Source organism: Lontra canadensis, unplaced genomic scaffold, assembly GCF_010015895.1.
Source record: "Lontra canadensis isolate GAN:19392208 unplaced genomic scaffold, GSC_riverotter_1.0 scaffold144, whole genome shotgun sequence".
Taxonomy (NCBI): domain Eukaryota; kingdom Metazoa; phylum Chordata; class Mammalia; order Carnivora; family Mustelidae; genus Lontra; species Lontra canadensis.
In genome coordinates, this window is record NW_022631138.1 from 451,192 (window position 1) to 519,853 (window position 68,662).

At 49.4% G+C, this 68,662-nt stretch overlaps 2 protein-coding genes across 7 annotated transcripts; one reads left to right on the plus strand and one right to left on the minus strand.

Moving 5' to 3' along the window:
* The first annotated feature begins 34,322 nt into the window (after positions 1-34,322).
* GPAT2 (glycerol-3-phosphate acyltransferase 2, mitochondrial) lies at positions 34,323-46,808 on the plus strand. 5 transcript variants are annotated; one of them, XM_032843838.1, is made up of 21 exons: positions 34,323-34,382; positions 37,160-37,273; positions 37,953-38,026; positions 38,440-38,544; positions 38,789-38,917; positions 41,180-41,279; positions 41,671-41,807; positions 42,123-42,222; positions 42,312-42,524; positions 42,862-42,981; positions 43,168-43,250; positions 43,585-43,703; positions 44,097-44,167; positions 44,245-44,503; positions 44,593-44,741; positions 44,928-45,005; positions 45,497-45,628; positions 45,711-45,831; positions 45,922-45,987; positions 46,208-46,263; positions 46,576-46,808. In XM_032843838.1, exons 2-21 carry the CDS (start codon positions 37,187-37,189, stop codon positions 46,690-46,692), a joined length of 2,316 nt encoding a protein of 771 aa, XP_032699729.1. In that variant the 5' UTR covers positions 34,323-34,382; positions 37,160-37,186; the 3' UTR covers positions 46,693-46,808. The 5 variants fall into 5 exon arrangements, 4 of the variants coding, with proteins under 4 accessions (XP_032699729.1, XP_032699730.1, XP_032699731.1 ...); XM_032843839.1 differs by having other exon boundaries at positions 41,674-41,807; XR_004381039.1 differs by lacking the exon at positions 46,576-46,808 and having other exon boundaries at positions 45,767-45,831; positions 46,208-46,262.
* Positions 46,809-46,977: 169 nt separating this feature from the next.
* FAHD2A (fumarylacetoacetate hydrolase domain containing 2A) lies at positions 46,978-55,578 on the minus strand. Of its 2 annotated transcripts, none has more exons than XM_032843842.1 (8): positions 55,473-55,578; positions 53,006-53,253; positions 51,303-51,519; positions 48,869-48,928; positions 48,513-48,675; positions 47,480-47,588; positions 47,281-47,368; positions 46,978-47,175 (listed from the first exon to the last, which is right to left on the minus strand). In XM_032843842.1, exons 2-8 carry the CDS (start codon positions 53,245-53,247, stop codon positions 47,113-47,115), a joined length of 942 nt encoding a protein of 313 aa, XP_032699733.1. In that variant the 5' UTR covers positions 53,248-53,253; positions 55,473-55,578; the 3' UTR covers positions 46,978-47,112. The 2 variants fall into 2 exon arrangements, with proteins under 2 accessions (XP_032699733.1, XP_032699732.1); XM_032843841.1 differs by having other exon boundaries at positions 53,006-53,274.
* Positions 55,579-68,662: the final 13,084 nt, after the last annotated feature.

The following is a 68,662-nucleotide window of genomic DNA, read 5'->3' on the forward strand; positions in this document are numbered from 1 at the left end:
TACTGGGGGCCAGATAGGTGGAAAACAAATCCCCAAGCTCAGTCAGTAAGTGGGGCCACCAGGATCCAAATCCCGGCCTCTCTACTCCAAAGTACCTATTGAACTCATTCTCTTCGTGCCTTCTGCCCATGACGTGAGTTTGTTAGGGGCGTGGCAGGCCCAGGTGTCTGATTTTGGACCCTGCAGCAGGTCCCATTGTGAGCACAACAGCCTTGCCCAAAGGATCCATCCCAGGAACAAACCCAGGGAAGGCATGGGGGTGAGGACCTGGTCCTGGGAGATGAGATTGTTCATTGGCTTTCAAGGCTGTCAGTCACCATCACCCTGCAAATCAGGGAGCATCTTGAGGCATCTTTTATTTCTAAATTTGTGAGGAGGAGGTAGGATTTAGGAAGGCAGGGCTGGACCATGACGATAATTAATTTTGGGAAAGCAACCTTGCACATCCAGAAAGACAGGCCCCCAAGTGTCCAGAGGACAAGTGGCCCTCGGAGGCAGCATGGCCAGTGGACTGGGGCAGGGAGAAAGAATGTTTGCAAACCTTTCAGATGTTTGCAGAGTTTGGCCAGATTGTCTATTATTTTTTTAAAAAGATTTCATTTATTTACTTATTTGAGAGCGAGAGAGAGAGAGAACAAGCAGAGGAGTAGCAGACAGAGGGAGAAGCAGGCTCCCTGCTAAGCAGAGAGCCTAAACTGCTGGGCTTGATCCCAGCATCCTGGCATCATGACCTGAGCCAAAGGCAGACGCTCAACTGACTGAGCCACCCAGGTGCCCCCAGATGGCCTATTAAGATGAAGGACCGTGGCATTATACTGCCCAAAGCCTGGCATGCAGCAGGCGCTAAACAAGATACATAATGTTAAAATTGTACATGTCATAAACAGAGCCATTGTCTGTGGGCTGGTACATTTCTTGGAAGGAATGAGGACCCAGTCACCAGAGAGGGTTCTTGGGTCCAACAATGATGTCTGTGTAGAATTAGCTGACAGCTGAGCCAGTGGCCCGGGAAACTGGGCTTAGAGGGTTTAACTCAAGTGGCTACAGATGCAAATGCAGGGCCTTTTACAGTCTTGATGGAACCAGAGGACAAGTTATATGTGTGTCTTGGAGGATGAGTTGGGCAAAGGTACAAAGGGTACGTACAGCCTGTCCTTAGGGTTTCAGGGGTGGGGTATCCTATAGGCTTCTTCAGTTTGGAGTGTACCCAAGCCTTGTTGGGGCTGCTCGAGCCCTCCCTCCAATCTGAGAGAGGAGTAGACACAGGACCAGGGAGACCTGAACGCCAGGGCCCAGCCTGATGGGCCACCTGGAGCTGGGAAGAGAAGGAGCCTGACCACATGAACAAGAGCCCCATTGCAGTGGTGTGGGGCAAGGGCACTGCGCTGGTGGATTGGGTTTCATTATGTCTTCTGAGCATTTACAGATCCTTCTAACCCTCTGTGATCTCAGCTGCGAAACAGGGACAATGATGCCAATCCCTGACCTGACCAATTCACAGAGCTGATGGGAGGCTGAAAAGAGCTTAATAGGGACAGCTCGGGTAGGATGTGGAAGGTGGTGACAGACCATTGTTCCTGCCATAGCAACGAGGATCAGTGAACTCAAAGGCAGATTGAAATAAATTATCCAAACTCAAGAGTGTGGCAGACAAATTTTTTTAAAATGTTTCCTTTAAAGTCATAGGAAAGCTGTGGAGATGTGCACACACACAGTCTAAGCAAACTAAATTACAGAGAGGGCAAAGCCTTCCAGGAGAGAAGAGATTGGCAGTTGCTTTCATACTGTGTGAGTGGGGGTGGTTGCCTAAACTAGGTAGTGGAGGAGCAGGCCTGATAGGTGGAGAGACTTTGCTGGGAAAGGAGAAAATGTCCAAATTTTCAACAACCAGGTGAACTAGTCTGGTGTATCAGAATCTAGATGAGCCCCTTTGGGCACCTGGGTGGCTCAGTTGGTTAAGCATCTGATTCTTAATTTTGGCTCAGGTCATGATCTCATAGTCATGAGATCGAGCCCCACATCAGGCTCTGCTTTTAACATGGAGTCTGCTTGAGATTGTCTCTCTCCCTCTGCCCCTCCCCTGCTCTCTCAAAATAAATAAATAAAACTTAAAAAAAAAAGTCTAGAGGAGCCCCAAATATAGAGCTATCCTCTACCAGCTGGCCTGCCAGTTCTCCTCCGTGGAGCTTTGGCTGAATAAGCATTAGCTGGGGTCGGGGTTGGAAAGTAGACATAGATGATAGGTAGTTAGATGGATGATAGGTAAGTAGATAGAAACATGGATGGATAGAAACAGAGAGAGAGGTGAGAGAGGTATCTCACAGTGGTTAGACCCAAAGCCCTGCTGAAGGGGGAGGGGAGCTGAACTCACCCTTGAAACAGTAAAACCTCAATGAACTGAGACTAACCCAGCTGCCATCTTGCTCAACTCTGGATAAGAACAATGAGGTAGCCCCTCAGGCTAGCAATCTGTCAGAGGAAAGATAGAGTGGATAAAAAGACAAGATGCGACCATATGTCTATAAGAAATCCACTTTACATATAAAGAGACACATAGATTAAAAGTAAATGGAGGGTCACCTGGGTGGTTCAGTGGGTTGAGCCTCTGCCTTTGGTTTGGGTTGTGATCTCAGGGTCCTGGGATCGGGCCCCGCTTTGGGCTCTCTGCTCGGCGGGGAGCCTGCTTCCCCCTCTCTCTCTGCCTGCCTCTCTGCCTACTTGTGATTTCTTTCTGTGTCAAATAAATAAATAAAATATTGAAAAAAAAAGTAAATGGAGAAAGGTATACCATGTGAACACTAACCAAAAGAGAGCAGGAATATTAATTTTATTTTAAATTAATTTTAATATTAATATTAAACAAATATTAATATTAAATATTAATTTCAGACAATGCCAACTTCAGACCAAGGGAAGTTATCACAAATTAAGGGGAGCATTACATAATGATAAAGAAGCCAATTCTCCAAGAAATCATAACAATCCCTAATGAGCATGCAGCTAACAACAGAGTATCAAAATATGTCAGGCAAAAATGGATAGAACTGTAAGGTGGAACAGGTGAAACCACTATTACAGTTGGAGGCTCAACATTTCTCCATCAGAAATGGACAGAATTGGGGCATCTTAGCGGCTCAGTCAGTTAAGCATCTGACTCTTGATTTCAGCTCAGATCATGATCCCAGGGTTGTGAATTCAAGCCCCACATTGTTTAGGATTCTCTCTCTCCTTCTGCCCCTCCCCTCACCTCTCTCTCTAAAAAAAAAGAAAAAGAAAGAAATAGACAGAATCATCAGGCAGAATCTATAGACTAACTCATTCAACATCAGAATACATATTCTCAAGCTCACATGGAATATTCACCAAAACAGATTACAGCCTGGGACAGAAAACACACTCAAGCAAATATAAAAGAAGAAAAATCATATAATATCTGCTCTCAGATAAAAAGCAAAGTAAACTAGCAATCAATAACAGAAAAATAGCTGGAAAATTATAAAGTACTAGGAGATCAAACGACACACTTCTTTTTTTTAGAGATTTTTTTTTTTATTTGACAGAGAGAGAAAAAGCACAAGTAGGCAGAACAGCAGGCAGAGGGAGAGGGAGAAGCAGGCTCTCCACTGAGCAGAGAGCCGATGCAGGGCTTGATCCCATGACCCTGGGATCATGACCTGAGCCAAAGACAACTGCCACCCAGGCACCCCTAAACAACACTCTTCTAAATAATATGTGGGTTAATGAAGAAATCTCAAGAGAAATTTTAAAATATTCAGAACAAAATGAAAGTAAAAATACAACTTATCGAAATTTGTGGGATGCAACAAAACTCATGCTTAGAGGAAAATTTATAGCATTGAACACATATTAGAAAAGAAGAAAGGTTTAAGACCAATTATCTAAGCTTCCACCTTAAGACACTAAAAAAAGAAGTTTAAATTAAATCCAAGTGAGAAGAAGAAAAGAAGTAGTAAAAGTTAGAATAGAATCAATCAAATTGAAAAGAGGAAATCAAGAGAAAATCAATGAAAACAAAAGCTGGTTCTTTGAAAGGATCAATAAAACTGATAACCCTTTAGTTAGTCTAAGAAAAAATTACTAATATCAGGACACAATTACTAATTTACTAAATTACTAAAGTACTAAATCAGGACGCAAATTACTAATATCAGAAATGACAGAGGGGACATCACTACAGATCCTTTATTAAATGGATAACAAGGGAATATTATGAATTACAGTATAACTTGATAATCTGGACTAATTGGACCAATTCCTTGAAAGACACAACTCACACAAGGAGAAATAGACAATCTGAATATTAAAGACATTGATTCAATAACGAAAAACTTTCCAAAACAGAAAGCACCAGGCCCAGATGGGTTCACTAGTGAATTCTACCTGGCATTTAAGGAAGAAATTATACCAATTTTCTACAATTTCTTGCAGAGGATAGAAGGAGAGGGAATACTTCCTGACTCATTTTATGAGGCCCTTATCACCCAAATACCAAAATCAGACAAAGACATTATAAGAAAAGAAAACTATAAACCAATACCTTTCATGAACATAGATGCAAGTAAAAGCTTGGAGAATTCATTGCTAGGAGACCTACACTACCAGAAATACTAAAGGAAGTTCTTCAGGCCAGAATCCCAGATGGAAGCCCAGACTACCAGAAAGAAATGGAGGGGTACCTGGGTGGCTCAGTAGATTAAAGCCTCTGCCTTTGGCTCAGGTCATGATCCCAGGGTTCTGGGATCGAGCCCTGCATCGCATCGGGGCTCTCTGCTAAGCAGTGAGCCTGCTTCCTCCTCTCTCTCTGCCTACTCTCTCTGTCTAATAAATAAACTCTTAAAAGAAAAAAAAGAAAGAAATGGAGACACCAGAAATTGTAAACATGTGGATGAATATAACAGATTGATTTCTGCCCCCACTTTTAAAAAAAGACTTTTGACTGTTTAAAGCAAAAAAATCATAAGAATGCAGAAGTAAAATATGGTGACACTAGCACAAAGGACTGAGAGGGGTAAATGAATTATATTGTTGCAAGACTCATAAATTATATCGTTGCAAGACTCATTTATTATCCCCGATGTGAGTGATGGCCCCAGGGTGTACCCATTTGCAGAGTCTCCTGGAGGACTTAAGATTTGTACATTTCGTTGCATGTTAATTACACTGTACTTCAATAAGGTACTATTAACATAAGAAGAGAGAACTATGTAGAGGTCTGTAAGCTGTGGGGGACGCGCAGCAGAGAGGATGTTTATGTTTGTCACTGGGGAGTCAGGTCCTGCTCCCGGGAGGAGGCTGTTAAAGCTGAAGGTGGAGGAGGGCTGAGAGGTTCAGTCTGCTTCCTGCGGTGCTGCCAAGGCAGGAATTTCCCCGCGTGATTGACTCCTGCTGGAGCCCCTCTTCCTGCCTTCATGGGAGCTGCAACAGGGCTAGGCCTATGACATGCAGGGCCCTGAAGCCTGGCCTTCCTGTCCTAGGACTTGGTGGGGAGGGGGATTGCAGAGGAGCTGGAAGACTGCCCACCCCCTTTCCGGGACCCTGTCCTTGTGGTGGGGAAAACTAGAACATCAGCCTGGAAGGGACTTCTGGTTCAGACAATTCGCTGCTGCTGTTTTGCAGCGAGAGGACTTGGGGTTTAGAATAAATTTCAGAAATTGGACTTGAAATCAGCTGCCTAAGGCCCATTTAACTTTGTCTTCCCTGAACAAGCCAGAGAATCTACAGTGCCCCTCTGCCCCTTTTTAAAAACAATCCTCATCCCACCAATGCCCTTGCTTTGTTAGCTTGGGGAAAGCAGCTGATAAAACTAATTCATCCTAGGGTGTGAGTGGTTGATACTCATTTTAAGCCTTCCTAAAAGGGCATGCAGATTAGCCACCTCCAAGAAACTGTGCTAATGATGCGGTCCCATCCAGTATGGCAGGCTGAGGAGAAATATTTGGGGCCAGGGGCAGACAAAGGAGGTGAGAAAAGTGTTGCCAGGCTGCAGGTAGCATGGTGTGCAAGGGAAGGCAAGGTTCTGCCCCTGCTCCAGCTCACTGGCTCACCTTGGACACACTAGATGACCTCCGTGGGCCTGGTTCTTCCTCTGTAAATTGAAGGCTGGACCCGAGAATAGCTCAGAAGGTCCTTCACCTCTGACATCCTAACCCTTTTCACTTAATATCCTTCTAGTGAGTTCACTTTACAAGAGTGGTTTTGCTACCATCTTTGTCTCTTATGACAAGTCTAGGAGATTAGATCCTGGGGTGGGGTGGGGGTGTTTCTCCGTTTTCCAGGTGAGGAAATGGGGCAGAGAAGGAAGGCCAGGCAGTGGGATGGATTCTGCGTTTCCTCCATCCCCTCCAGGCTGCCTCCTGCAAGGGGCTGGAGGAGCCTTCTTTTTATGCCAGAATCCTGGCTGCTTCCCTGGCCTGCCCAGGGCAGCAGTGCTCTCCTCAGATGGGGCCCCAGAGAGAAAGAGGGGACCCCTGCCAGAGGGCTTATTTCCTCCCAGCTTCTCCCCAACATCAGACCTCAGAGCCACCTCCAATATCTTCCCAATCCCCAAATACCCCTCCCCTTCTGCACCTCTGTCCCTTTGTTCAGGTGTCCCCTCCACCCTGGCTGTCCTTTCCTCCTCTGCCTGCCACACCAACTCTGTCTCTGAAATGGCTCCCCAGGGCTCCCCCTGGCGGGGTGCCATTCACAATCCAAGGTGGACAGCTGTTTCCAGCTGCCTCAGGGGTCTCCCTTGCTCCTGGCAATCTCCCTTAGTGGAAGGACTGTGTCTGGTCCCTCCTGTCCGCCCATTCTGCCATGCACAGTGTCTGCTTCTGGTCACGGTACAGGACACACATTCTGGTCACCTCCATGCGACAGTACAGCGCAGTGTCCCTGAGTGCCCTGGGAGACGGAGGAAAGGTCAGGCTGAGAAGCTACAAAGGCACAAATCTGGTTTCAAATTCCAGCTCAGCACACAGGAGCAGGTAAACCGGGACCCTTGGCCTAATGCCTCTGGGCGTCACCATAAAATGGGAGACCAGTGCCAGCTCTGTGGGCCACGGTGACGAGTAAGGCAAGTGGCATACACGGAGGGAAGGGCTCAGTTAATGACAGTTCTCATCCTCACTGTTTGTACTCCTGTACTCCTGTTTGTACACCTTTGTACCCTGGAGGGCCACAGAGCCTCCTCTTTTCTCACTGTAGACAGGAGTGAGGGTCCCTGCAGCGTCAGCCTTACTAGGTCATGGTGATGGTTAGAGGTGGTCGGGTGGGAGGGTCGTGGGGTCAGCAGTGGTGAGGAGGACCCGGTGGGCCCCATGGCAGCAGCCCCCACACACTAGGGCCTGGAGGTGGCCAGCCTTGCCCTCCCCACTCCCGGGGCGGCTGAGGAACCAGCTGCTGTCCTCTGAGCTCTGCGCTGACAAGGTCAACAGGAGCCTGGGGACACTGCCGCCCCTCCCCAGGGCCTTTTGCTTTTGGGATTTAAAACTGTTTATTTCTAAAATGGAGAGAGTAAGGCCTCTCAGATGGCAGTAGTTATGTGGTAATAAAAAGAGGCTTAATGGGCTCTCATTGAGTGGGGCGGGAGGAGGGGTGAGATGCCACACTGCTGGTCACCAGCGCCATGGGTGCTGCTCCCTAAAGGACAAGGAGGAGGGGATGGGCTGGTGGGGGACAGACGCCCCCTGAGCTGCCTTCTACTCCAAGGAAAGGTCTTCCAGGCAAGAAAGGCCTGAGGCCACCAGACCCTTGTCGGGTCTTGGGATGGGAGTGGGGGGCCCGTGGCCTCATTTGAGGGATTTGCCGTCTGATCAGAGAAGCCATGACCTCATGCCAGGATGTGACCTTAGAGACCATTCATGCTAGGCGTGGCGTGGCCTGGCCACATGTAACTACTCCCATCACACACCTGTTTCTGCTGAACCTACAGGCAGCTGCGGGATTTCTCCCAGCTCAGAGCACTCCAGACTGCCTTGCCTGGCGAGCGGACACCCGGGGATCTGCCGCCAGACCTGGGGTGCCCCCCGAGCCCCTGCCTGATGGGTTCCATTTTCTTAGCTCTCTTGTGCACACAGGGGAAAGCAGTGACTTGGGTCCAGCTGAGGGACCTGGACAGTGACTGTGTCCTCTTGAGCAGACCAGGGGGTTGTGTCGAGCCCCTCATGTCTCCAAAAGTCCACGGAAGTTCGCATCAGCACTGCTGGGAGCTTGGATGGATGGAACATCTCTTCCAAAATTCCCCGAGAAAAGGGACAGATGAGGAAGGTATGTCTGAAAATGGCTTCGGTGTCCTGTCACATTTAATGTTAGCCAGAATGTTCATCCAGGTTCTTGCAGGCAACGGCCGGCTCCAGGGAGGGTTTGACCCCCCAGCTGCTTGACCTTTTTGGCTGCCAGCTGCTGGGGTGACTCCCCCCGACCTTGTGTGCACGTCCCCCTCTCAACCCCCACTATAACATCCTGTCACCAAGGAACCCCCAGCAATCATGACAAACAAACACGGCAAACAGGCAAAGAAAACATGAACACACAGCAACTTTAATTATCAGCAAAGCACACGGAGATCACATTCCAGGAATGTATTTTAACAAGAGGCACCTCCTGGGGAGAAACGGAAAATACTAAGGGAAAAAAAAAAAAAGCCCACCCCTGTCTCTGCCAAACTCATCTCCAGCAGCTGACTTCTGTTTGAGAAAATCCACATCTCAGGAATATTAAATTTTTTATTGTTGTTTTTTTCTCCACCCCCCCCCCCTTCTTTTTTTTTTTTTTTTCTGTTGGGGACCTTTTTTTTTTTTGGGCAAAGAGGGTGTTTATTTTATTTTTTGAACCAGGAGCAACAGCGGTAGAGGGAGAAATGGGGGAACAGCCAAGCTGGCTTTGGGCCTCCTTCTGCCTTGGCTGGGGGTGGGACATGGGTTGCACCCGAGCCCCCTTTTCTGGGCATAGCTGCCAGCCACACAGCCTCCTGCCCTGTGACTGTTGTTGCAGGACTCCTGGTGTTAGAAGGAGTGGACAGGTGAAGTACAGGGGGCGGGCACAGTGGTGCCCTGCCTGGGATTCCGGCTGGGGGTTTGTGGTGACCAGCAAACACCGTCAGCAGGCTCACATGGTGGGGTAGGGTCATCTGCTGAAAAGGCGCAAGGAAGGAGATGGGACTCCCTGCTCATCCATGGGGAGGCGTGAAGGGACTCCCACCCCTACCTCCTGCGGAGACACTCAAGGTTGGTGGCGGGCCTGGAGTCACCAGCAGCTAATCAAGGACCCTTCGAGCACCCATCGTGGAGGCTCCCCGGGGAGGGCTGATGGCACATGCCCACTGAGCTCCAGAGCTTCTCCTCTGGCTCCCCGAACCACGGGGAGGGGCACACCCCAGGGACAGGGTAGTGCAAGAGTTGGCGGGGGACACCCCTGCAGCCCACCTTGGCAGAGTCCCTCTGGGTGTGCAAGGAGAAACCTCTGAAAGAGTGTGAGAACACCCGGAAGCAGGACCACGTGCAGAACAGGATACCATTTGTGTAGAAAAATAGTATATATTTTATGAGAAAACAAGGAATATCTCATTCCTGTATATGAACCTTAGAAGATTCAGAAGAAGACCCCCAGGCCCTCATCCTCAGAGATGGGTGATGCTCTTGACCTTGATCCATGCCCCCTCCCGCTTTGGGCAAAGCACCACTCCAGTCTCCATAGCCCTCCAAGCCACTCCTGTTGAGTTCCCAGAGGGGTCCTGAAGGACCCCGAGCCCACCAGCTGGAGGGTCCCCACCTTTGCCTGGTGTGAGGCTTGAGCCAGAATGGGCTTGGGGGGGGTGCACCTGAGGGAGGAGTTTCCAGGCCCCTTCCCAGCACTAAGCTCCCTTCCCCCTCCCCACCCCCTCTGCTCCTCAGGGGCTGACAGGCGCCATTGTTCAGCACCTGATAGTTCCCTCTGCTCCCCAGCTCCTGCCTCCCTCACTGTCCTCTCAGTTCGGACAGCTATCATGCCATCTCTGAAACACACCCAGTTTCCCACACTCAGTTCTGGAAAGAACCCTGGACAGGAGCCAGGTAACCCAGCCTGCAGTCCTCACTCTGCTTCAGCCAGTCTGGTGACCTTGGTATCCTTTGGCCTGGGGAGTGAGAGACCTACCACCTTCCTACCCAGCTGGGTGAGAACATCAGGAGACCCGAGGGCTGGAGGAGGCGGACGAAGCAGGGTCATCATTTATTCAACATTCAGCATTTACTAAGCACCTGCAGCATACCAGGTACTGTGCTAGGGGAGACCCAGAATAAGGAGAAAGGGTCTTTCACATTGGGGAGCTCACAGTGGGGTGGACAGAGAATTATGTGGAAATTCTGCAGTGAGGGCCTGTGAAGCAGCAAAATGAGGTCTTAAGTTCTGCCTGGGGAGCTCATAAGTTGGCAAAAGAGGGAGAATTTGGTCTGGGCTTTGAGGGATGGCTAAGAGTTCACTAATTAGAAGAGACCAGAGGGAGCCTATAGGCAACAGGCCAAAGAGGAAGCAAAACATGTTTCAGCTAGAGATGCATTATAAGGGTTGTGGTGGAAGATTAGGCTGAAAAGGCAGGTGGGCACCAGATGATGATTAACCTTTGTATTAGAGTACTTGTGGCTTCAAGTAAAAGAGTTGTCCAAATAAAACGTGTAAAAACACATGATGTTTTATTATGTCACATAACAAAGGGAGGCGGGGTATTGCCAGGGCTGCCTAATTTAGCAGCTCAATGATGTTGTTAAGGACCATTTTTTCCCACCTTGGGCTTGTTTCCTCATGGTCACAAGATGGCTGCCACAACACTAGACAACATGTCCTCACACATCTAAAGACAGCAAATGGGCAGTTTCCCCAGAAGGCTCAGCAGACTTCCCCCTGCCCCAGGTCCTGTCAATGAGAATTGGGTCTTATCTGTAAAGGGGGCTGGAAAATTAAGGTCCTGGCATTTTCTTTCTAATGGAAGGCTGAATGGGCCAGTAAGGAAGAAGGGTGGAAGCAGAGGACCTAGGAATGTCCCTTGTCAGACAACTGGCAGTGTCTTCCAAGCTTATGAGTGAGGGCGGCAGCATGAAGCAGTGTGGCCAGAGTAGTGGTGGTGTAGCCTGAGTGCTGAGAAGCTCACACGTGTGCACATGCATGTGTGTACACACAGATGCACACACACAGAGCTGTCCTCACATTATCCCCTAGAGGGAGGAGGGAAGGGTAATCGGCATGGGGTCACCCAGAAGAGCAGTGATCCAAATTGTTCAATGATTCCCTGAAGACTGGTGGTCTCTGTGGGGAGTCTGCAGATGGCAGGAGTCTGCAGATGGACTCAGCTTAGATGCAGATCTGGCCGTGGAAAGGGCAGGACCCTTGGAGCCTAGGACCGGCTCAGGACACGTGGTGGGGTGGAGGAGGGGGAGTCCACACCAAACTCTTCCCCATCAGTGCCTGAACTCTCCCCATGAGTGCTCCGTTCCTTCGGATTAAGCATCACCCTCCTCTGTTTTACACTGTGAACACCCACAGCAAGGCGAAGACACTCAGGCCACAACGGGAGGAGGGCGGCAGCATCAACATTAGTCTGGATGGTTGGGGAGGAGGCTCGAAGAAGAAGGGGGCCACCCAAGACGATCTCTGCTATGGCCCTGGATGTTCTCAGAACTTCCTCTCGGAGGTCTCACTGGGCCACTGGGGAAGCAGCAGCTGACCTCTGTAGTAGCTGTGGCCCTGAGGCCCGGGCTGGGGATGGGTCAGTCAGGGGAACAGTGGGACCAGAGGTGGAGCCTTCCTGAGTGTCTGGGAGAGGGGCCCCTGCTCCCTGATAGCATGGGCACTACCCTTCTGCCCTCTTCCCAGAGCAGGCAGTGAAAGCTGAGAGGCCCCCGCACACAGCTGAGGGCAGGCAGAGGGAAGGTAGGTAGGGCTTCCGCATGAGCTACGTGAGAGGGAGAGGGCCGGGGGCGGGGCGCTGAAGCTCTCCCAACCTCTGAAACGACCCCTCACAAAGCAGGGCCATTAGGTCAGCTCCAGGCTCACCATGGGCAGATGTGAGAGAGGAATAAGCTTCTCTCTTGTTCACACACTGTTACTCACCGCAGAGCTGAATCCCAGTAGACATGGGCCCCTTGCTTTTTTAAGTCCTGCCAGGTGGCCAAGTGGTTTCTGGGAATGACCTCTGTCACCAGCCATGCCCTCTCCAACTGTCCCTGAGCCACCAACCCCCTTCCCTTCCTCTTGATTCCCTGACACACTTCATGTCCCCGCTGTCCTGTGAGTCACCCCGTCCCCCCTCAGCGTCCCTCCCACACAAGTACAATCATCATCCCGGCCTCCCTGGGTCGCTCCTCCTGTGTGTGTGAGAGCTCTCACGAGGCTGACTAGAGGCAGGGGGTGGGGGTGTGCGGTGGGCAGGTGGGCAGGGCCCCAAGGGACCAGGCCTCACCCTGCCTTTCACCTCCAGCCTGTCCCCCTAGAGCACTCTCTTCTGTCAGGTGGAGAGACTGATGGAATTGGAAGGGCAGGGTTAGGGGAAGGCGATTGGTTCCCAAGAGCCTCACACAGAGCGTGAGCTTTCAGAAGGTGTGACCCGCCGTGGTGCCAGGGCAGGCTCCATACACCTCAGCTCAAGGTCCAGCCTTCATCAGCTGGCTGGAGGCCTACACTCCCAACACCAGCTGTGCATTCCTCTAGGCCATGACACCGCGTCTCCAAGAGACCCCCTCTGAGATGAAGTTCCAGAAGGTGCTGCTAGGGTTGATCTGTACCACTCTGCCGAGAGTTCATTCCTGGGCTGCACTAGACAGCGGCCCCTCACTGGGGACAAGGCCCAGGAAAGCACCCGGTGGGACTGGCGGTGCTGGCCTGCAGTGCTGTCCACCCTCCATCCCACCCTGTGGCCACTTTTCTGGACTCAGCTCCCTTTTTTTTTTTTTCCAAGTTTATTTATTTGGCAGAGAGTGAGGGATCACAAGTAGGCAGAGAGAGAGGAGGAAGCAGGCTCCCTGCTGAGCAGAGATCCCGATGTGGGGCTCGATCCCAGGACCCTGCGATCATGACCTGAGCTGAAGGCAGAGGCTTAGCTCACTGAGCCACCCAGGCACCCCCCTCAGCTCCCTTTTACAGACCAGGGGGCAGATGTTCTTCGAGCTTCCTCTCAGCTGCAACATTGGAACGGACACTTATTTCTGTTTGCAGCTGTGTGACTTTGCTCAAATTGCTTGCCCTTCCTGAGCCTCAATTTGATGCTATGCGAATGAAACAACAGTGACAACCCCTGAAGATCGGACTTTTTGATGGAAGACTTGTAGCCGCACTGACCCCCTAGCCCTTTTACACAAAGTGCTTTTGCACAAAGCATCTCAACGAACCCTCCCAGCAACCCTGTGAGGTAGTGTGACAGTCACCCCTGGCTTACAGTGGCAGAAACTAAGGTCCAGCTAGAGGGGCACAGGTGGGGAGACAGTCCTGGCCATTAGGTCCCTCGTCACAGATGAAAGGCCAGGGCACAGCGCAGGGGAATGGTGACCCAGAATGCCTGCCTCCTCACCTTTCTCTCCTGGGCTGGGCATCTTTGTGGAGGCGGACAGGGGGCCCCTCCCCAGGTGCAGGCTCGAGGGGGCGGGAGATGACAGTCATGCTGATAATCGGCACTTCTCCGTCACAGCTGATAGCATGTTTAGCTTGCCAACTCCTCTGTTTGCCTGGTGCCTCCCACGGCCCTGAGCCACGAGTCTCTTAGCTTCTGCTTGGGGCAGGGTAGCTAGGACAGAGAGGGTCCCCCTGTTCCCTAGCCCTGACTGCAGCCAACAGTCCACCTGGACCCAGCGCTTGGCAGGGTGCCCTGCAATTCCTGGCCTGAGCTCTGCTCACCCCAGGAAGCTCCCTTGGGGTGCTGGGGAAATGGAAAGGGCCTCCTGTTCTTGAAGACCCAGCTGCTCCATCCCTCTGAGCCCTAGTGCTCTTTGCATCTCTCGCCCTCACGCGGGACCTAGTGAGGGAGGGTTCTGGGTCTGAATGACTTCCCTGTGTTTGGAGAGGGCCTCACAGAGTGGGCAGGACCCGGGCCAGCCCACATCTACATTACACTTTACACTTCCGCTCCTCCTTCCTACCCCTTTACCTCCGCAGGCCACCAGGGGACCTAGCTTAGATACAGATCTGTCAGAATGGACCCCAGCCCCCAAGGCACGGTCAATGCTGAGCTCCCACTTGCCAGGTTAGTGAAAAAGTTAGCTCACACTCTGGGAGGCTGCTTCTGCCCCGGCCTGGTCCACAGACCCCAGAAGTTCATGAGCTTCCCAAAGGCACACTGCCAGATTTCCGGCGGGGAGAAGGCCCTTCAGCTGGCTGTGCCCACTGCCCTTGGCCCGCTGCCTCATTGCCACACAGTGGTCCTGGCCTCTGCACTCCTGGACCTAGCACCTTCCTAATGAAGGGCTTCTCCCTTGGCAATCCACGGCCCTCTGCTTCTGGGTCACATCCTGGTGACCCACTTGCTCAGACAGGAAGGATGCCCCCCGTGGGCAGCAGAGGGCAGCTGGGGCAGGGGAGCTGGGAGTGAGTCCCTGGGGGTGAGGCACTTACCTGATGGTGTTATGATTCCTTGTTTACTATGGCTCGCCTCTGGAATGTTTCCTCCAGGAAGGCAGAGACCACCATCCATGGTGGTCTCTCCAGTGCCTAGAGCAGTACTACATGGTCTAGACCCAGTACTCAGTCACCATTTGTCAACTGAATAAATGGGTACACATTTTTGATCTCTTTTCCTTTCACATTATTTTGCAAAGAAATCTCCAGTTTCCCATTTTTTCTTAATAAATAAATAAATATCCTGCCTTATTGACACATCACCCATCCTCTACCCCTTGCAGACCGTTTTGGCTGGCCGCAGTTTTGTCCTATTATAAATAATGTTTCTGTAAACAGCTGTGCACAAATAGCTCTTTTCCCCTTTGCAAATTATGTCTTTGGGAGGAATTCTAAACAGTGGGATTATGGGGTCAAGGAGCATGGCATATTTATGGCCTTGGTTATGGTGGGACTGGCTAGTTCTCAGCCCCCAGGCTGGCCTCCTGGTTTGTCTCTGAGTGCTAGCCACAAAAGCCCCTTCCCCTTGGTGCCTGAAGAGGGGCTTTCTCTGGCTCCTGGTGGGACGTGGGGCCAGGCACAGGGGTGAGGGAGCTCGTGTGGGGTTTGTGGAGGGGTCAGAAGGAGGTGGCTGTGGGAGCAGCAGAGGTGGGTCATGTCCCCCAGTTCCCAGAGCATGGGAAGGCCGCTTCCTCTCCCAGACCGCCTTCCTTCTCTGGGATCAGCTCTCCCCCATCCTGGGGAACCCACCCCGGTCTCCAAGAGGGGAGCAGGACCCAGCTGGAGGCTGCAAGAAGAAGGGGTGGACTGTGGGGCCTCAGCGATTTCTAGCTTTCCTCCTCGAGGCCCTTTGGTAGAGGGCCGTGTCTGGGGAGGAACAGGAGATGTGGAAGCAGATTTCGAGCAAAGGTCTTCATTGTCCTAGAGAAAGGGTCTGTGATCTCAGGTCTCCCCCCAAATGCTCCGTGCATTTCCCCTTCCCTCGGCCCCGCACTTCCTCACCCTCTGAGCTCCCTTAATCCATCAGCAGTCCCCGGACCCAGTGGGGGGATGGTAGAGGGGGGAGGCTTCACAGGATGGTAGAGGGGGGAGGCTTCACAGCAGCGCCTGCTGGGCCTGAGCTAGAATCTGCCTCCTCCAGGCACACCTGTCTAGTCTTGGAGAGACTCACTCACAGTTGGGGAAGTCAGCCTGGTCCCTGGATGCCTACACGTCCAGGGGACTCTGACGCTTGAGCCCACTGATAGAGTGGGGCCTCAGGACGAGGCGTGTGGTGGGAGGAGGGGCTGCTGTTTCTGAGAGCTGGCTGAACCCACATTGGCAGCACTGGACAGCGGAGGCCTGCGTGCCATCAGCACCAGGACGGAGGGTTTGGGTCTCCCGGTGTCCCTTGGCTCTCCCTGAAACTCCTTCCCCGGCCCTCTGGCTTCCACGCCTCTAGTGGCAAGAAGTTCTGGGAAACAGTGCAGAAAGGGCATGGGACTTCTCATCCTGTCACCAACAAGCTGTGTGACCCACACTTCCTGCCCTCTCAGCCTGCAGCTGTCACACCGGGGCACTGACACTCACTCCTGCCTTGTGTGGCTCCTGCAGTGGCTTGGGTCAAGGCCTCAGCGGGGAGAGCCTCATGCGGTGGCTGACCCGACACAGAGCTGGCTTCGAGACTGGACTCAGGAGGGGCGGGAATCTGGAAGGTCCCTGCATCCTGAGGTCAGCCCTTGGCCCGGTGCTAGAAGCGCCTCTGATTTAGGGGTGTCAGCCCTCTTTTCTCAGCTTCCCCTCCTCTTCCAGCGTCGCACTGTGCTCCGCAGAGATGGGGAGCTTTTTGCTGGCTGATAAGGGAAACAATGGCTTTGGGAGTGTGTGGGTGCACATGGGGGGGACTGTGTGGGTTGTGTGATTTTTCCCGGACAGGCAGGCATGAGAGGGAGAAGAAATTATTCTGTCTAAAATCTCAGAGACGAGCTCTTCTCCAGACGAGCTGTCAGAGTGACTATTTCATGGCTGGGTGGGGAGATACGAGATAGGGTGGGCCATTCCCAGAGGCAGGCATAAGGCAGGTCAGGGCCAGGCCCTAGTGAGGATCCCATGGCCATGACAACAAATAACCATTTATGTTTGCGCAGGTATCGTCTCTTGCAAAGAGCCATGCCACACACAAGAGTGGCCGGTCCTCACAAGAATCTACAGGGACCAGAGAGCCAGGCCTCTGAAGCCTGAAGTCCACCTCTGCCTGCCACCCTTCCTAAGTGACCCCATGGAAGCAAGTGTTCTGGAAGATGAAGGCAGCGAGGGAGCACCAGAGCAAGGAGCTACAGCTATGGTTAATGTTCTTGGTCCTCGGATAGAATCTGCCAAAGGTTCCCTCCCATCCCCCACTCCAACCTGGCCTCAACTTTCAGAAGTTTGTCTTCCATGTTGGCGGTGGGGGGTGGGGGGTTGGGTTGGGGAGAAGGCTGTCCTCCTAGGACCTCAAGTCCTAGAGTGTGGGGGGTGGGGAGGCCTTGGCAACCCCGGGACTCACAGGCAGTCTCCAGGGATCTGTTGGGACTTCTTGCTCTCTGCCATGATCATTTTTTTTCTTTTCCCCTCACCACAGAAAAGGAGCCAGCCAACAATGGCTAGAAACTGAATCCTTCCCCCAAGAATCTCTGCCTCCTTTGCCGGCAGCAGCATTTTCTTAGCAGAGGGGGAATTCCTGCAGGGATGGGGCAGGTGAAAGGAGAGTGGGCAAGTTGTCATTCTGGTAGTTGTTGGGGCTGTCCCTTTTATCCCAGGATCATTGTGGGAGCTGACTTCTCCACCCACTGCATGCACCTGACTTGCTCTCTCCAAGAAAATGTCACTGGAAGCATTATGTGTGTGTGACTTCCAGGAAGAAGCTTTAAGAGTCCATGTTCATCGGCCTCGTCCCTTTCCTTGTCTCTGAGGTCCTGGGTGCATCTGTTGAGATGAAGTCTCCATCATCCTGGGCCACTGAGTGACTTTACCCACAGTGAGCATGTTGTGTGTGTAAGAAATAAAGTTTACTGTTTTAAACCATTGAGATTTGGGGACTGTTACAACATACGCCTGCCTAATCCTGACTGATAGAGTCACCAAGCTGGCCAATAGGAACCTTGCCTAGGACTTTAGAATTAAGATCTAGGCCTTTCTCATGGGCTAGACCCATGCTATGTAAACCTGACTGCTTTGTTTTCCTCCATGGGAATGTGGAAGCAGAGAAATCATTTTTTTTAAATGTATTGTTTTAGAGAGTTTATTTATTTATTTGACAGAGAGATCACAAGTAGGCAGAGAGGCAGGCAGAGAGTGAGAGGGAAGCAGGCTCCCTGCTGAGCAGAGAGCCGGATGTGGGGCTTGATCCCCGGACCCTGAGATCATGACCTGAGCTGAAGGCAGAGGCTTAACCCACTGAGCCACCCAGGCACCCCCAGAGAAATCATTCTTTAAAGAGAAAGAAGAAAGCAGGAACACAGTAAGGAGAGATGGAGAGACATCTCCAGCATTCTATTTCTTTCCTTCTTTCTCTCTCTCTCTCTCTCTTTTTTTTTTTAAGATTTTATTTATTTATTTGTCAGAGAGAGAGAGAGAGCACAATTGGGCGAGCAACAGGCAGAGGGAGAAGCAGGTGCCTCACGTAAGACTCAATCCCGGGATCCTGGGACCATGACCTGAGCCAAAGGCAGATGCTTAAACCAACTGAGCCACCCAGGTGTCCCACCAGCTTTCTATTTCTTGCCAAATATCCGGTTGCATAAAAACCTCATGTCCTTCTATGAAACATTTCCCCTTTTTATTATACGAGCTTGGGTTGGTTTAGGTTGCTTTTGACCAAGAGTCCTAACAGAGTGAAAGGGGATTTGGGGCAAGTGCCCATTATTCTGGTGAGGCTCAGAGAGGTCAAGTGGCTTGTTCAAGGTTGTACAGCCATTCAGGACAAATGTTCACATGCTCCCTTTCTTGGTGAAATAATTCAAATAGTAAACATAAAAATGATGATCTTCCTTTCTTCTTCCAACGCCACCCTCTAAAAATAACTGTTCATCAATTTGGTGGGCATTTTACCAGAACTTTAAAAAATATGTTACCAGCCTATATGTATACCACACTCAGAGTTTTATTAGAAAAATGGGATCATATTATCTCCATTTTTCTGAACTATGCTTTTTTCACTCATCAGATTCTTGACATTAGCAAATTCTATCTGTGCCTGGCCCATCTGGTGACGTCCTAGGGAGAGAAAGGGTGAATGAGGCCCTGGGCCAGACTCACAGGACTCAGGTAAGAGAACCCCATAGGCAGGGGGTGTGGGGTAAGGGGTGACTCAGCCAGGGTGGGAACCTTCCAGGCACCTGCACAGTCTCCTTGGAGCTGGCTTTACTCTCAGGAGTCTGGTGTTTCGTTTATGTTAAAATCTGCACACACACACCCCCACCCCCGGTAGACCCAGCAGGAGTGGATGTGACCCCCTGAGTCTCAGACTGGGCTGCTGAGGCCCTCCCTGCAAAAGGAGGTTGACAAATGCCAGGAAGATACCTAAAGCTCAAAGACCTAGAACCAAAGGCCCTGGGGCATGCAAAGAATGGAGAGCAAACCAAGACTGCAGAAGGCAGGCAAGCAGGCAATTAAAGGAGGGGGCCGAGTTTTCAATTAACAGTCTCCTCTGCTAGCAGTGGATAATTAACAGATTAGCAAGGCTGGGAGCGCTGCTGCCAGCAAGGATTGGGGCAGGGACCAGGCGTGGGGAAGAACTGGAGCTCCAGATTCCACAGAAATTAAAGGAATCTTCCAGCTCAGGAACCCGTGGACAGCTGAGGGTCCCTGGACTGAGCAGGCTGGATGGCAGGGGAGAGGCCCAGAGGGTGTGAGTGGTGGTGGTGGTGGGGGCGGTAGTGTCATCACACTGTCTCCTGGCCTGGCCTGCAAGGGCCCTGGGTTTGCAGAACTCTCTCTGTCTGGGGAGGGGCTGACGAGGGGATTTATGAGATTATCGCGGAGTCCTGGTGTGGATGCTCCTTGAACTTGGCAATTGCCATACCGCTCACAACGAGCTTTCAAAGTTGTTTGCGGGCCAAGCTGCATAATGTAGGCAGGAGAGCAAAGCCTGTGACGTTAGACACTCCTGAATGAAAATCGTGGTCTCGTTTCCTGACTGGGTGTGGCTCATCGGACATCCCTGCTGCTCTCCCAGTCTTTGCAGCTCTGTTCTCATTAGGCAGGACCACACCAAAGCATGGAAGAGCCAGTGTCCAAGCCTCCAGCTGTGTGTTTCCTCTTTGCTGAGCAAAGAGTTTAAAGGTTGAGCAGGGAGATAGGCAAGGCGCATGGGATGCTGGAGGCCTGGCCTGTACCCTCCTGGGAAGGGGGAAAGCCAGGCTAGCTCCTTCCCTGTCTGGCTTCTCCAGTTCTCTTCTGTCGGCAGTGTGCCGAGAGGGGCTGAGGGCTGGCTGGACCCGTAGGTAAGTGCTTCTCCCAGGGCTGCTGGCCCCAGCAGGCCTTCCTTCGTTCTCTCAGGCCCCAGGTCTGTCAGCAGCACATGGGTACCCGAGACCCTCCCTCAGCGCCCCCTTCTGCAGCAGCCCAGTTACGCGCCCTCTCCTGGCCACCCCTGGCCTTCCGCTGGCATCCCCTTCAGCCCTCTCCCTGCCAGTCCCCCCTTCCCCCGTACAGCCTTGGAGATAGATGGCTTCTGTGCTCCTCCACTCTGTTTTTGGCCTCTTCCCCACTGTTCCTCTTTGGTCTAGAAGATCAAACCTATTTTTTTTTTTTTCAGCTGATCTCATTCCTCCCAGAGTTTCTGATGCTCTGCCTCCAAAGGCTGAGCCACGGTTTCTGTCTACTTTCCAAATATGAAGCTGTCTCACACTCTTTCTGTAGCTGGCTCCCTGCTCCGAGTTCACCTGATTCTTCGGAGGTAGAATGTTCCAGGCACAGGCTTTTAAAATTTCTTTCTTAGCCTGTTCATGTTCCCATGGGACCATCCCCCCTCCTCGCCCCATCCCTACCTCCCCCACCACAATCCAAGGAGCTGGCATTTCCTCCCAGCCAGTAGACACGCCCCTCCTCTCTGGGCCTTCTGGACCGCCATGACCGAGCCCACACAACCCCCTAGACTCTGAGATCAGATGTACAAACACAATCAGGATGCCCCCATGGCCACTGAAAATGCTGATTAGGAAAGAACTTGACTCTCGGGTGTCTGACACTGGGGCAACAGATCAGCAGGCGGCCACAGTTTCCCTTGGTTCTCTCACAAATGATTTCCTGTTATGGCCGCTGCCACCAAGCCAACTAAGGAATGGCTACTATACAGTCCAGCTCGGTAGCCTCTGGCCATGTACCACTAATGAGCACTTAACATGTGGTGAGCAAAAGCGAGATGTCCTGGGGCGCCTGGGTGGCTCAGTCGTTAAGTGTCTGCCTCTTGCTCAAGTCACAATCCCACAGTCCCGGGATTGTGTCTTTGGCTCAGGTCACAACCCCTGGGTCCTGGGATCAAGCCCTGTATCAGGCGGGAAGCCTGCTTCTTCCTCTCCCACTCCCCCTGCTTGTGTTCTCTTGCTGTGTGTCTGTCTGCCAAATAATTAAATAAAATCTTTTAAAAAAAGAAAAAAGAAAAAAGAAAAAAGGGAGATGTTCTGTGAATGTAAAATATACACTGGATTCCAAAGACAGGATGAAAACAGAACATGAGCTATCTCAACTAATTAATAAATTAATTATAATGCCATAAACTATCTCATTACTTAATATCATAAATATCTCTTTTACTTGTATTGATTACATGTTGAAATGATAGTATTCTCAATATATGGCATTAAAACATATTCTTTTTTTTAGAAAAATTTTTAAAAATTTTATTTATTTATTTGACAGAGAGAGGCATAGCAAGAGAGGGAACACAAGCAGGGGGAGTGGGAGAGGGAGAAGCAGGTTTCCAGTGGAGCAGGGAGACCGATGCAGGCTTGATCCCAGGACCCTGGGATCATGACCTGAGCTGAAGGCAGACGCTTAACAACTGAGCCACCCAGGTGCCCTTAAAACATATTATTGAAACTGATTTTACCTGTTCTTCTTACTTTTTAAATGTGGCTGCTAGAGATGTGAAATTACTTCTGTGGCACACGTTTTATCCCCGCTGGCCAGCATGGCCTCTCCATCATTCAGCCCACTTAGCAGGCTGCCCTTGAAATGCCACGTATTCAGTTCTCACAGTTGTGGTAAGCCCTTCCTGCCAACTTAGGGGCTTAAGGCAGCACAAATATCCTATCTTACAGCTCTGGGGGCAGAAGTGTGCCACAGGCATCACTGGGGGAAAATCATGGTGGCACCAGGGCAGCATGCCTTTCTCGAGGCTCAAGAGGAGACTCTGTTTTCTGCCTTGTCCAGCTTCTGTGAGCTGCCCACCCTTGCTGCTTGTGGCTGCCTTCCATCTGCAAAGCCAGCTAGGGCCGCTCAAGTCTCAGACCTTCTCTCTCCCATATGGACTTTTCTGCCTTCTTCTCCACATTTCAAGGACTCTGGTGAGTACCTTGTACCCCCCCAACCCCCAATCAGGATAATCTCCTTATTTTCAGGTCAGCTGACTAGCAAATGTCATTCCTTCCACAGCCATAATTCTGTCCTGCCATAGAATCTAGCATGTTCCCAGTTTTCAGGGATCTGACGTGTAGCCCTTTGGGCTTCATTCTTCTGCCTCCCACATGCCAGTAACCCTGTCCATCTGCTTTCTTGTCCCTGTTCAAACCGGCATGTCCTGGAGATGACTGATGTGGGGACATGTTTCACTTTCCTAGTTTCCTTCCCTACAGGCCCCTGGGAGCTGTTGGAGGATCATGGTATCCCAAGAAGTCTATTTCGTCTCGAAGCTGGGCAAGGGGAGCATATGACCCTATGGCAGTGAAGCTTCAGACACGTAAGAAAAGTCTGCCTTCAACCAGCCACTCTCCCCATGGGTTGCTGAGGCACAGGTGCACAGGTCTACCCTCACCCCTCCTGTCACCCCCAAGAGGGTTCTCCTGCCTCTGCATCTCCCCTCCCTTGGCAGAGAGCGCTCTGTTTTGAGTGTGTTAGCCAGCCTCATCCAAGCCCTCTTTTCTGGGATCTGCTCTAATCCTGGGGCTGAATCGATGGGGCAAGAGATGGACACAAGGATGAGCTGGACCTCAGACGGTCTCTCCCATAGATCTGAAATAAGAATGCAAACATGCCATCAGTCCATTGTCCAAGGGAACTTGGGAGCTGTTGGCTGAGGAAGCCTCCCTTCATCCAGAGAGATAGAGGGTGCAGGTAGCATGGGGGAAAAAACGAAGGCAGGCTACCATGAACTCAGGAGAGCAGAGGGGGCAGCTGCTTCCATCTCCAAGGGCTCTCCAGCTTGGGGCCCAGTCCTTCCTGAGGTCTGACTGCTCCCCTTGCCCTATGGGTTTGCCACACATCCTCAAAATAAATCCCCACCTCCCTCTTTTTTCTCTGTAGAGAAGTTCAGTGAATTTTTATCACTTGAAATCAAAAGAGCCTTGAGTAAGACATCCTTCTCATTCCCAACCAGCCCTAGGTCCCCAAGCTAGCACCCCAGTCTTTTGGGAACCCTCGTGGATGTGGTCCTCTTCTCTCCCTTTGTGCCAGGCCGATGAGGCTGCTTAAACTCAAGACTTTAATTGAATCGCCAGGGTCACAGAGGGCAGCAGCAAGCAGTGCTGCACTGTGTCCCAGGTCTTTTGACCCCACACTTAGTGGCCCATGTGGCTAGTTGTCCACCCAACAGCCATTCTCCCCTTCTTCTCCCTCAAAGCCACAGACAGTTACACAACCCAGTATGACCAAAGATAAGTGTCCTCTGAGTGGTGCTTTCCTGTGAGACCCAGTGGGTCTTCCCTTTGGTCCTTCACCTTCTCCTCATTCCTCTCTGGGACACAAAGTTCTGCTTGAAAGGGCATCGGCCATCTTGTGACCATGAGGACGAAAGCAATTGCCAAAGATGGCAAAGTAGAAAGCTGAAAGGACCCTGGTCCCTAATACCCTCACCCCAACCTCAGTGGCCTCCTGCCTCTGGACTTCCTATTACTTGAGGGAAAAAACACCAAAGGCTTATTTGCTTAAGACAGTATTGTCAGTTTTCTGTGCTTCTGTTATATGTAATTGTAACTGATCTTCACTTGTGTCCTTTGGGAATTTTGGTCATGGATGGACTTTCCTGGCAGGAAAGGAAGGGGCTTCAGAGACTCTCTAGTGTCACCATTTGTCCTCTCAGGTTTGCAAAGACAGGTGGAAGGTCAGCAGGAACTTGGACTTCTTGGTGCTCTAAAGGGTGAATTCTAGGAGGATTCCTTCATCAAAGAAGAGGAGAACCCAAAGGAAGATGGCCACCATCGGAGCCATTCTTTCATTTTACTGATGAAGAAACTGAGCTCTGTGTCAGTTAAGGTATGTTTGGCTACAAATAAGGAGAACTCAACCAATGGAGACTTAAATGAATAGGAGTTTATTTTACTTACATAACAAATCTAGTGGCTTTAAGACTGCCCCACAGCCCAATAAAGTGAAAGTGTGAGGTTGGCAAGTCTGAGATTTTCTTGGTATTTCCCACATTGTTGCACAATGGCTGCCACAGCTCCAAATGTCACATTCTCACTTACTGGTGAACAAAATTAGAAAGAAGGGAGAAAGACAGAGGGGAGAAAAAAGGAGGGGGCTTTCCTTATAGAAGCAAATCTTTTCCAGAAGGATCATAGCAGAGTCCTCTTTCTTTATCATCACCTGAGAATGGGTCACATGGTCACCCCTGGTTGCAATGGGGGCTGCCCAGGCTTGTATTTACCAAACAAGTTTACACAATTGTTATCCCTCCTCTAACTGCACACATTGCTACCAAGCCAGATCAGGGTTGTGTTTGTAAGGTGTGAAGAGAGAGTGCCTGCCAGGCAGGTGACTGACAAGGGGTCTGACTTGTCCAGGGTCAGATGTTGACTAGTGAAGAAAGCACCAGGGCTAGAAACCCAAACCCCTCCCCTGATATCTGATGAGAAGAACCTCTGCATCCTGATGCAGGTGATGCTGCTGGAGATTCACTGGGATAGTCTACACCTTTTAAGCCAGTGCCTCTGCTGGAGACTGGCCAAGAATGAATGTGGGATGAAATTCTGGCCAATGAGATATGATAGAAAAGCAGCTGGGGGGATTCTGGAAAAAGTTCCCTTACTCTTAAAAAGATGTAGCGAAGAAAAAAAATTTTCAAAAAGGTAATCAAGAGGAGGTGGTCTCCTCTGCTGTATGCAGTCATGTCTAGATGTGATGCCAGGAACTGCAGCAGCCATATTGTGATCATGAGAGAAGCCCCTCTGAGAACAGAGCTGGCCCAGTAAGGACAATATGGGAAGGGAGAAGAAACCTGCTACTCTGCTGATGTCACTGTAGCACTGAACTGACCAGCCCTGAGCTCTCCAGCCTTAGCGCTTCTTTGTGTAGGAAACAACTCTCTTTTATTGTTTAAGCCCCTTTGAGTTGGGCCTTCTATTCTTTCCAGCTGAAAGCATTCTAACTAATCCACACATCTCCCTCTGCTCCATTTCCTGCTCCAGAGGCAGGTGCAGACCAGCAGCAATCAGCTCCATTCTGGGGAAAAGCTATGCTACCTGTTTTTTGCCCACACAGTTGGAGCTCAGCCTCTTATGGCTGGCTGCTCATTACACAACCATGCTGCCCACCAGGGCCATGAAAAAAGCTGAGAACTCTGTTTAAAACCCCAGGCAGCGGGGAAGAGTGGTTTGAGGGGAGGTGTTGTGGGGGCCGCATGAAGAAAGGTCTTCAGATCCCCCATGCCTCCCCCGACCATAGCCCTGCCCAGCCCAGCCCAGCATTGCCCCCAGTGCCCCCGGAGACAATGCCAGCATCCACCCGCCAGCTGCCTGTGGGCCGGATGGGGCAGAAATGTTAGTGGTTAAGTGCTGGAGAATCCCCAGATCCTGGGGCTGGCCCAGAATGGGTTTTTGTTGAGGGATTGTGACCATTCTGTCTCTGCAGCTCTCCTGGTGCAGGATGAATACAGGTCCATTAAGTACTTTTCTGGCAACTGATTATATAGATTTGCTTCTATATGAGCTCTCTTTCAATGACCCAGGACCCCAAGAGGGCCCTCCCTCAGCCATTTGTGTTGAAAACACTTGGAACTTGCTAGCTAGCTAGCCTCTTTGCTTTCTGGGAAAGGGACTCTGCCAGGGAGAATGGCTTAGAGGGAGGATACTTCTTATTTTTTTAAAATTTTATTTATTTATTTGACAGACAGAGATCACAAGTAGGCAGAGAGGCAGGTTGGGGGCGGGGGAAGCAGCCTCCCTGCTGAGCAGAGGGCCCGATGCAGGGCTCTATCCCAGGACCCTGAGATCATGACCTGAGCCAAAGTCAGGGAGGGCACTTCTCGAGGCATTTTCTTTCTCAGAGGAAATGCTAGAGGACCTGAACGTCACCAGCCTTCCCCCAGGCCACCCACCACTAGCTGCCAAGTGATGTCTGCAAATTGCTGATCTAATGATTCTGCTCAGAGACCTCAGTGGTACCTGCCTCCCCGGGACGGCCATGCCTGAGCCAGTAAGCACGGAACCTCAGGTCCTGCTCTTCCATCTTCCTGTTGCTAAGCTTTGACCATTCCCTGTCTCAGGCTTTCTACTGTCCCAGGCGATTCTGCCATCCTGGTGTGGCCATCAGAGTCACAGAGATTGCTTCAGGCATGGGCATGTGACTCTTTCCTGGCTTAAAAAAAAAAAAAAAAAAAAAGTGGGTTAGTCCTGGGCCTTTTGTAGGAAACTCTGGGCGAGGGACACCCACTTCTGGGTTTGTTAGCTGGAGAGTATACAGCTGACATTGCTGGGGACTGTCTTTGTCATCCAAGGGGGATCAGCAGAGGAAGGAAAGCAACCCAGAGGAAAGCAGATCAGAAGAGCACCCACCAACACCCTGATCCTGATGACGTTCTCTGAGTACCTGAATCTGTCTCTACCTGAAACCTTCTTGTAGACTTTTCAGTGATTTGAGTTAATAAATTCTCTTTATTAAACAAACAAACAAACAAACAAAAAAAACTAGGGTGCTTGGATGGCTCAGTGGGTTAAGCCTCTGCCTTTGTCTCAGGTCATGATCTCAGGGTCCTGGGATTAAGCCCCGCATCGGGCTCAGCAGGGAGTCTGCTTGCCCCCCTCTTTCTCTGCCTGCCTCTCTGCCTACTTGTGATCTCTGTCAAATAAATAAATAAAATCTTTTAAGAAAATGTACCATTGTAGCTGGGCTCTCTGTCATTCCCATTCAAAGTCATTCCTCATATAAAGGCATGACTCCCTCGCAGGCAGAATTAATCTCTCCTTCATTGTTCTCCACACGCTAACAGCACTTAACCCACACTGCCTGCTCCTTTCTCTCCTGGCCCCGCTGAACCAGCCCCTTCCGCGGGAGCGGACCTTGACCTGTCTCAGCCCCTGCTGGACCTTGGGTACTGAGTACCGTTCATTATACTCTCAAGTGGAGTTAAATTCCTTGGCGCATTGTAAGCTTTGGTCAACATAAAACCCCTCTCTCGTTTTCTTTATTCTCTTTCACCTCTCCCCCACTTCCATCCCTTCCTCCGCAGAGGCAACACACTAATGGGACTCCTTCTTCCACCCCCTTGTCGGTGTTCTTGTAAAGTGCATATTGTCTTTAGATTTTTTATTTTTGCAATGGTTCCCATGTTGTTTCTTACATTTTAAACTCAGCGTTAAGGCCCATCCGTATTGCTATGTGTGCATTTAATCTCTCCTTGCTGCTGCATAATTGACGGTGGCTGTCCTTCCCATTTTTTCTTTCCACTCTCCCAGAAGAAGTAGCTCTGTCATGGCTGTTCTGGTCTACCTTCCCACAGCGCCACATCCCCGTGTTTCCGCCCAACACTGACACTGGTCTTTATCTGGTGAAGTTTGGCCTAATAGATTGCATTAGTTCTCTGCTACTGTTACTTGGGTAACAAGTAGACTGACAGACTCAGTGGCTTAAAATAACATGCATTTTTTTTTACCCCCCATTTTCTGTGGGTCAGGAGTTTGGGTCTAGCTTAGCTGGGTCTTCTGTTCAGCCTGCAAGCAAGGCATTGACCATGATCATCAGAGGCTCCAGTAGACAAGGATCTACCTCTAAGCTGCTTTGGGCTGTTGGTAGAATTTCTCTCCTCATGGCTGTAGAACTCAAGTTGACTTGCTTCTTTGAGGTCAGCAGGAGAGTCTCTGACCCTACATCCTTTTAAAAGAACAAGTCACCAGATTAGGTTCGACTCACCTAGGATAATCTCCCTTTTAAATTAAAATCAATGCTAGGGGTTTTCATTACATCAACAAATTCTCTTCACCTTTTCCATACTGCTTAATCTCATCCTGAGCAGACATCCCATCACCTTTGTTACATTTCATTGGTTAGAGGCAACTTTAGACAGTCCTGCCCTTATTCAAGGGGAGAGAATTAAATAGGGCTTGGGTTCAGGAGCTTAGCTTAGAATTCTGCCTACCACATAGGTATAGTGTAATATTTTGATTTTGCTGTTGGTTTTTATTTTTTTTAATTTTTTTTTATAATTTTATTTTTTATAAACATATATATATATACATATATATATATATTTTTCCCCCCAGGGGTACAGGTCTGTGAATCTCCACGTCTACAAACTTCACAGCACTCACCATAGCACATACCCTACCCAATGTCCATAACCCCCCCCCAACCCCCCTCTGCCCAGCAACCCTCAGTTTGTTTTGTGAGATTAAGAGTCACTTATGGTTTGTCTCCCTCCCAATCCCAACTTGTTTCATTTACTCTTCTCCTACTGCTGTTGGTTTTTAAATTGGGCTAAAGGATCCACAACATAAATCTTTCCACCTTAACACTTTTAAGGTGTATGGTTCAGTAGTGTTAAGTACATTCACACTATTGAGCTGCCATCACACCATCCATCTCCAGAGCGCTTTTCACCTTGTAAAACAGAGACTCTGTACCCATTAAACACTGACTTAGCATTTCCTTCTTGCCCCAGCCCCTGGAAACCACCATTCTACTTTCCGTCTCTATGGATTTGAATACTCTAGGTATCTTATATAAGTGGAATCCTATTTGTCTTTTTCCGGCTGGCTTATTTCACTTTGTACAACAACATCAAGTTTCATTGACATGGTAGCCTGTGTCAGGGTCCCCTTGCTTTTTAAGGCTGAAGACTATTGCATTGTGCGCATGACACCTGTCATGGACACTTGGGTTGCTTCCATTTTGTGGCTGTTGTGAATAATGCTGCTATATGAACATGGATGTGCAAATATCTCTTTGACATTCTGCCTTCAATTCTTAGGGGTATGTACCCAGGATTAGAATTGCTGGGTCAGAGGTCAGCTCTATTCTCAACTTCTTGAGGAACTGCCATGTGGCTTTCCTAGTGGCCACACCATGTGACACTCCCACCAACAGCTGCACACGGGTTCCGGTTTCTCCACATCCTCACCAACACTTGTTTTCTGTTTTCTTAGCAGCCATCCTAAAGGGTGCAAGGTGGTAGCTCACTGGGGTTTGATTTGCATTTCTCTAATGATTAGCAATGTTGAGCATCTCTTCATGGGCTTATTGGCCATTTGTGTGTCTTCTTTGGAGAGAAGTCTGTTTGGATATCTTATTACAATCTTCATTTCTATACTAATGATTTCAGCCACGTCCTCATATGTTTCTTTTCTTTTTGGGGGTTTCCTCTTCCAAAAGTCCATGCTTACAGCCTATGTTCATTTATTTTTTCATGCTAATTTGCAGGAGTTCCTTGTATACTGAGGCTGTATTAATTTTGTCAATTTTAGGCTTTGCACCTAGTCTCTCATTTTGTCAGCTGTCATCAGGAACATGTATCTTTCATTTTGACATAGTAAAGCCTTTCCTCCTTTTTTTTGCATTATGGATTGTGCCTTGAAATTTTGTCTAATAAATCTTTTCCTCACTCTGAGTCTCAAAGATGTTCCCCTCCATGTGTTTTTTTCTTTTTCTTTTCTTTTTTTTTTAAGGTTTTTATTTCTTTCTTTATTTGACAGAAAGAGGGAACACAAGCAGGGGGAGTGGGAGAGAGAGAAGCAGGCTTCCCGCTGAGCAGGGAGCCTGATGCAGGGCTTGATCCCATGATCATGGGATCATGGGATCATGACTTGAGCCAAGGTAGACACTTAACATCTGAGCCACCCAGGCGCCCCTTCTATCAATGTTATAATTTGGCCATTCACATGGACTCTTTAACCCACCATCTGAGTACCTACCTTGTATGGGATAATATTGTTTTTCTTTATAAGGTGAGGCAGAGTGTTCCCAGTAAGAACAGATGGCTTTGGTGCACCTTTTGTTGTATATTAAGCTTTCCTAGAACTAGGGCTTCATCTCTGCCCTCTCCATCTTGTGCCAATGGGTTGTCTATTCTTTTACTAACATCATGCTGTTTTTTTGTTGTTGTTTGTTCTTAAACAATGTCACTGTAGTATGCCTGAATATTTAGGGGAGAGAGGTTCCTGCCTACCCACCTTTTACTTAGGCATCTGTAGACCTTTATTCCTTCTCACACATTTCAGGGTAAGTTTTCATAGCTGGAATTTTTATTGGGATTACAGTGACATTATAGATTAACTTAGGGAGAAGTAACATCACCATATATTTGGCCAGGCCTCCCAAGAGCATGAGATAACTCTGCTTGGAGGGTGTCTACACCCATACTTTTTTCCCACCTAGCAATTAGCAAGCAGTGGTTGGAGTTTGCTAAATCAGTGCTAGAGAGGAAATCTCCAAGGAGGAAAACGAGTCTCAAATGTTCCGCACCACCGCTCCCTCCACTTCCAGCCAAGCTGGGCAATAGGAAGGAAACACCCTGTTATAGAACCTATGTTCTCTAGGTAGACAAAACCCAGATATGATGGAGGAAATGAATATGGCGGGAAGTTGAGCTTTGCACTTAGAAGGTTTGGGCTCCCCTGAGGTGGGACAAGGGGCAAGGGGATCACAGAACAATAGAATAACTCCTGGTTTTCCCCCAAGGTTGCTCTGGCCAGCATCACATGATGGCACTGGCTGGTTCACCACCATCAGTGAGGATGGGTCATGCTTTTTTTCCAAACCATCCACTCCACAGTCTTCCTGAGCCACATTCCAACCATATGAAGTAGGTAGATTATTATTCCTATTCAGTAGAAGACGAGAACTATGGTCCACAGAGAAGGAAGTTCACTCATCACTCTACAAAGATTTATCTGGAATCCCCAGTGCTGGGGCCTGGAACACAGCAGAGACCAGAGACCCAGTCTACTATTGGTAAATCAGCAGAAACCATGATGGGCATGTTGCTTTTGTCAGCACCCCTCCCTGAGGGAACCAACATCTTTACATCCCATTCCTGTGGTGGTAGTCAATCATGGTGTTCTCTCCACTTTGCAAAGTTTGGGAAAGGGGCCAGTGGTCTATTGGAGCCAATATGGCACCATACTCCCTAGACAGTGATTGGTCCAGAGGGTGGACAGACGATCCACCAGAACCAATCAGAGTCTCCCCTGGGCTTTTCATATGAATGGTGGGGGACAGACATTTCTTTCTAAGGTTGCTAAGGCAGGTGGGTGTGAGTCTTGGGTTGCTGGCAGTCACCTTGGTACTGGAGAGAGCTGTAAGGAAGAATAAAACTGATCAGACACAAGTAGTACAGACACATGAGAATCAGAGACTGACAACATTGTTTGATCACTGGATCTAGCCATGCCTGAAGTTAGCACACCTGTACTTTCTAGTTATGTGAGCCACCCCATCATCTTTTGGCTTGGATTTGAATTACAATCAGTGGAAAGGAAAAGAGTCCCATTGGACAGAGACCACAGCAATAAGTCCAACTTTCTGCTCACTCTACTTGACTGTCATTCCTCAAGATCACCAGACACTTTTAGGATGGGGCCTTTTTTGGTCCTAATTTCCCTTTTCTCAGAATCTCTTTGAATCCTAATTCTGTCAGCAAATAACCTTTATTCCTTATTGTTATATGGCATCTTCTAGAATGCCAAATGTGCCTTCTGGGTCAATATTCAAATTGCTGATAAAGATGATGGGTTGGAGAACAGAGCCCTGTAATACAAAACACCCTCCTCCTTCAGGCCATCCACTCCTTAACTTTTCACACTGTTTCTGGTCTTCACAGAATCCCAGATTCCTGTTACTATACAAGAACTTCATATTCCCACTGCCCATTCCCCATCCCCCACCTCAGCTTCTTGGCTCAAGTTTCCTCCACAGAGCTGCCAACCTTGGCCAGAGAGCAAGTGGCCTGTGCGGTGAGCATCTGTTTGCAGCTTCCCAGCATCCATTTCCCCACTTTCCAGCCACAAGCACCTAGATTCCTCTCCTCCATTCTCAACTGTGTGCCTTATTGCAATATTTAACAAGACTTTATGGAAGGTTCTGGAATAATGGAAGGAGAGTACAACACAGAGCACAACCAATGGTTACCTCTAAAGATGACTGTGCTGAGCTCCTAGACAGGGGAGGAGGGAAAAGTCGTGTGGTAGTAATTTGAAAAAAGGGTCCTTTCTCCAAAACCCCCTGGTAAGCCCAAGAGAGAGGGGCCAGAGCCCCTTTGCCCAAACGAATGCCACTCTAGGTATCATCTTTTCCGGATGATACACAGCAGGAAGGCCCACCTCATTCAAGAAACACCAGAAGGCCACCCACCACAGGGAGGGCCTTTGTCTCTGTGGGCCCAGGGAGTCAGCTACACGCATCAGGGCATGCTGGGTGATGTGATGTGGCCTGAACCCAGGGTGAGGCTCCGGAGTTCCAATCCAGGTTGGGTATGGCCAGGCCCAAATGAGCTTCTCTGTTTCTCCCAAGGTCAGGCCAGCTGAAGTCATTCTCCATGGCAGCTGGCCTACAGGTCCAGCTGCATGGCAGCCCCAGGTTTTCTGCACCTTCTTGAAGAAGAGCACACTGAATCCTCAATACACCAACTCCAATCCAGATCTGAGAGCTGATGCTTCTTTTTAAATGTCTAAATTATAGCAAACAACAAAAACAAAACACATTTCTTCCAAAGAAGCAACATCACCAAGAACAGAACTCTGCTCGCTGACACGCCTGGTTTCCACTGTCACAGTCTGTGCAACTTTCCAGTCTGAAGCATCCTGGGATGCTTGTGGCTACATCTCAACAATAAGTCTTCCTCAGAAGGACAGGTGGGAACCCACCTCAGACAACTGTGAAATTCAACTGTCTATACAGATAGCGTTCCCAGAACAAGGGAGGGGAGTGGTTAGGTAAGTTCAAGTCTGTACTCTTTGGAGGCAGCTCACAACTTCTAATAAAGGTGGTTTTGTTTTTGTTTTGTTTCAGATTCAGAGTCTCAGTGTCTAGTTGTGGCCAGTGCACCTAGATACAAAAGAAAGCAAGATGGAAGACATGAATTTTGAAAGTGCTGACCCGACACCACAAACCTGGGTTGAAGTCAGTAGATACAAAAATATATGGTCCAGGCAGCTACACACAAAGTGGCACAAAGAAGGCATTGAGATGGCTGCACCCTGGAGGGGATGATGGGGGCAGTCACATCAAGGGCAGTGAGTCAAGGAGGGAGGGATGTGACACCTTCTCTCCTGCCCAGCCCGGCTTCCATGTGGTTTTACTCATGCAGTGTCAACAATGTTCTGAAACCATGGAATTCTTTTATGCAACAAGGGAGCTGATTACACGGGGTGGGGCGTTGGGGGAGCAGCGCAGGAAAATAGCAGTTGTTCCTTTCCTCACTTATTCTGTATGGTTTTGCCTGCTACTTGCTGCTCCCCTGGTATATGTTGGGGACAGTCGAAAGGTGAATGAACCAGTACAGTCTTCATTCACCCGGAGCTTAGGGCCAAGACAGGACTCAGGTATTAATCAAATAACCACACCAATAAACACACTGGTCACAGGGTTGCCTGAAACCCAGGAACCTGGTAATCGCCCCACGTCCCTGGCTATGCTCTAGAGTTCTAACCAAGGAGGGAAATGACACTGGGGAGGCCTGGCTTGTTTTCCCATGATCTGTAACCAGCTACTAATGATTCTCTCTTTTGTAAATGTTCCCAACTCGGAATTTTGCCAGACTCTGAACTCCAGCTGGGAGGCCATGTATATCCTGGGAAAGAAATTCTTTCATTGGAACCTGGTTGCCCATGAATTTTTTTTTTTTAAAGATTTTATTTATTTATTTATTTGACAGACAGAGATCACATGTAGGCAGAGAGGCAGGCAGAGAGAGAGAGAGGAGGAAGCAGGCTCTCCACTGAGCAGAGAGCCCGATGCGGGGCTCGATCCCAAGACCCTGAGATCATGACCCGAGCCGAAGGCAGAGGCTTTAACCCACTGAGCCACCCAGGTGCCCCTGCCCATGAATTCTTGTTCAAACTTCGGGTACCCCCCAGGTCTCAAGGACAGCTCCACAGGTTCCCATGAAACCTCTCGACCTGCCTGGGAGGGCCAACAGGGCCCAGCACACACCCCGCTGCGGACCTACACGACCGGGCTTTGCCCGCAGTCTGCGGGGAGCGGGGCGGGGCCACCCACAACAAGGGTCACGTGGTCACGCAGCGCAGGGAGCTGCGTGGTGCGGGGCGCCAAGGGGCGGGGCTTCGAGCTCGGCGCGTGTCCCAATTGGTTAAACGCGGCTTTCTTTTAGCCGGGAACGCAGAGCACGCCAGCCCGTGCCTTCGTGCCTTCCGGCTCCCTCACTGGCAGCTGCTTTGGCGGGAGTTGGCGGCGGGTGTGAGGTGAGAACCATGGGTTTGCTCCCGCGCTGGATCCCGTCAGACCAGGCCCAGGATGGTCCAGGGGGCTTCCCAGTTTGGGAACCAGCTCGGACGAACTTTTTGGGGGTTGGCAGGGATTGGACGGAGTGCCGACCTTGCAGGGCCTGCCGAGCAAATGCGTTCCTCTGTAGGGTCCGTCAGGGGAGCCCCGTCAGCCTAGACTCAGGGCAGGCGTCCACGTCCGACATTCAACCCTGCCATCGGTGCAGGCCCCTTTTCTTCTATCTGAGACCAGCTCAGGGAACGCTGGCTAGGGGTGTGGTGAGAGGCCCGAGTTCCGAGCGCCCCCTCCCCCACCCTTCCCCGGGCACGCCATGTTCTGACCGAGGTTCTCTGTAGGGAACAGACATTCCGGACAGAGACCGGGTTTGAATGTTAGCTCTTGACGAAGTGCTGCAGACTCGGCTGCGCACACGGGTGGGCATCAGGTGTCGCTGATGCGGCAAATGGAAAGGCACATGCTGCGGGTCTCTAGCCAGCCCAGGCCCTGGGGGGTGGGGCTGCAAGCCAGAGATGCCAGGTCTCACCTTTGGGGGTTTTGTTTTGTTTTGTTTTTTTATTTCTAAAAAGATTTTATTTATTTATTTGACAGAGAGAGGGAGAGAAGGAACAAAAACAAGCAGGGGGTGTGGAAGAGGGAGAAGCAGGCTTCCCGCTGAGCAGGACCCTGGGATCATGACCTGATCCGAAGGCCGCTGCTTAATGGCTGAGCCACCCAGGCGCCCCTTGTTTTTAATAACAACAGCTGAAAACCCCTTTTTCTAATAAAACACGCTACTGGTCTTAAATGGTAAGGTGAATTCATCAAGTTTTAGAATATTGTATGGCCAAAGAAAATACATGTATGAACTACATTTGGCCTTTGGGATGCCAGTTTACCAGCTCCGCTGTAAGTGTCCCTGGAGGAGGGGGCATCCAGGCAGGAACTACAGACAGAGATCTCCATTTTGGGGACTTGAGCGCTAGAAAGATCTACCCCAGAACTGACCTCTGGATCTTACAAGCTGGGAATAGTTGACTCAGTTGGTGAATGGGAGTTACCCCTTTATGGTCAGCACAGATCTAATGGGGTTAGATTTTGAAAGCGGTGGTTGAGGCTGGGGAGCAGACATCCTTGCAAAGGAGGCAGAATCCCTCAAATTGCAGCCTCAGCTTGAGGACACTGTGCCAAATGTCTGTGAATGGGGGTGTGAGACGTTTTCAAAGTAGGAAGTGCATTTGGAATGAGTCTAGCAGAGCTTGTGCACTGTAGGAATTTCGATCTTCCTACCTCTTGGCTTCATAGTTCTAAACTGTGCTAATTGGGGAGAGGAGGAGAGACCCAGAGGAATTCTGGGAGGGGAAGTTACAGTCTCATCTAGCACTTCCTGGATCCCTTCTCTGTGCAGGGCTGACTGCTGCACATATGGAGATGTATCCACTGCAGCCCTTGCCCCCAGGAGACTTTCAGATGATGTGGGGAAATGAAACCTTAGTCCTAGAGGAGGCTTCTCGCCTGGCAAGCTTGGGCTGGGGGAACCAAGAAAGAGAGGGAGAAACTAGAGGGTGATTCAGAGACATCACGGATTTAGAGCCATGGACAGAATTTGGTGGGATGGTGGGGAAGGGAGAAGGCAGTTCCACATGGATATGTGCATTGTGTGGTGGGGCAACATAAATAATTGGATCAGCCTACCCATCGGGGACATGGTGAGAAATCAAGGTAGAGGGGTTTTTAGCATCCAGTTTCTAGGCTGGGAGGGGGGTTCAGTGCTGTTTTTTGGAAGATGGGGGTTTGTTAGTTCAGGGCATATTGTGGTGGGAGGGAGGGCCTGAAGAGATACCCACTGAGAGCTTTTGTGGAGAGTACTGTACAAAAGGGGATCCACTTTGGAAAAGTCTCTCTGGTCCCCAACCAGGTGGGCGTTCCTTGGGAACAGGTCTGTGTGGCATTTCTCTGTGTGCTGACCCTCCAGCTATTCTCCCACGTCATACCCTATACTCACATTCCTGTAATGATTTGGATGGATAAAGTGCTGTCTTTTGCAAGGGAGAAGAGCCACTAAGCAGGACGTGGTGGCCTTGTGGCCGTGGTCCTGTTCCTCTTTGGCAGTCTGATGCCCCCTTCCTGCCAATCCAACCTTGTTCTTTCCCTGTGCACAGAAGGGGTCTCTGTTCATTACAGCCCCCATCTGTGCTGTGATGGCAGGGTGGCTGGTGATGATAAGACAGCTGATCCCCTTCATGTTAGCCTGAGGGAGCCCCTGATCTGGACACTAAAACCTTTTGAGGACAGCTGGCTCCTTTGTGGGATCTGTTGGGTATGGGGTGGGGCTGTGATCTGAACTAGCTTCCCTTTAGCTTCCAGCCCAGCTTCTCACCACTGCTGGCTTGGGTGTTGTCTGTCCTGGGGTTGAGGACTTGGTGGTGGGGGTCACTCTGGGAACTTCTGGTTATTTCCCAAACTCCAGTTCTTCCTCACTCCAGTTCTTCCTCTCCCCAGGTCGGGTTCTTTTGGAGAGAGATGGGAAAAGTGGCTAGTTCCCAGATTATATAGGCCCCCATGGTTACCATGTTGAAAGCCAGACTCCAAACCCAGCAGAGGAACACCCAAAACAGCCAGGAGGTAGTTGGTCCCTCCCATTCCCCAAATTCCCTCTGTCCTCTCACCTCTCCTTCTCTGCCCCCCACTTCTGGAGCCTCCTTCCCTCTGCCAAGGATTTTGAGTCCTCTAATTTCTTCCTGTGACCTTTTTCCAGACTGGCTTGTGGTCCTCAGGCTTTGGGATGAAGCTGGAGGCTGTTACCCCATTCCTGGGGAAATATCGCCCCTTTGTGGGTCGCTGCTGCCAAACCTGCACTCCCAAGAGCTGGGTGAGTGATGGTAGGGCTAAGCCCCACCAGGGAAACTTGGGGAAATTGACTATAGGAGCCCTGGCTCTGGGAAGCAGCTTCCTTTATGTTCAGCCCTCCTCAACCCATGCCTGTGCTCTTTGTCTTTCAGGGGCATGGATGCACTGGTGTTGGTTGTGTTGTTGGTCAGTGCTGGCTTCCTGGCCTTCAAAAGCTGTGCAGGGTAGTGCAGAGAGAGGAGATAGGGCTTAGCCAGAGGGCTGGGGTCTGGCCCGGCCTGCATGGATCCTGTTCAGTTCTGGGGACAGGGCTCACTTAAAGTCACACAGCACTCAACACATGGTTGAAGACCTTATAAGTCCATACCATGTTCTGATGCTGATGAGCCCCAGGGCACAGGCAGAGATCCATGCTACACGTTCTCTGCTGTTGACAAGAGAACTTCTCAGAGACTATATGCTACTCTCCAAGAGGGGAATTCTGTACAACATGCAGCACTTTCATTTTGACTGTGGGACCCTTTCTCCTGAGTGAGTCTTGGGATCTGAGAAGGGAAATGCTGTACTATAGTTTTGTCTCCTGGTATACTCAATACTCCCATCAGGCAAAGCCTACAGAATATACTGGGGGTGGGGTGCTTTTCCTTTGTTGGTTTGCAAAGGCCCCCAAGGACATGCTGTCCCTGGCCCCTCTCCTGCAGGAGTCCCTCTTCCACAGAAGCATAATGGATCTAGGCTTCTGCAATGTGATCCTGGTGAAGGAGGAGAACACCAGGTAGTTAGAACTGGGAGGTACGGGAGGGTGGTGGGCAGGGTCCTTGGGTGCAGAGTTGTGGGGGCCCTGTTCTGTGGTGTCATTATTTTTTCCTCTGGTGGAAAAGGGCCCCTGCCCCCTGCCCCATACCCACAGGTGGGGAGAGGCGGGCTTGGAGCTCTCCTGCAATTTCTTCTGTGAGCATTTATGGATTGCCCACTGTGTGTCAGGCCTAAATCTGTATCCTACTCAGGGAGAGGGGAGGGAATGGGGCACAGATGGGCAATACTGTTTCATGATAAGGCAAGTTCATGTGTTCCCAGGCCATGGGATTCAGATATGATCCCTTCCTGGTAGAATGCCCTCTGTAGACCCTAGTGGGGTATGGGCCCTCTGAAAGATCACCACCCTCCCTACTCTGGGGGTTTGTCCAGGTTTCGGGGCTGGCTGGTTCGGAGGCTCTGCTATTTCTTATGGTCACTGGAGCAGCACATACCACCCTGTCAGGATGCCCCACAGAAGATCATGGAAAGCACTGGGTGAGGAAGCAGGAATTGGAGTCTGGCTGGCACTTTTGAGACCCTTGAAGGGATGATCAATGTTCTAGGCAGGGGTGGTTTAGAGGGCTGGCTTCTAGACTGTTAGCTTTGCCTGGGGCCCTTCCTTAGAGATGGAGCATAAATACTGGAGTCTGTGTTCTGGAGATGCTGTGGTGCTGAGGGAAGTTGCCTGAGGGATTTTAGGCCTGCCCCAGCCTGACACCACTCCCCCCTCACTCCACAGGGTGCAGAATGTCATCTCAGGGAGGGCCCCAGGAGGGGCTGGGGAAGGCCAGGTACCAGGACTTGTGAAGAAAGAGGTACAGCGCATCTTGGGCCATATCCAGGCTCCACTCCATCCCTTCCTGCTCAGGTAACTCTGTGCTGAGGGGTGCTCTTTTCTGGGCTGGGGACTCTGCCCCTCTGGAGAGTGGGTATTGGCTACATTTGGGGAAAGACTGGATTCCCCTCCTGGAAGTTGGATGGTGTGTTTCCCAGAAAGCCTAAAGGAAGGTCCTGATCTGGACATTGTGGGTTCTTTCAAGGACAGCTGGCTCCTTGATGGGACCAGTCAGGTATGGGGTGAGGCTTTGATCTGAGCCCAGGTTCTCATCATTGCTGACCTGGTGTTACCTGTCTGTCCTGAGATAGGGGCTTAGGGGTCACCCTAGGAACCACCACCCTGGTTGTGGCCCAGACTCCATTTCCCTCTCCATCCTTCCTCCTCTCCCCAGATCAGCTTCCTGTGGAAAGAGGCGAGGTGGCTGGTTCCCCCATCTTATAGGCACCCATGCTCTCTCCTGCACTCATCAGGCACAAGTCTGAGCTCCTTTTAGATGCAAGGCCTTGTTCCTGGAGAACGAGGGGTTGCACAGGACACAGTAAACATATGGCTGCAAGAAGGGCAGAACAAGGGTTAAGATTGAAAATAGGTGTGGGGGGGAACAAGAGATTTGTAAGACAGGGACAAAAGGGAAAGGAGCCAAACTTGTGGGGGCAAGGATGGAGGGAACAATCCTACTAGACAGAATAGCATGAGCTATGGCCATAGGAAATGGGCACTTTTGCTCATGAAGCTGTGGTTGGAAGCTGGCAAGTGAGGGAGAGAGCTGTTGGAAACAAAACTGAGAGGAGAAGGGACAAGATAGGAAGGGCCATTAAAGAAGTCTGGATTTGAATTCTAACTGCAGTGAAAACCAATGGAAAGGTTTTAAGCAGGAAATGCCAACAAGGTGAATTGGGATCAAGAGTAGAGAACCGAAGACTATCTGGGAAGTTTTGTTAGTCCAGGTTAGATGCCATGATGAGGCATGTGGGGGTGACAGTAGGTGTTGGAAAAATGGATTGAAAGACCAATGTGAAATTAACGGGTCACGATGGATTGAAGGTTGAGGGTGGGGGCAATGAGGGGAAAAGGGAGAAATCATGGGAGAGCCAGGGTTTTGGCAGAGCACCCGGTGGTGTGGATGGAGGAGGCAGGCTTGAGGAGGGGTGAGTTTGGCCCACAAAGGGTATTTTGGACACAGAGTTTCAGATACCTGATGTGTCAGTGGAGACACTCAAGAGGCAGTTGCTCATAAGTCTGGAGCTCAGAAGAGGTTGGGGCCAGGAACAGAGATTTGCAAAAGCTTTAGCTTATAGATGAGTCACTGAGGCAAAGAAGGCACAGCTGTCTTGAAAGTGCTCAGTGGTCAACTGTTAGGACAGGAAGTAGAGGTTGTTGGTAACTTTGACTAGCTTTCCATGTGACAATTCTTTGACTTTGCTTAGACTTCCAGTCCCTTTACCTGACTACCTTTACACCAGCCATCAGCCCCCTTCTTGTCTTTTCTTCTCTCTTGGCCTTGCTTTGATTCCAGGGCTCATCGTGATGATAATGCCCTTGGGAAGGAGTCACTGGTTCTGTTTGAACCCAGCTACTTGCCTTCTCTGCACCTAAGCAGTCATATGTTTGCTTTGTGAGATTTTCAGAGGCACACAGTGTCTGCTGAGACTCTGATCCAGACTGTTCCTTCTCAGATTTACCTGCTCGTAACTGATGGCCCCATCTTGTGCTTCATGAAGAAGTAGAAGCTATCGGATGAGGGCATGCTGCTTGTCCCCCACATCTCTGTGCTACTTGCGTCTACGCTTCTGTCCTCATTGAACACCAGTCCTCCCGTTGGGCCTCTGGGAGTGCCTCCTCAGAGACTTGGCCCTTTCAGTTAACCCCATTTTGTATCACGAACTCCTTCCTTTGTATTTCACCACTCCCAGCAGTTTCCAAAGACCAGGTTGGGTTATGCCTGGACAGTCTTGATCCTCTAATTTCTTTTAAGGTAAATGGAAGCAGGGAGATGCTCTGAAGCTGATTTGAGGCAGTTGCACCGTGAGGTCTTGGGAGGGTAACAGCACCTCATAGGCATGGGCTTTGGTGTCAGGCCCGTCTTCCAGTCTCTGCATCACCACTTCTTAGCTTTCTCTACTACTACTCAGCCGCTTCTGTAACCTCCTCAAGCCTCACTTGCTTCTTCTATGAAGTGGGGACAGTAATAGCACTTGCCTCACAGGAGTGCTGGGTATCTTCCTGAGGTGCCATGGGCCCTGCCTCCTGGGCGGGGCCCTGACACACCTCAGACTGGGTGTCACTCTCCAGGCTGTTCAGCTGGGCACTGCTGCGGTTCCTGAACTGTGTCTTCCTGAACGTGCAGCTCCACAAGGGTCAGATGAAGATGGTCCACAAGGCCACCCAGGCAGTAAGGCCCGCCCTCCATTGGGATGGGGATGGCGGGAACAGAGGAGCAGAGGAGCAGAGGCTAGGCCAAGTCCTAAGTTGGGACCAGCCCCATCAGCTGGTGGGAAAAATCCACTGCTCTTTGACGACCTTCTCTTCGTGTCTCACGGTCTTGCTCCCTCGGGGCTCCCTCTAACGTCTTTTCATCATGGTCTTAACAACCATTACGTCAGTGCATTACCTTAAAAGTTGTTGACAGAGCTCCTCTACTTTTGGGAAATGTGCTCAGAGAAACAACTGCTCAGCTGAACCCTCTCTCCCTCTGGGGCTGCCCTGGGTCTGGAGGTGCTGGGTTTCAGCTTCCTGCATCTTCAGGGTGGGGGTTGATTGGCACTTCCCTTGCTCTCCCCAAGCAGGGCTTGCCGCTTGTTCTCCTCTCTACCCACAAGTCACTCCTGGATGGGATCCTGCTGCCCTTTGTGCTGCTCTCCCAAGGCCTGGGTGTGCTCCGTGTGGTTTGGGACCCCCGCACCTGCTCCCCCACCCTCAGGTAAAAGCCTTGTGCCTCTAGATATACAGGGAAGAAGTCCCCAGCCCGGGGTAGGGGTGTGTGGGGATGTGTACGGGGGTTGCTGGTGGCAGTTCCGCAGAGGCCCTCTTCCTGGTTTTTCTGCTCCCGACTCTGTCATCTCAGCCTGTGGGACTCAGCTGGAGGGTCAGTTATGAGCCTTAGAGCCATGCCTGGATTCACAGTGTTCAGGCAGGACCCAGGCTGGCCTTGGTGGGCTGAGGCTCTCACTAGCCTCCTGCCTGGTCCCATCTCCTGAGCCCCTTCTCTCATCAAGCTTTGCCTTGTGCTCCACAGAGCTCTGCTAAAGAAGCTTGGGGGGCTTTTCTTGCCCCCAGAGGCCAACCTCACCCTGGACAGCTCTGAGGGGGTCCTTGCAAGGGCTGTGGTCCATGCTGTAAGTGCCCCCAGTGGTACCAGTGGGGTCAGACCAGGGACTTTTTGCTGCTCTGGCCTTGATACCTGCCTCTCCCAACCCCCTTCCAGGCTATGGAGCAGCTGTTGGTGAGCAGGCAGCCCTTGCTCATATTCCTGGAGGAGCCCCCTGGGGCCCAGGGGCCTCGGCTGTCAGCCCTGGGCCAGACCTGGCTGGGACTGGTGGTCCAGGCTGTCCAGGTGGGTGTCATCCCAGATGCCATGCTAGTGCCAGTGGCTATCACCTATGACCTGGTTCCAGATGCACCCTGTGATGTATATCATGTGAGTCCTGCCCCTGGTGACTCCAAGTGGACACCATCTCTAGAGAAGAGAGACATTATTGTGTCCTCTGGCCAGCTCCCCTTAGGGTTAGAGTTAAGGGGAGAGTGCAAAGTTCTACCGCTCCAGTCATCATCCTGTGGCATTTGCCAAGGCCCTTATACTTACACAGTCATTTCGTCTTCTAAAGACCCAGGTTAGAAAGGGATTTGTCCTGTGTCATGGATGAGAAAATGAGCTTGAAGAAGTCATGGTCATGGACCAGTTTGGGCCCAAGATAAAGCAGAGCAAAAATAGTGCCCCCAGGCAGTTTGCTTACTCAGCCCCTCCCTCCCTGCAGGCCTTGGTCCCACTGGGGTTGTGGACAGGAGCTCTGGCTGTCCTGCGGAGCCTATGGAGCTGGGGCCGCAGCCCCAGGGTCTGTGTCCGTGTGCACCTAGCCCAGCCCTTCTCCCTACAGGTACGTAACCTGCTGGACAGGGCTGGGAGTACCTGGGGTCTGTCCTGGGGCTTCTGGTGGCCCCTGCACCCAGTCTCCCTACTGAGTCAGAGCCCCTGCAGGGATGGCCTTGCCTACCTCAGGGAGGCTGTGTGTAGGTTTATTGGTGGGCCAGGGCAGGCTATCTAAGAGTCTTGTCCTGGGCAGGAATACACCACCAATGCCAGAAGCTGCTGGGGCAGCAGGCAGACCCTGGAGCAGCTGCTGCAGCCCATCGTGCTGGGCCAATGGTAGGGGCATGGGAGTGTGTGGGTCTTGGATGCAAGGCAGGCAGCCCTTCAGCCCCAGCCTGTGAGCTGACACCCTCTCCCCCCATACCCACAACATCACCAGTTCCAGCCTTACCTCTCCAGATATCCATGGGTCATGTAAACAGAGCCAGCCACCCCACCTTGCCTGTAATCTGTGGGATATGGCACATGGACCTGGAAAGGGCTAGAATTACATGAACCACCTCTTGCCTTGGGAGTGGGGATGGGGAAACACGCTCCCCTTTGAGAAAGCTTTGGGCTTCCCTGCAACTATTCTGAGGTTTGGTCCCTTAATCCTGTGTCTCTGTCCTAGTAATGTTGTCCCAGACACTGAGAAGGAGCAGGAGTGGACTCCAGCAACTGGGCCCCTTCTGGCACTTAAGGAAGAAGACCAGCTCCTGGTCAGGAGGTTGAGCCGTCATGTCCTGAATGGTGAGGGGGAGCTAGGTCTGGGCCTTTTAGGGGAGACTCCTGAGTAGTCTCCCTACTGGGTCAGCCAGTCTTTGGGGCCCTCCATTCCAAATGGGTTTCTGCACCTGACATCCATTCCTGTATGGCCCACTTGGGACGTGAAGAGGACTGGAACCCTCCCTGCTTCTGGGAAGCAGGGCAGCCAGGGAGAATCTGAGGGAGCCACTAGATGAGTACATAGGCTGGCTAAGCTGTGGAGGGTTCACTGCGCAGGGGGCAGACGGCTAGATGAGCCCCCTGCTGCCAGGGGGGTATGGGAGGAATGTTTTTGACTAGGAAGACTTGCTGGGATGGTGGAGGAACTAGGCCTCTGGCCCTTGGGCCCTGACCAGCATTTCCCACCCCCGGCCCCAGCCAGCGTGACCAGCTCGGCAGTGATGAGCACAGCCATCATGGCGGCACTGCTGCTCTTTAAGCACCAGAAGGTAGGGGACAGGGTGGTAGGGGGCTGGGGAAAGGGTGTGGCCCTCTTCCTCAGCCCCTGTACTGCCCTGCCCCGCAGGGTGTATTCCTGTCTCAGCTCCTGGGGGAGTTCTCCTGGCTGACCGAGGAGACGCTACTGCGTGGCTTTGACGTGGGCTTCTCAGGGCAGCTGCGGTGCCTTGTGCAGCACACGCTGAGCCTACTCCGGGCACATGTGGTCCTGCTGCACGTCCATCAGGGGGACTTGCTGGTGGTTCCTCGTCCAGGCCCAGGCCTCACACGCCTGGCACGCCTGAGTACCGAGCTGCTGCCTGCCTTCCTGAGTGAGGCTGTGGGTGGTGAGTCTCCAGGGCTTCGGCTGGGTGGGACATGTGTCGGGGTGAGGTGAATGGCTTCCCTCCTCGTGCCTGGCCCTTTCCTTCCCTAGCCTGTGCTGTTCGGGGGCTGCTGGCGGGCAGAGTGCCGCCTGAGGGGCCCTGGGAGCTACAGGGCATTGAGTTGCTGAGCCAGAATGAGCTGTACCGCCAGATCCTGCTGCTGCTGCACTTGCTGCCCCAGGACCTGCTGCTGCTGCAGGTCCGCTCTCCCCCACCCAGCCCTGCGTGGTCCTGGGCCTCCCCTCTTGGTTGTGGAGATGGGGAGGGACTGGGCAGGCATGGGCCCCTAAGTCCTCCTATGGCATTAGGTCTCCCTTGCCCTGCTTCTGACCAGGCCCCTGCTCATTGCCTGATTCTGAGGCCACATGAATGCTTTCTTCCTCAGCCCTGCCAATCTTCCTACTGCTACTGTCAGGAAGTGCTGGACCGTCTCATTCAGTGTGGGCTCCTGGTTGCTGAGGAGGTAGGCAGGGCAGCTAGAGACAAAACCCAGGTCTGGGGCCTGGCCACCTTTTCCCACCCTGAATGACAGCTGCCCCAGACTGCTCTTGCTGCCCCAACGTGCTGTGGGGGTGGGTGTGCCCCTCGCCTGGCAGACAGGGAGGCCTGGGTGCTGCCTCCACCAGTCTCTCTGCTTTGGGCTTTATCCCACCGGCCCTATCATGACAGGACTGGACAACTGGACCTCCGAGGTCCTCTGGAGGCCTCCTACCCGCTATAGTTCTTGTCCCACAGAACTATGACCCTTAAGGGTCAGTGCTCACTTCCTCTTACTCTGCAAGTTGGCTCAGCAGGTGCTGTGGTCTGGCGTGGCCCTGGATGTCCTCTTGGGCTCCCTAGGTCTGCTTTTACTAGTTTCACCTCCACATGCCTGGTCTGCCATGTACCTGGTCTAGGGAAGTTGGGGGCTCAGGGCTGAACCTGTCAGGGACCAATGGCTCCCATGGCCCCCAGACCCCAGGCTCCCGGGCAGCCTGTGACACAGGGCGGCAGCGTTTAAGTGCAAAGCTACTGTGGAAACCGAGTGGGGACTTTACTGATAGTGACAGTGATGACTTCGAGGAGGCTGAGGGTCGGTTCTTCAGGGTAAGTTGGGAGAAGCCACGTTGGGGGTGGGGGAGGCAGGCAGGCAGTCGGAGCTACCCTCATCTGGTCTGTGCCCCTCCAGCTCAGCCAGCAGTCACGCTGCCCTGACTTCTTCCTCTTCCTCTGCCGCCTGCTTAGCCCACTGCTCCAGGCCTTTGCACAGGCTGCCACCTTTCTCCATCAGGGACAGCTGCCAGATACGGGTAAGGCCCATGCTTCCCTGGCCAACCATAGGGGGACGCTGAGCGCTCTCAGGGCAGGGGCCCCAGGCTTACCTCTTCTCTCTCCCACAGAGTCTGGCTACACTGAGCAGCTCTTGCAATTCTTGCAAGCCACTGCCCAGGAAGAAGGGTTCTTTGGTGAGTCCCAGGCAGCCAGCCCAGGCTCCCCAGAGGCAGGGAAGGGTTTGCTGGTGGCTGCTGCCCCCTGCTGGGCAGTAACCTTGCAACTCTAGGAAGGAGGGTTGTAGAAAAGAGGGTCTTTGCAACTAGTCCAAGCCCTAGCTAGCCTTGGTTAGTTTCCTCTTTCAGCACAAGAGAAACCTGGGTCTTATAGCCTTCACTTCTCTCTTCCTTCCAGAGTGTGCAGACCCAAATCTTGCCATCAGTGCTGTCTGGACCTTCAGAGACCTGGGGGTAAGGAGGAGCCAGTTTCACCATCCTCCTGCCTCCATCCCTATAACCCAACAGGGCTACCCAGAGAAGCCTGTGTGTGCCCCCCCTGGTGTTTACCTAGTATCTTGAATAGGCATGGAGGGTGGAGTAGTTGAAGGTAGCATGATTTTCCTGGTCCTTTTTGTCTCCTAAACTCGAGAATAGGATGAGATAGTGGTTTAAGAGGCAGCACTTGCATGCAAGGCCCAAGGGGCCCAAGGTCTCTCTTGCAGTTTGCTGGGGCACAGGCACAGCCTCCAGGGAGAGCACTCACAGCCCTTCCCTGTGGCCTAGGTGCTACAGCAGACGCCCAGCCCCGCAGGCCCCATGCTCTACCTGTCCCCTACATTCACCAGTCGGGGAAATCAGGAAAAGCTGGAACAGTTCATCCGGCAGTTCATCTGTAGCTAGAACTGTGGGGTGACTTCTCAGCCCGAGAATACAGCTGTGTCCTGGAGTCAGAAGACTGAGGGGGCTGCACACCCTTACCTGAGCTATAAAATAGTTTGTGCTTCATTGTCCCTTGCTGTCTCTTGTATTTTCCATCCTTTGGTGTGTTAAGGGGACTGGACAAGTCTTTTCCCAAGCCCAGAAGTGTCTTTTTTGGGGTATGTTTTCCCCTTCCCCACCTTGTGAGAAGGCCCTGTCTTGTTCCCTGAAACCCTAAAAGAAGAAGAACTATAGCAAAAGTCAAGCTGGCTGTTTTGGCTGAGAATTTTATTGATGAGGAGAGCAAGCTTCCTCTCCTCTCATTCTACCTGGAAGAGGCTGCTGGCACTGGGAGAGAATGGATGTCCCACCTCTTAAGTCCCAGGCCTGTGTGGAAAGCCCTCACACCACCTTGTTGATGATGATGCCTAGTTCTTCAATTTCACACTGGACTTCGTCCCCCTTCTGTAAAACAGAAGGTCAGGAGGCCATCAGTCCTTTGGCCTGGATTTTATAAGCCCAGCAGAAATTCTGGGTATTTGTTCCCTTTCCACCTTTTAGTTAACCTACCTTGAGAAAGACTGGAGGTTTCCTGAAGACACCAACACCCGGGGGGGTCCCAGTCAGGATGACATCCCCTGGGTAAAGAGTAACGAACCTGGGGCAGAAGAGACAGCTGAGACCATGGGCTGAGGGGGCCAGAACTGGGGCTGGAAGGCTCAGCTCAGCCTCAGGTGCACAGTGGGAAGTAAGGCCCCATCCCACTTACTGGGAGATCCAGGCTATCAGCTCTTCCGTCTTAAACACCATCTGGTTGGTATTGCTGCTCTGGACCACCTCCCCGTTCACGCGGCAGCAGATCTTTAAGTTGTGTGGATCTGAAAAACGTAAAAGCACCACCTTGGGGTTGTTTTCCCGTGAACTCCTCCCTTTACTGAGAAACCAAAGGCACAGGGTGGCTTTGTGACCACAGTGAAAGGTCTCACTGGACGTGCTCCTGGCACTTCATGCCCACCCAGCACTCCCTACCCTGGAACTTTCCATATGGATGCTGGCCTTCTCAGGTCTCCCTGCACCTACCACCTAGCAGAGCATCTGCCTGTGGTCACTGGGGTTGGTTAAAGAGGGAATGTCCCAGATCCTCCTCTACCCAGAGCAGAGGCTGACCACTGCAGATATGGAAATGACTGGGTATCTGTACTGCAAGAGGGTAACAACCCAGACGGGTATAGCGCCTCCTGCACCTGACAGCAGGGGACAGCTTACCTGTAACAGTGTCTTGGTTAATGAGCACCTTCAACTTTTTTGCTTTATATACTCACATCCTCCCTCAGAACAGCTGGAACACAAATTTCACGTCACTGTGTCTGCACGGGGGGTGTAAAGCTGGGGTGCATGGGCACACCCCCCACCCAAATGGTTGTGCACTGCCCTCTTCGTGACGGGCCTTCCTCTGGGCTCACCTTGCCCTTGCTGCTTAGAACGGGTGCTGCCCTGCAGCTGTTCAGGTGCTCTCCCTCTCCCCCACTGGGGAAAGGCACAGGCTTTTGATAGCCAAATTCTGCTGCTTTCTGACTTAAAGACTCTCACGGATAGTGGCAGCTAGAGGAAGTTCTCCCACCTCCGCAGTAAGGTATATGGAAGGAGGCCTGTGGAACTTGTGGCCTAGGTTGAAACTTGCTCTCTAAGGAATCAGAAAAAGGCAAGTCCACATTCCAATTTCCTGAGTATGGCTTTTTGTTTACTCTCATGTGTGCATGCAAGAGCAGGAAGAGTCACCATGTGGGCTATCCAAGACCTACCTGCTATACTGTCCTTGGTCACCAAGGCAGGACCCAGGGGGCAGAAGGTGTCAAAGGTTTTTCCCAGCAGCCACTGCTTTCCATTGCGTCTCATTTGCCAGTCACGAGCACTTACATCATGAGCCACAGTGAAGCCGGCCACATGAGCCATGGCATCTGTGGCCTTTAGGGGACAGGGGATTTGGCCAGATTGGAAGTTAGATCAACACGGTGACACCAACCCTCATAACCAAGACTTTATCCCATGTTAGTCACCAGAACTAGCCAAAGATGGGCAAAGAGTAAGGCAGTCAGGGAGCAGGTAGTAGCCAACCATTTCCCAATGCCAGAGACAGACGGCACCTCTTCCACCTTACCTTGATGCGCTTGCCTTTCTTTCCAATGACTACGGCCAGCTCTACCTCCCAGTCCACCTCCTGTAGAGAAAGCAGTGAACTGCCTGGTTCTGGGGCCTATTGCCATGCTGAGGGGCTGCACACCGTGCTTTAGGGCCTAGGTCTCTAACGGTGGGGCTTGGCTGTGGGCCCACAATTGTAATCACTATGAACTACATGTAGTAAATGAGGGGAGAGGTATGGCTTATAGACCCATAAACGTGGACAGTGGCAGGCAGCACCACTGTGTGTAGGCACAGCTCCCCACTGTGGGGAGCGCCTGGTGGGCCCAGCTGGTACAGCATGTGACTTGATCTTGGGGCTGTGAGTTCAAGCCCCACAGTGGGTGTAGAAATTATAGGTACATTTTTTTAAGAAAGACAACAGGAGTCTGGGCACTGAATTTACAAGTCACTCGATACTTTCCAAAAAGAATGAATATCGAGTACTAACAGCTAATCCTACTGTATGCCAGTAGCATCCTAAGTACTTTTAGGTATTAACTCACTTAAATGAAAAGAAATGGGCACAGCCACAGAAAAAGGAAAACATGTGCAGCCTTTCCCATAATCAGCAAAATACAACTATAAGATAAAACTTGGCCTTTCAAACTGTGTGCTCTTTCTAATGGTAACAACCAGAGTTGTTCTAAGCACAGTTGACACCTAATCTTGGTCTCAAGCATTGCTACCCACTAGACAGAACTGGGTTCCTTAGGGGAAATGGCTAATCCCAGGTCTGAGACAGTACAAGATGAGCCTGGAATATCTTGGTCAGAAAATAAGGATTCAAAAAGTGACAGGGCCGGGGCAAACTTGAAGCCAACCACTGGCTAAACTGAGACCATTTGGCTATCAAAAAGAATGTAAATGATGGTCTACAACATATTGGATAAAAATGAAAAACAAATACACAGTGCTACTAAAGGGACAGGAGTTTTTTTTTTAAAAAAAAGAAGCTTTTCTTAACAGAATGGTAGCCTAATAGCAGAAGAAAGCATGATAGAAAAATTGCCTTTTTCTAACTCCCAATACAGTGATGGATTCAAGTGAGGATCCCTGGATGAAAAGCTGTGGTACAATAAGATAGTCACAAGGTCTCAAATTCCTACCCTGTAGACTGCTTATTAATTACCAATGAAATGTACCTTTCTGATGAGATCTAGTGAACATTAAGTAAACCAAGTGATCAAACTTTAGCACCATCTGATAAGCCTCCCAATGGGATGCAATGTATATCTGTTCCTTCAGAATGAATGTGCCCCTCAACCCTGAATTTCGTATGTTGAAACCTAACTCCCAATGTGATAATGAGGTAGAGCCTTTGGGAAGTAACTAGGTCATGAAGGCAAAGCTCTCATGAATAGGGGTAGTGTCTTTATGAAAGAGATCCCAGAGAGTGCCCTTGCCCCTTCTGTCATGTGAGAAAACAGCAAAGACCGTCGTCTGTGAACCAGGAAGTGGCTCTCCCCAAGCACCAAATGTATCAGCACCTTGATTCTGGACTTCCCCACCTCCAGTACTATGAGAAATAAAGTTCTGTGGTTTATGAGCCACCCAGTCTGTGGTATTTTGTTACAGCAGTCCAAATCATCTAACATGTATGTAGAATCCTTGACAAAAATGTTTAACTCAAATCTAAACACGAGGAAACAGAGTGTGGAATATGCTAAGGCAACTTGCCAGGACTCTTCCAAAAGTCAGCGTCATGAAAGACAGAAAAGGGCAGGGGGATTGTCTGATATCAGAAGGCAGTAAACTATGGCCCATGGGCCAGATCCAGCTTGCTGGCTGATTTTATAAATAGCTTTCATATTCACAGTCATATTCACTCATTTATGTATCAGCCACGGCTGCTTTCACCCAACAGGGGCAAAGACGACTTGTTGGAGCAGACTCCGTGGCCTTCAGAGTCTGTTATTTACTGACTGACCCTTTGAGAAAGTCTGCAGATCCCTGTTCTAGAATAAAGGCACTAAAGAGACATAACCAAGTACACTGTGTGGCCTTGACTGATCCTGGTTCAACAAATAAAAAATAAAACAGAATCCAAATTATCATCTTTGGGGGCAACTGGGTATACTTCCAATTGGACTATATATAAGGTATTTATTATTCCTGTTAATTTCGTTAGTGGTGATAGTGGTTATTATGGTCATGTAGGACATTGTATTTACTCCTAGAAGATGCATCCTGAATTTTATTATTTTTCTACAGTTAAAGTGTATTAGTTTTGCAATCGGTAAAAAATATGTTAACTTTTTTTTTTTCCCTGAGTCCAGCCTTACACAGTATAACCCCCTGTAGTTTCTGCTGAACGCACTACTAAGCAACAGGTAGCTCCTTTAGGCTGGCTGCTGAGTGCTGAGCACCCCAGTGATGTGCTGGTGACTGGGGGCCTATGAGGAGGCACTGACCTGGCTCTCTGGCGGGAGGATGACCTCGTCGTAGGGCCCCACAATGGAGCTGGCAAACTTGCTGAAGATGATGGGCTCCTTCGGCACTGGAACGTTCTGCTCTTTGCAGTGGTCCACATAATTCATTCCCACACACAACACCTTGTCTGGCCGTGTGACTGGGGCCAGGAAGGTCACCTCTGACCGTGGTAAGACTGGCAACTGGGCAGTCAGGGCTCTGCAGAGATCAGAGCAGGAGAGAGGGACTGGTTAGGAGCAGGCCACAACCACTGGGCATGCTGGGGAGGCACTGCAGCAGCTACAAGTTATGCTTTATCAAATGTATTTTCTAGATCTATCAACCATCACAATCAGTATGGAAACCAAACCCAGGTATTACCCTTTGATATTAGAGTGCTGTTTATTTTTTATCCAGTGTTGATTTCCTTTCCCCCATTAGGTAATACATGTCATGTAAGGGAATTCAAAAGGTGCACATCAGAAGACTGGGAAGGCCTCTCTTCTGCCCCTTCTTCACCCTTGGACACAGCTACCGTGGCCCGTGTAGCTCTTCACATCCTCTTCTCCTCCTGTCCTTTCTTACGCAAATGACTGCACACTGAATACACCTTTTAGAAAAAATACGTATTTTGGGGGAGATCTCTCCATAACAGCATATACCTTTCCCCTTTTTTGATAGGACTGTGTATACCTGCACAGTACTGGTAGACCCAATTACCTGATGAGGGCATGGAAGTAGTTTCCAATCTTGTGAGACTATGACAGTATTAGAAACATACTGTTTTGGTGGTTTTTTTTGTTTTTTTTTAAGAGTTTATTTATTTATTTGACAGATCACAAGTAGGCAGAGAGGCAGGCAAGAAAGAGGAGGAAGCAGGCTCTCTGCTGGGCAGAGAGCCTGATGTGGGGCTTGATCCCAGGACCCTGGAATCATGACCTGAGCCGAAGGCAGAGGCTTAACCCACTGAGCCACCCAGGTGCCCTGGTTTTGGGGTTTTTTAAAAGATTTTATTTGTTTGACAGAGAGACAGTGAGAGAGGGAACACAAGCAGGGGGAGTGGAAAAGAGAGAAGCAGGCCGACGCGGGGCTTGATCCCAGGACTCCGGGATCATGACCTGAGGCGAAGGCAGATGCTTAATGACTGAGTCACCCAGGCGGCCCTGGAAATATACTATTACCAATACTGTGAGCTGTCAAACACTTGCATTTTTGCCAGTTTAATACATTTACTGTTCATCAGCTTTCAAATGGCTCCTGACTTCAGGGAAGTCCCTACCTTATCTAGCCCAAACCCAAGGACCATCTCTAAGAACACCTTTTTACAGTTCTCTCTCTTCTAAGGAGCTAAGCGTCCAAAGACTCCCCCCAGGCTTCCCAAGATGTCTCCTAGGATCCCAGATCCCAGACTTCTTAGGCAGACAAAAACTTAATCCCTGGGGGAGGCAGGGTGATGAAGCAGAGTACTGGCTCCACCACTGAATGTATGGCCTTGAAACAGTTAATCACCATCCCTGGGCCGGAGGGTGTTGCCATACAAGATTTCTAAGGCTCTCCACTAAGAGAAGAGATGAGAAAGGAAAGGTAGAGTCACCCTCCTCACCTCTGAAAGAGCTACCAGCTGGTTCTGTTTCCCAGGGCAGGGATGGGGGTGGGAAGAGGGAGGGGGTAGCAGGGCAGCCATTGTAGCTGCCTGCTGATTTACCTTCTTGCCACTGAGAGAGTGGCCTCTCCCTGCTCTAGGAACTCCATCATCGTCTTGGGCAGTGTGGGGTCAAAGGTGTTGAGGTTGATGACGCCCCCACCATTCCCTGACTCCAAGCCCAGGTGAGGTCCTGTCAGGTGGGGTGCCTGGAACTGCACCAGTCTCATATTTCTGGAGGGTTGAAAGGGCCACTTCTGAGCGTGCAGCAGAGTTGTGAGCAACCTTCTACAGGAGGCCAGCATCAGAACCTATGTAGAAAAACGTGGGTCCTAGGAGACAGAAGGAACCGAAACCACCATCAGGATCCACAGAATTCCCCAAGCTGCAGCCCAAGCCCTCTCACCCCATCAGCCATCCCTGCCACAGCACAGTCCTGGAAGTGGTCCACATTTATTAGTTATTTCACCCTGTTATACTTTATCAGGTGATTGTTTTGCTCAATTCAACGCATGTAAGGAAACATTTCTAAAGGAGTGACCACCTCATGCCAGGCGTGAGTCTAGATGGCAGGGGTTCTGGCATTCCTTGAACCAGTGCTTCCTGCAGGCTCATGCTGTACCTGCCACCACCGAGGCACTGGGCACACTATAGATCAGACACGCGCAGGCCTGCCATCCTGCTCTCAGGGGAGATGGAGATTAACAACTGACGTTATAAGTAAGATCCAGCAATTGGGACTACTAATGTGAAGATAAAGGGTCCTGCCTTTATCTAGTTTCTTGAGGAAGTGATGCTGAGCTGAGCTGGGTTGGGCTAAAATAAGCAGGACTAGAAATTAGCTAAGAGTGGGGCCCTGCATGGAGAAGTGACCACTGGTAAAACTGGCTTCACAGCAGTTATAGGCAATTTTTTTAAATACCAATTTGATCCTATTATCCTTCTACTGAAATGCTTCCCACTGCTCACATTACTAAGCCAAAACCCCTACGGGGCTAGTGTAGTCTTCTAGAAGTAGCCCCCACAAACATCTCCAGACAGTAATTATTTCGTTTCTCCTGCTGCAGTTCAGACTACCTAAGGAAAGAGGCTGCAGACAAAGGGCATGGTCTCAGCTTGACAGACTTCACTGGGCTGTCTCCTCTCTGGGTTTCAGGACTGCATCTTTCTCTTTCACTGCTGAGTCCACAGTGCCAAGCACTATGCTGGGCACACAGGAGGCTCTACGCTACACTCTATTGAATCAACCAATGCCAGGAGCCGCAGCTTGACTTTTCACTACTTGGGAAAGTTTGGTGATTGCCAACATGGCTATGTCTTTCCTCCTCAAATCACTTAGAAGATATCAACAGGGCTCAGGTCCTGTTCTGAGCTCCAGGCTTTACTCGAAGACAAACCCCATTCTCTTGTTTTGTTTCTAATCTAAGCCTGGCCTTCATTCCAAACAGTCCCTGCCCTGCATGGGTCCTTGCTTTAAAAAGTGCCCCTTTATGCTCAGGCACATGGAGGTAGTCCCAGATTCCTGGCCCTCATTTGATTTGCCATGTTCAGTTAAAGACTCATTAGACCCAGATTACTGATCTGACCACTGCAGCAGCCAAGTTCGGCCAGACAATCAGCTTTGAAACTTCCGCCCTCCCATCTTACACAATGATGCTGTCAAAAAGCTATTCAAGTCAAAATGCATGCACTCAGACACTCCACACACTGAAAAAATAGAGTTCCCACTGAATGCCAGGTTTTATTTTAAGAGCTTTGCCTACAATGTCTGATTCAATTCTCTTGACAATTGTGGAAAGTAGCTACATTAGTTCCATTTTACAGTGGGGGGAAAAAAAAAAGGCTCAGAAAGATGAAGGGCTTTGCCCAAGTTCCCAAGGAGAGAAAATAGCTGGGACTTGAATCCAAGTCCAGGTGACACTGAAATTCTTGGCTTGGGCTATAGGGTATGTCCTTAGAGGTCTGCTGACAGCCAGGGAAAACGTGGTCACATCCTGGCTGCTGCTTCAGGGATAAGGCTGGTCACCTGCTTTCCAAGATAACTCCAGGCCCCATGGACTATGCCCTTTCTGCATGACAGATACATTCCGGTTCTCATGCTGCCCTACAGCAATATCCTCAGGTACAACGTCCCATTTTACAGAAACGGGTAATGAGGCTTAAAGAAATCATCTGCCAAAGTACCAGTTAGAAAGTGGCCCTGGTGCTTCTGTGGTAATCAGGACGCAATAAGAGCATGAGCTCAATTCAACTCCTGGAAAAATGTCCTGAAGCGAAGAGGCTGGAATTCAAGGCGGAAACAGCACAAGCATCGCAGACTGAGAAGCCTGGGATCGTGTCCCACTATCCACTTGCTTGGCACCCTACACCAGTCCCCCAGCTTTGTCTCCTGCACTCTGTGGGCGCTCACGAGTACCCACCCCGCCGGGTCCCCGTAGTCGCTGCGGCCGGGGATCCTGGTCCAGTCCTGACCTCAGCTGAAGACCTGCAGGGAGGCTGAGACCCGGCCCGGCCCACAACCTCAACGTACCTGGCCGCCGCGGCCGGTCTTTCCGGGTGCCCTGTGCTGTCGAGCTCGGGCTCACCGATTTGGGGGCCAAAGTCAACAGGCGTCTACACACCTGCACCACGTTCTACGAGCGACGACTCGCCCGGGGATCAGCTGAAGTAGCGCGCCCAGCTGCTCCACTAGGACTTTCGCCCAGCCGGGCGCTCCTTGCTGACGCCAGAGAGCAGCAGCCAATAGAAGGGCGCCTCATTCTGTCCCGGAAGCCAGGTCACGGAGGGGGCGGGCCTAGTGCCGGAGGGCAGGTGGCTTCTCTAGGGTACCTTAAGGCGTCTTCTTGGCGGACGCCGGTGAGGCCAACCGTCGCCCGAGACCAAATTCCCGGACACTCATAGTCTGGACTCCCTGCACCTGCATGAATCTGACAGCAAGTGCTTCCTGCAAATCTGTGCTCTGGGCGCCTTGCTAGCCTCACCTACGTGGGGCCCTGCTTGGGGCCCTGCTTGGGGCCACATGCTGTTTTGATTGTTGGGAAAAGGTGGTGGGGGAGGCCAAATTATGGCATTCCTGGTTCGCAACGACGACTATTTTTGTCTTCTGATTCTGATAAATCACTGAGAAGGGAAGGAATGATTGCACCCATTTTATATATGGGAACCCGAGGCAGAAGTGTTTTGCTCAAGGTGACACAAAGAGTGTGAATAATGGAACCAGCATTCTTGACCCCCAAGTGCAGCCCTTTACTCCCATTCTCATCAGCCTTGTCTTCACATGCACTGTTTTGGGCCTAGGGCAGGATAGTGGGAAGCCTCCAGCATCAAAGAACAGGCATTCTCGTGCAGAGGTGGTTTTATTAAACAGGCAGTGACAATCCACTAGGATTGTAGGCCTCTGGGACATGGAGACATGTAAAGGGCTCTGGGCAAGATGCCCAAGACTTAACCATAAACCAGATCATCTAGGGCTTTATTTGTCCCAAGAAAGAATCTGGCCTTTTCTAAGCACACAGGAGACCTCACAAGGGGTGTGCCATGGTTAGACTTGCATTTGAGAAGTTCTGCCCTAGCCACTCCTACAAGGCAAAGTGTCTGGATAAGAGTGGTGCAGGTGAGGGCAATGGTGTAGGTGGCTTGGTGTGTGGCTAAACATCCAGAGATGTTTAGAAGGTAGAACTGACAGCCCTCAATGATGATGACAGGAGGTGGAAGTGAAAGGAGGTCCAAGACCAACTCCTACATCTCTGGCCAGTAAAGGGCACTGCCATTCATGAAGACAAGAGTTCTAGAGGAACATCAGGTCTGGGGAGAGGATGGTAAGCTCAGTTTTGGATGGGTTGTATTTAATGTCGCTGTGATACATTCAAGGAGGCACTGCAGGGCGGGCGGTTGGAGACACAGGTCTTGGAACTTAGGGAATTAGCTTGCAGGTAGAGGTCAGCATACAGACAGAAATGGAACTTGTGAGGGTAAGTATGATCAGGAGCGATGTGGTAAAGAGAGCTTGGCACAAACCCTAGTCAGGAGACCCATGATGTAAGGATCAGCCAGAAAGACTGAAGGGAAACAGGGAGACAGGGGAACACATAATTTAGGCAGAGATTTGGAACTGCACTTTCCAAATTCCAAGGAGAGGACTTCTGCTCTTGGACAAGAATAAAACAGGTGATGTCTTTAAAGACCATAATCAAAGAAATAATAAGAGGATACTATAAACAAATCTACAGACAACTTCAATGAAATGGACCAACTCCTTTAAACAGAGCCTAAAACGTTTCACCCAAAATGAAATAGGTAATTTGGATAGTACTGTATCTATTAAGGAAATTGAATTTGTAAGTTAAAAACTCCTGAAAACCAGTCCAAGATGTTTTCACTGGAACAATTCTACCAAATGTTTAAAGAATGAACACCAATTCTACCTAATCTATTTCAGAAAATAGAATAGGAAGGAACATGTCTCAATTCATTTTATGAAGCTAGTATTACTCTGGTATCAGAAAACAAAAGACAGCACAAAAAAGGAAACTATAAACCAGTAATTCCCATAAATACAGATGTAAAAGTCCTTAACAGAATATTAGCAAATGTAATTCAGAAATACATAAAGAGAATTCTCTACCATAACCAAACAGGGTTTTTTCCAGGAGTGCAAGGCGTGTTCAATATCCAAAAATTACTCACTATAATCCACCATATTAATAAGCTAAAGAAAAAAATTACAAAGTCATATTAATTAATTTATTAAAAATGTGACAAAATTCAACACCCATTCATGACAAATACTCTCAGAGAACTCAGAAGGGAACGTCTTCAACTTGATAAAGAACATCTAACAGAAAGCCTACAGTTAACATCATAGTTAATGGTGAAAAACTGAATGCTTTCCCCCTGGAATTGGGAACAAAGAATGCTTGTTCCTAACTTGTTTTTTTTAAAGAATTGATTGATTGATTGCACAAGTCGGGAAAGGGGCAGAGGGAGAGAGAGAAACTCAAGCATATTCCCTGCTGAGTACAGAGGCTGATTCTGGTCTTGATTTCAAGAGCCTGAGATCCTGACCTGAGCCGAAATCAAAAGTAAGACACTTGGGACACCTGGGTGGCTCAGTGAGTTAAAGCCTCTGCCTTCGGCTCAGGTTATGATCTCAGGGTCTTGGGATCGAGCCCCGCATCCGGCTCTCTGCTTGGCAGGGAGCCTGCTTCCTCCTCTCTCTGCCTGCCTCTCTGCCTACTTGTGATCTCCGTCTGTCAAATAAATAAATAAAATATTTATTAAAAAAAAAAAAGTAAGACACTTAACCGACTGAGCCACCCAGGCACTCTGCTACCACTCTTAATCATCATAGTACTGGAAATTCTAGCTAGTGCAATAAAGCAATGAAAGGAAATAAAAGCATATAGATTGGAAAGGAAGAAATAAAACTATACCTTACTTGCAGATGAAATAGGTTTCTTCACAGAAAATCCATAGGAGGGAGCCTGGTGATGGGTATTATGGAGGGCACATACTGCATGGAGCACTGGGTGTGGTGCATAAACAATGAATTCTGGAACACTGGAAACACTGGAAAAGAAATAAAATAAAGTGGGGGAAAAAAAGAAAATGAGGTTAAAAAAAGAAAAAAGAAATACAGATCTTTGCATCACAATATTTTTAAAAGATTTTATTTATTTATTTGACAGAGAGAGAGGGATCACAAATAGGCAGAGAGGCAGGCAGAGAGTGGGGGAAGCAGGCTCCCCACTGAGCAGAGAGCCTGATGCAGGGCTTGATTCCAGGACCCTGAGATCATGACCTGAGCCAAAGGCAGAGGCTTAACCCACTGAGCTGCCCAGGCGCCCCTTTGCATCACAATATTAAAAAGAAAAGAAAAGAAAATCCATAAGAGGGAAAACCTCTTGGGAATAATAAGCGAATTCACCAAGGTCACAGAGTACAAGATCAACATAGAAAAATCAACTGTATTTCTATATACTAGCAATGAAAATGTGCATCCTGAAATTTAAAATATAATACTATTTCCTCAAATAAAAAGAAATACTTAGGTGCAAATCTAACAAAACATGTGCGGGACCTGTATGCTAAAAACTATAAAACACTGATAAAAGAAATTAGACATCAAAATAAATAATGAGACATACCATGTTCATAGATTGGAAGACTTAGTGATGATGTTAATTCTCCACAAACTAATATACAGGTTTAACACAATTCCTAGCAATATCCCATCAAGAATTTTTATACATACAGACAAGACTATTCTAAAATTTGCATTGAAAGGCAAAGGAACTAGAATAGCTAAAACAATTTTTTAAAAGAATAAATTGAAAATAATCGGCCAACCTGATTTCAAGACTTATTATGTAGTTACCATAATCAAGATCCTGTGGTATTGGCAGAGGAATGGACAGATCAATGGAACAGAAAAGAGAACCCAGAAGTGAACCCACAGAAATATGCCCAGCTGGCATTTGAGAAAGATACAAAAGCAATTCAGTGGAGGAAGGATAGTCCTTTCAACAAATGGTACTGGAGCAATTGGACAGACATCTCTTTAAAAATGAACCTTGACCTCAACTTCATAGCTTATACAAAATTTAACTCAAAATGGATCACAGATTTAGATTTAAATTTAAAATGTAAAATTATCAGGATTTTAGAAGAAAATATAGGAGAAAATCTTTGAGACATATGGTTTAGTGACTTAATGAAAGGTTCTTAGACATTACCCCAAAAAGCATAACACAGGGAGAAAAAACAAAACAAGTAGAGGACTTCATCATAAGTAAAAACTTTTGCTCTGCAAAAGGTTGTTATGAGGATGAAAGAACAAACTACAGACAGGGAGAAAATATTTGCAAATTACATAGCTGACAAAGAACTCGTATCTAGAATATACAAAAAATCCACAGCATAGAGACTTGTTGCATCACTATGTTGTATACCTGAAACTAATGTAAAATAGTGCCAACAACACTTCAGTTAAAAAAAAAAAAAAGACACAGACCGGTATCCCTGAAACAAATAATACATTATATGTTAATTTAAAAAAAGAAAGAGGGGCACCTGGGTGGCTCAGTGGGTTAAAGCCTCTGCCTTCGGCTCAGGTCACGATCCCAGGGTCCTGGGATCAAGCCCCGCATCGGGTTCTCTGCTCAGCAGCGAGCCTGCTTCCTCCTCTCTCTCTCTCTGCCTGCTTCTCTGCCTACTTGTGATCTCTGTCTGTCAAATAAATAAAATCTTTAAAAAAAAAAAAAAAGAAAACCCCTGAAAAATCAACAGAGGAAAAAAACCAATCTAATTAGAAAATGGATAAATGACACGAGGAGACGCTTTACTGAAGAAACTATACAGATGGCAGATGGATATGATCACATGAAAAGATGTTCAACATCTCTATAGAGATTAGGGGGATGCAGATTAAGACCACAATGAGATATTACTGCATTATTAGAACAGTTAAAAAAAACAAACAGCGGCAATACCAAATGCTGGAGAGGATGCAGATAACTGGATCTCACACGTTTCTGATGGGAATGTCAAATGTATTAGCCCCTCTAGAAAACAGTTTGGCTGTTTCTTTAAAAACTAAACATGCATTTACCATATGGCCCAGAAACTGTAATCCTGGGCATTTATCCCAGAGGAATGAAAACTTCCATATGACTGTTCATAGCAGTTTTATTTGTAATAGCTAAAACCATGGAAACAACCAAAGTGTTTTACAATAGGTGACTGGTTAAACAAAATGTGGTACATCCATGCCACAAAATACTACTTGTCAATAAAAAGGAACCGAATTGGAATATTCACCAGGACTTGGATGGATCTCAAGGGCATTATGCTGAGGGAAAAAGGCCAATCTCAAAAGGTCACATTCTGTATGATACCATTTATAGAACATCTCAAAATTACAGAGATGGAGAACAGATTAATGGTTGTTAGGGGTTACAGATGGGCGTTTTTGGTCTTTCACACAAACAAATAAAATCTTTTTTTAAGCCACTGTTCTTTTGGATTCCTGTTACTTGCAGCCAGACATTATCTGAACTGGTAAGTCTCCTCCCACTCCACATTTTAATTTCCTTCTCCACCCCAGTCTCTTTTAAACTCACCTTCTTCAGCTGAGAGGCAACGTGGGGCGGGGGGAGTTGAGGGTAGGAAAGGAATAAATCAAACAGGATGGGATTGGGAGGGAGACAAACCATAAGAGACTCATAATCTCACAAAACAAACTGAGGGTTGCTGGGGGAGGGGGTACGGAGAGGGTGGTGGGGTTATGGACAGTGGGGAAGGTATGTGCTATGGTGAGTGCTGTGAAGTGTGTAAACCTGGTGATTCACAGACCTGTACCCCTGGGGCTAATAATACATTATATGTTAATAAAAAATTTAAAAAAATAAACTCACCTTCTTCCATCCAACCTACAGATGTTGCATCTCTCAAGGCATGCGCATTACTGCTCTTCTCTCCACTCAGTAGGATCCCTAAGCGATCTTTTTCATGTGTGATGGTTTAATTATCACCATAGAATGAAGTCTCACATGAACCCAACTGACTATTGGACATCTCCACTTTGATGTCTCGAAACGACCATAAACAACATATCCAAGACTGAGCTTAAACGATTTTTCCCCATCAAACACAGTCTTTGTCTCTCAGAGATGTCAGGAGCTCCTGCCCAGCTGGGCAGTTCCCAAACCAGAATTCAGTCTTTGCCCTTCCCACACCCTCACTTCCATTTCCAACCCATCCTCGTGTCCTACCAACAGTACCTCCCCAAATCTGAATTGTTAGACTTCCCAGCATCCCAGGCTGAACCACTAATATACCTTCCTGGCTGCAGTCCTGCTGGGCCTCTGTGTGGGCCTCATGTCCACAAATTCTGACACTCCTTCCATCAATAAGAGGCATCTAATTTCCATTCCCCCCTTCCGCGGGCTGGACTTAGTGACTCGCTTCTACTCAACACAGTGTGTGGACGACCCTGCCTGAAGCCGAGGCTAGTCCACTGGGGCGGCCATCAGAGCGGCTGGCTTAAAGAACAGACATTTGTTTTCTCAGTTTGAGGGGCTGGAAATCTGAGGTCAAGGTGTTGGCAGGTTGGGGTCTTCGCAGGGCTCTCTCCTTGGCCTGCAGATGACCACCTTCTTACTGGCACTTCACATGGTCGCCTCTCTGTGCATGCACCCCTTGTGTCTGTGTGCCCAACCTTCCTCTTATGATGACACAAGTCACACCAGATTAGCGCCCACCCTAACAGCCTCATTTTAATTTATTTACCTCTTTAAAAGGCTTATCTCCAAATACAGTTCTGAGGTACTAGGAGGTGGGACTTCAACATGCGAATTTTGGAAGGACCCAGTTCAGCCTATAACAGCTAGGTAATAAAAGGTGATACAGCCTCTTCTGGGCTCTCTCAGGACAGCGTATCAGTCTGGGTCCAATCACGAAAGAAACCACACAGTAATCTGAACAGATTTAAGTTTAACATAAGGAAGTATTAACTATAACAGGGGTTTGGAGTCATGAGGGGTTGCCCAGGCTCTAAAAAATATAAAAGTATCAGATAAAAGGAGAAGTCAAACCCTTAAGACTCAAGGAAAACACCCAAGGAAGAAACCCACCAGGGCTGAGATCCAGACTTTGTTGGAGATGACAGAGATGTTTAGTGCTGGGCTGGTGAAACCAACTAGAAATCTGGAGCTCAGGTGAAATCCACCGTCTAGGGTACCGGCAATATTTTGCCACAAGTGCTTTGTTACAAAGCCACTAAGGGAGGAAATGCCAAGGGAAGCTGTTGGCCACAGGTGCTGCTGGTACCATGTACTGCAGGAGCTGGGCTCTGGGGAATGCTGCAGGATCCTGGTGCTGGAGAAGCTGCCCATGCTGCAGGAGCGAGTCTAGTGAGAATGTGACACCAGGAAGCAAAACCCTTTCCTCCTGGAATGTCTCTCCAGTGCCCTCTGAAGACAATGCTTCATGTCAGCTGGCAAGGAGAAAATATTTAAAGGGCCTGGGTCTGTTTTTACAGAGTAGGCAAGACAGGTAAATCTGGAGCTGACAAGCAATAAATAGGTAACTGTACAGCCCAACCTTTTGACTACTCTGCTTCCATATGCACCCTTGACAAATATCTAAATTCTGTACATCAATAAAACAACTCTTGACTGCTATCTAATCTGAGGTTATGCTTCCTAGGAGTAAAGAAGTTCTCATCTTTTCCCCAAGAGTCATGGCATCCATCACAAATTTAGTACCAGCCCTGGTATTAGAACATTCTGTTGCCTAAAATGTAAAATTAAGTTCTGATAACTTGTGTGTAAAGGAAAATTGGGAAGGAGAGAGGAACAAATGGTTAGCATATCCAAATGTAACAATCAAATAGAAAAGAGACAAAACTTTTCACAGAACTAGAACAATCCTAAAATTTGTATGGAACCACATGATATTTCAAACACTAAAACAAATTTTTAAAAAGATTTTATTTATTCAACACAGAGATCACAAGTAGGCAGAGAGGCAGGCAGAGAGAGAGGAGGAAGCAGGCTCCCTCCTGAGCAGAGAGCCCAATGAGGGGCTCGATCACAGGACCCTGAGACCATGACCTGAGCCAAAGGCAGAGGCTTAACCCACTGAGCCACGCAGGTGCCGCATCAAAGTAATTTTGATAAAGAAAAACAAATCTGGAACTATCACAATTCCATATTTCAAGTTATATTAGAAAGCTCTAGTAATCAAAACAGAATGGGACTGGCATAAAAAAAGACACATCGATCCATAGAATAGAACAGAAAACCCAGAAATAAACCCACAATTATATGGCCAATTGATCTTTAGCAAAGGAAGAAAATACATACAATGGGAAAAAGACAGTCTCTTCAACAAATGAGTGTTGGGAAAATTGGACAGCCACATGCAAAAGAATGAAATAGACCACTTTCTTTCACCATACACAAAAATAAACTCAAAATCTATTAAAGACCTTAATGTGAGACCTGAAGCCATAAAAATCCAGAAGAGAGCACAGGCAGTAATCTCTCTGACATCAGCCATAGCAACACTTTTCTAGTTATGACTCCCGAGGCAAAGGAAATAAAAGCAAAAACAAACTACTGGGACTACATCAAAATACAAAGTTTCTGCACAGCAAAAGAAACTATCAATAAAACTAAAGAGCAATATACTCAATGAGAGAAGACATCTGCAAATGACATATTTAATAAGGAGTTAGTATCCAAAATATACAAAGAACTGATACAACTCAATAACCAAAAATTAATTATTCCAATTTAAAAATGGGCAGAAGACATGAACAGACATTTCTCCAAAGAAGACATCCAAATGGCCAACAGACACATCAAAAGATGCTCACCATCATTCATCATCAGGGAAATGCAAATCAAAACTACAGTGAGATATCACGTCACACCTGTCAGGATGGCTAAAATCAAAGACATAAGAAATCACAAGTGTTGGTGATGCTGTGGAGAAAAAGGAACCCTCATGCACTGCTGTAGGAATTTCAAACTGGTGCAGCCATGGGGAAAACAGTGTGGAGCTGCCTCAAAAAATTAAATATAGAACTACCCTATGATCCAGTAATTACACCACTGGGTACTCACCCAAAAAATACAAAACCACAAATTATTTAAAGGAATATATGCACCCCTATGTTTACTGCAACATTATTCACAATAGCCAAACTACAGAAACAGCCTAAGTGTCCATCAACAGGTGAATGGACAAAGAAGAAGTGGTGTGCCTGTGTGTGTTTGTAATAGAATATTATTCAGTCATAAAAAGAATGAAATCTTGCCATTTGCAGCAACATGGATAGAGCTAAAAAGTCAGAAGTAAGTCAGAGAAAGACAAATCTATGATCTCACTCTTATGGGGAATTTAAGAAACAAACAAGTGAACAAGGGGGAAAAAAAAGACAAACCAACAAACATACTCTTAACTACAGAGAACTGATGGTTACCAAAGGGGAGGTTAGGGGGAGGGAAGAGGGATGGGGAAAATAGGGGATGGGAATTAAAAAGTATACTTATTTTGATGAAAAAAGTGATTAAAAAATCCATGAACCCCCCCCAAAAGCAAAATTCCTACAGTTCTCCTTTCTGTAGTTTGTCACAAGGCTGTTAAACTGATATTGCTAGCTTTCTTCTTTCATTGCACACTCTGTATTTCCCCTGCACTCAATGAGAACCTCATCTGGTGGGGTTCTTTACCTAAAGGAGTGGCCTAAACTCTCATTCCCCAAAACTTTGAGCCCACAGTTGTCCTGCCTTTTTTGGTTTCTGTAGTTTTCCATTAACCTTTGCTGTTGTTGCATTTTTCATTAAACTTTACTAATATGGGTCCTGTGAGGGTGAATCTCTGCCCCTTCCATGCTGGAGGCAATCCAATGGAATCCACCTGCCAGCAGAGGACTAGCTGGTACCCGCCAGGAATGTGCCGCATCAGGGATTAACATGATCTCTGCGATTAGGCACTCAGAAGCAGTGTTAGGTCCGTCTTGGTAAGAGGAAGTACACGTTGCTGAGACCATGCATAGACCCTATGCCTGCCACCCTGGTCCCTCTCTTCATAGGCCCATTGAGCAAGCACCAGGGTGGCTGTGGAGAGAGGCTGACTGACATCCAGAGTATGCCATTTTGTCCACCTATTGTGAAGTGTCTCCTCGGCAATGGATGCCTTTTGGCGGGCATTCACACGTACACTATCTTCATAGTCTGTGTCCTTTCAGGGAGGTCCATCGCATGCCTCTTCTTCAGTCTTACTTGCCATCAACTGTGATGTGGTAATTTTATGTGTCAACTTGGCTTGGCCACAAAATGCCCAAAAACTTAGTCAAACATTATTCTGTATATTTCTGTAAGAGTGTTTTTTGGATGAAATTAAGACTTAAATCGGTGGAGTATGAATAAAGGAGACTGCCCTCCATCGTCCAATCCGTTGAAGGCCTTGATAGAACAAAGACTGATGTCTACCCGCCCCCACTCCAAGCAAGAAGGGACTTTGCCAGCAGATGGCCTTTCAACTCAAACTACAGCTCCTCCCAGAGTCTCCAGCCTGCTGGCCTACCCCATTAGATTTTGGACACAAAAAGCCTCCGCAATCACATGAGCCAATTCCTTAAAAATGTCTATCTGTCTGGGCACCTGGGTGACACAGTACGTTAAGCATCTGACTTTTGGTTTCAGCTCAGGTTGTGATCTCAGCATCACAAGATGAAGCCCCAAGCTGGGTTCCACACTCAGTACAGAGTCTGCTCAAGTTTCTCTCTGCCCCCACTCCACCTCTACCCCTCTCCTCTGCACACATGCATGCTCTGTCTCAAATAAATACTCTTTTAAAAAGTCTATCTACCTACCTACCTATTCATCTACCTATCTATGTTGGTTCTGTCCTCTGGAGGACCATATTACTCCAGTCTTCCATTCCTGTTCCTTCTAACTCCTTGCCCATATGGCCAAACCATTAACAACTGATCATGAATCAATAACCAGTAGATTCATACTTCTGGCCATCTCTCACTCCAGAAAAATCAAACACATTGCCGAAAGTTCTGGCCACAAGGAAGATTTTTTTCTTTACTGCTGACCTTCAAGTTCATCCCTGAATGAAAGGCATGCTGCCTTGTAACTCTGGGGAAGAATCAGCATCCTATCATGTAGACCCATCTATAAACCATGCTTGAGATTTTCATCCTCAGTAAAGGCCATCCCAGGAAGCCCTGCACATGGGTTGAGAGAGAGGAGGCATTGCACCTGGAATTGGTGTGAAAAGAACACGTCACCTGCTTATGTGGCTTAGTTGTATCTTCCACACTTGCCTGAGCTTGGACTCCTCTCTACCATTTCCATTTGATGACATATTGATGCTGCACATATCCAACCTTACAACTCAGGCGGGGATGTCCAACGACACCCAGGTTATTTGGGAAGGTCGGCAACTCAATCCCATACTTAGGTGCTAAGTTTCTACCAAAGCCCAACAGCAAGCCAGAGCTGTTTCTTCAAGTGAGAGTAGGTATTTCAGAAGAGGGTATATGGACATGCTCCACAGTCCTAGAACCTGGACTGTGATGATTCTCCTATCAGTGCTTTCCAGAAGCTCCACAGAGCATCCCCATTTGCCATAAACTTCAATTATTAGATGACTCCTACCCCAGCCACTGTCTAACTGCAAGTGCACGAGAGACCCTGCACGGTATCACTGTGAGATCCAGTAATAACCAGGGACAGCTATGCTGCAAGAGCGGACCAGGACAGCCTCCTGTCTGGTTTCCCTGCATCTTCTCCGGCCCCCTCCAATTTGGAGTCCATGTTCTGGACGGAGGGGCATTTTCAAAACACTGACTTGACAGGACACTCATCAGTGGCTTCCTGCTGCTCTCAGACTATGCCCAAACCTTCAGAGGACCTCCCCATTTTACCTGTATCTGCATTCAGGATTCTTGGCTTCAAACCCCATCAATCCAGCCCAATTCTAGGCAGTGCTGTCTTCCCCCCATGCCACAGCCTTTTACCTGACTCAGTGCTACTCACCCTTCAGGTTCAGCTCAAACGCCACTTCCCTCAGGAAGCCTCCTGAGATCATGTGGCCTGTCCGAAGGTTCTCACAGAACAACAGACCTGAGTTTTGTGCCTGTAGCGCTGGCTATAAATTTAAACTCTTTCGAGTGACTTACTTTATTAATGCCCTGTCTCCAAGAAATGATAGGCTCCATCAGGAAGGGTTTGCAAATATTCTGCCATTTTAACCACAGACCCCAGCAGAGGACTCGGTGTACAAGGGTTGTTAGTGTTTTCTGATGATGAGAGAATGGTGAAGTAAGGGCCCGGCTGGGATGGATGGGAGCTGGAGTGAAGATGCCTTACACACCAGTGTCTTGATGCCGGTCCCGCATACACAGGGGACACGAGTCAGAGACCACGGTCTCCTTCCTTTAGGTCCCATTTGCTCTGCCCAGGACAAAGCTCCACTTGGGACTGGGGAAGTTCATCAAAAAAGCAGAGAACTTGATTTCACAATACTGGTTGGGCTGGTAGTTGGCAGTGGGGCACTGACAGCCTGCTGTTTGGGGCTTTATTTTTAGTTTCTGGATGTTTTACTGTATTTGGTAATTTCTCAAAACTGGGAAAAAGCACTGCCTGGCTTCACTTACTCTGCTCCTGGGTCAGGACAGCCAGAACTGCTCAGGAAAGGAAAAGCGGAAGAAAGAGGGACTGAGCTGGGGCTGGGGTGAGTGCTCAGGCTGAAGCACCCTACAGGCCAGAGGAGATGTTCCAAAGAGACTTTGATCCTGGTAATGTGGGAGAGCTGGGCCCATGACCCAGCAGACTCAGGGCATTGACACCTGGCCCCACCCTAGGCTGTCTGCCATGCCCTCCTTCCCTATAACCTTTAGTTCAGCAGCATTAACACTTCCTTCCCCCATGCCCGCCACAGTGCCAGTCCTGAGCCCTAAGAGGGAACACCTGCTTGCAAGTGCTTGCTTGCAAGATGCCCACAATCTGGCAGGAGAGACAGCACCGGGCAGACCCACCATAGACCCCCTTCCTTTAGGCCCTGCTGGAGTCTAGAAAGCACGTTCACCACCCACAGCTGAGCTTAACATTATGAGACACAGTAATGGAGAATTTTTCAGGAAAAGCGTCAATCAACCCAATTCTAACTGGCTTAAGGGGATGTGGGTGAGGTGGG

Excerpts from the sequence above, each read along its gene's own strand:
- GPAT2 (XM_032843837.1), top strand. The coding sequence starts at position 37,187 with ATGAAGCTGGAGGCTGTTACCCCATTCCTGGGGAAATATCGCCCCTTT. Across the intron at positions 37,274-37,952 it reads CCTGCACTCCCAAGAGCTGG|GAGTCCCTCTTCCACAGAAG; the intron begins GTGAGTGATGGT and ends CCTCTCCTGCAG. Across the intron at positions 45,988-46,207 it reads CCAGGAAGAAGGGTTCTTTG|AGTGTGCAGACCCAAATCTT; the intron begins GTGAGTCCCAGG and ends TCTTCCTTCCAG.
- FAHD2A (XM_032843842.1), bottom strand. The coding sequence starts at position 53,247 with ATGCTGGCCTCCTGTAGAAGGTTGCTCACAACTCTGCTGCACGCTCAG. Across the intron at positions 48,676-48,868 it reads AGAAAGGCAAGCGCATCAAG|GCCACAGATGCCATGGCTCA; the intron begins GTAAGGTGGAAG and ends TGTCCCCTAAAG. Across the intron at positions 47,589-48,512 it reads GACCAAGGACAGTATAGCAG|ATCCACACAACTTAAAGATC; the intron begins GTAGGTCTTGGA and ends TACGTTTTTCAG.